At 46.2% G+C, this 71677-nt stretch overlaps 1 protein-coding gene across 1 annotated transcript; it reads left to right on the top strand.

Moving 5' to 3' along the window:
• Positions 1-24144: 24144 nt before the first annotated feature.
• ZSWIM4 (zinc finger SWIM-type containing 4) lies at positions 24145-63614 on the top strand. Its single transcript, XM_085600488.1, has 14 exons — positions 24145-24746; positions 27599-27800; positions 48067-48423; positions 49479-49627; positions 50100-50250; positions 52797-52976; positions 53399-53713; positions 54085-54222; positions 54796-55056; positions 55578-55713; positions 55859-56016; positions 56105-56268; positions 57089-57170; positions 58975-63614. The coding sequence occupies exons 1-14, from the start codon at positions 24621-24623 to the stop codon at positions 59835-59837; spliced, it is 3282 nt and encodes a 1093-aa protein (XP_085456614.1). The 5' UTR covers positions 24145-24620; the 3' UTR covers positions 59838-63614.
• Positions 63615-71677: the final 8063 nt, after the last annotated feature.

Genomic DNA, 71677 nt, shown 5'->3' with positions numbered 1-71677 from the left:
TACACATTCAGAGTCTTGTATTCCTTCCTAGTCTTTACGCTCACAATGAACGCTAATCCAATATATATAGGGAATGGAAAACTCCCATGTGAGTTCAGATCAAAATATAGCAAATGATATAGGCAAAAGGGGGGTTGTATCCAAAGGAAAATAATACACCAAGAGATGTGCTAAAAAATAATTGCCTCCAATCCAGGAATTAGTTATGAATTCCACTTGAGCCTAGAGTGGATAAATGTTGCCCTCCTCACTCCTTGTGAGCACTGCAGTGATTGGAAAAGAAGAGGTGCCTGCTTTATTATTTAATTCAAGAACCACTTCAGTTTCTGAGGCACCGCAGAGGAAACAAAGCTGTAGATTTAATTTCTTAGACACAGCGAACAGCCCTCCAAGGCTGTCTTGTACTTATCAAAAAAACCCTCACCTGGGCTATTCAGAATCCAGAGAAAGGAAACCATGAATGGTTTCAAAGAGCGGACCGCTCCGATTCTGCAGCTGTCCTTCCTTACCTCAGGAAGGAAAACAATACACTAAGGTGACGAGGAACGTTTACTCCACGAGACCGGCTCCGTGTCCAGGAGCCCTCTGTTCCTCCACGACCGGTAATCACCCACCGTCTTTGACAAAATCAATTACGCACGGAAAATCCTTGTGCGTCCTCAGTATATATCCCATGAGCCTCCAGCAGATGTCTCCATGGGATATGTAGTCTTCCTTACTTCACTCTGGGAAGGTGCCGAGGTCCGTGATTCCTGACACTTTTTCAGTAGTGATACCTTCATGTGGTGCATCTTGTGTGATGTTCTGTATTTTCTCCTGTATCTTTTACAATGGATCAGATCCTATACTCTGGTAATGTCTTTTGTCTCCCAGCTGTCTATAGATCTTCATGTCATAGTTAATAAAGGGAATAATACTTATCTGACTGGCTAGTTCCCAAAGACTTGGAGATATGGTTTTTAGGTCTCGCCTGAGCCAGCGCATGATCTGCTCTGGCGAGATTTTTAGTATGTGGGCTTCAGAAAATGCTACCACAAGCTGGCCTCAAGCTTGCGGTTACGCACGCGGGCGCGCGCTTACGAGCAGAGGCGCCATCTGGCTTTCCTCGTCATGCTCATTAAGCGCATCGCTCGCAGCGCGCGATCACTTTCGCGGCCGCGTCACTTTCACGGCCGCGCGGCCAATGCTTGTTGGCTTTAGAATTCTGGTCACCCTACTTAGTGCATGAACAATGACGGTCACGTATCCAAACTATCTTCTCTAACAGTGGCACTATACCAGACCCCCCTCATCCCCTACAAAAAACGGAGACATTTCAGTGCGTGCCAGATACCTTTGTGTCCAGACCTGTAATAAACCGGCGTCCTGCAGCGCCTACAATAACTGCTAGATCCATAAACTGCGCAAAGGCTGCGCACACACAGCGTCAGGTACCACGTCAACGTGTCCCACTAACGACCGACAAAGGCCATTTGTTGAGCTATCTACTCATGTAAATGGCCACGTCCACCTTTTGTGGGTATTCTAGACACGCCCACAGCCAGAGAGATCTTATCAACAAGTGAATCCCCTTTCCCCAAGGATGCAGGTCTATCCATATAGATACTTACCTACCCTCCCAAAAAGCTCTCAGCCATGCAGTCCCATCCCCCCACATGCTACGAGTACGTACAGAGCGTTCCAAACAGACGAAACATCGCAGTGACGGAGAACGCACCGGACACGCAATCAGTGCGCAGCCGGGGCACCGAGCAAAACAAGTGACATGCTGACGCCTGCACCCGCCACTCTGATGCTTAGTGCTGCTCACCCAGGGGCACCGCGCACAGGCACTGGCTTCTTGTGGCGATCATAGGACTATGTGTGCAGGGGTATCCTTCTCCAGAAACCACGCCACAGTGTCTTAACAGACCGTGGCACCCTTCACTCAGTGGTTTGGGCCAATAAAACCGATCACAGGGTTTTAGCGCACAATGAGAGGGTTTGGGCATATTCCTGGTTTAAAATGGGATAAACAAGACTATAAGGCGCACAAGTACCTTGATGTTACGTGATGGTCAGTCTGTATATCAGATGTTAGCGCTGGGAAACCCTAGGGTAGCCATATAAATGTACATAGAATAGAATAGACAAGTCTTGGTGCAAAGAAAACATGTGGCTTGGGTGGGCTACTCAATTCTGCCCTGCTGGTAAATGAGTAGCTAGCTTGGCTACTAGCAAATTTCAGAGTCCTGCTATTTCTAAGGAATCAAAAGTCAATTCAGTTTGTAGTGGTGCTCTACATAAATACCACACACTAGTTGTTTGTGATTGGCACAATCTATTCAAACAATGAATAACCTTTGTGAGTGCAGGACTGCAAATATACTCAGAAATGTGAGGCCCGAGGCAACTCATTGTTCCATCCTTAGGTCCTAATGAAGGCTCTGTCAGGTAGGGTAAACGACCGAGCACCGCGGAATGGTTCAATGGAGCTGTCTTACTGGGATGTCCATTCATAGGAACCCCAGTAGCATGCCAAACATCCACCGTGGGAGCCCGGAAATCATTAAAGAAATGAAGGCATCACACTGTTATTGCCTTTATTACTGTGCGTATGGTATAAAGGAGTACAGGCCAATGACCAAAGCAACAAACATGCCCCCCTGCCTCCTTTTAAGAGCTGCAAAGCAACAGGATGCTGGAAAGAATGCGAGTGCTTGAAGGAATGCCTGGCAGTTTGGGTTCGATTGCACCTATTGGAGCAGGGTCAAGACTACTTTGCACATGGCTGGGTCCACACTGAGGTGGCATGGTGAGCAAAGGAACAGTGGGTTAGAATGCCATCCCGAGTGATTGCCAGTGGGTAGACTTATTACACGCGTTCGTCCCATCACCTTTTATCTGTTTAATGTATCATCCTACCTGGCAAGGGTCCCAGAGGTGGGTCACATGCTCATTATGCCACTGGAACCAAACTGCACCTACTGATGAGAACCAATCAGCGCAAGATCAAGACTCATTTACATATGGCTGGGTCAAAACTAAGGTGGCATGGTGGGCAAAAGAAAATGGATTGAAAGGCTACCCCACAGGATTGCCAGTGGTTCGACTTATTGCATGCATTCGCCCATCACCTCGTGTGATACACAGAGGACAATATAACTCTTTTTCTAGTAAGTAAGCTGGGGGGTTAATGGGGTATATGCTCATACAAAGATCTTCTGAGTAACTGGTTTGATGGCTGGGCGGGTCACTGCCTTTCATCTTTCTAAGGTTGGTAAAAGGCGTTCCATGATGCACCATCAATTATGCCAATGCTTCGTTGCTTGGGGTTTACGCTGGGTGATATTTACATACGCATCACCTGGCAGTGTAACATAGGCTCTATGCAGCCCCTGTGGTGCAAGGGTGGAGGTGACAACTCTTCTGGCTGGGGAAATTCGGCCGAATGTGCATAACTACACACCTTTTTAGAAGCAGCTACGACAGGAGAGCACAAATACATAAAATGATTAAAGAACTAGCTAGTGGAGGAGGTTCATTGAAGTAAAAGCAGTGAGAAGTGTTCTGCTGGGGCAAGTGCGCCCCTTCATAGATGCACAGCTGAGATCTACGGTCATCCTTTAGCGCTGCACCCCCGGGCCCTATCACCTACCGGTCCTTACTAAAGGTCAGGGGTGAGAGCCTATAACACAATGGGGTACGGTTAGATTGGGGGTTGGGGAGTTCTTGATTGTTGTTTTATTTAAAAATGTTGAATGTTAGGCAAGTTCCTTGAAATCATTATTACAAGAGGATGGGAGATATGGGACCCTGGGCTGCAGGTCACACTGCATTTCTGCATGGCCTTCCTCCGCACATCACAGGTCACAAACCCCTGCCCCGAACTACCAGGCCACCCAGTCGCTTGCCTCAGTGGCCCTCGCAGGGCTGCTGCATGGACGGGCCCTCCTGCTCCGGGCTACGCACTGCTCCTCCAGACCCCCAGTATCTGCGGTGCCACTCCGAGGCTGTGCTGGTCCATCAGTGCCCGGTTTCTGTCCGGGTCTCCCTCTGCCTCCGCCTCTGCCTTTTTCAGCACACCGAGAGCATACTGATCGCGACTCGCAGGCCTATGTCGTGACAAGCGGCTGGGTGTTCTCCCTAGCACCCGGATCCTCATGATGCCGCTCTGTGAAGGCAGTGCGCCGTGCGCCCCCAGTCCGAGCGGGCAGAACCACTGCGGCACAGAGCGGGTGGGAGGCTGCTTCCGGCCGTACCATAAGCAGAGTCAGGCCGTCGGTTACCAGGTTACGCTTCCCCTTACTGAACAGAGCCCTGACATCAAGGCGTGGACGGCGAAGGAGCTGGAGCCCCTTCCTCTGCTTTTGCTTGTTTGCCAGGCAACCCGTACCTGGCAGCCGCCATGCATTCCTCCATTGCCACTCGAAGTAGACGCCCCCTGGAGCAAGCATCGGTAACCGGTTATGGAGATTCACCAGGGCCCATAGATATGGTACCAGTGTTGTCGCCTTGTCCCAGTTAACATCCCAGCACGAGCAGGCCATTCCGTATTTCAGTCACTTGACATGTTGAAATGCCCATGGCGTGTGTTTTCTTCAAGCATAACGTGTATAAACACATACCAAACTAATCTTTCTCGTACAACCTACTATTGTAGACAAGGAACATACTCTGTCCCACTGAAGTGTGGGGGACCCCTAAATTCTTACACCCAAACAAGCATTGGCATAGCCAATAGGTCTCGCCTTTGAGACCTTATAAGTATTAAGCCATGCAACACTTGATGTTGTTGCACCAAGGATATTGTGCTGGATAACTAAACACTTATAATGTCCCAAAAGCGAGACCTATTGGCTATGCCAATGCTTGTTTCATATGCATTTGCCTGTGATAATGTGATAAAAGAAACACAGTAAGGTATTAGTAGGTTTCTGAAGTCAAGGAACTCCTACATCCCTTTAGTCCTGCACCTTTTTGTGCCTTCCACTGAATACCTTATTTATTTTGCTAGTTCATTTCCTTTCTTTGATTATAGGGCTTTTTCCTGATGCATCATATCAAACAACAGAGGTTAGTGCTTGTTACTCTTTCCTATTATATGTCAGTGCACTTTGCTACTTCATGTCACCTGATTGCTTTTTTTTTATTGCTTAGGTAATTCTTGGATCTACATCCTTCCCCATTTTCATATATAGTTGAAGAGGGGAAAGTTATAGGTAGTTTTATTTGCATACATAGAATTATCTCAAGTGCGTTAACCCTGTGGTAAACTGGCTCCTTTACTAAACTGATACACATATCGATTCGATAAGTCTTTATTTCGATTTAACAAAAATCATAAAAGACATTTACATGTAAAATATTAAAACATTCCATTTCGACAAGTGATATAAAACTGACACAATAGGAAAATACATCAACTAGTAACTCCATCCAAAAATACAAACTATACTCAGTAAAAACACCATGCCTATTTACAATAGGTGCCACATGTATATGAGTGACTATATAAGAAGACCATGTATCTACTTTAAAAAGCAAGTTAGTGCAATCTCATCTTGTTGGCACGAATGGCCCACATCTAGTTTAAAAATGTGGCAACCGCAATTACTATAGGTTCTGTTGTATTTGTTTTTAGAATCCTAAATGCTTCGCTGCCTGTATTAATACCCTTTAACAAACAGATTGGTTTAATCCATTTGTGCCTCGGTTTTTTATAGGCTGGGCAAATAAATAAGATATGCACTATAGATTCGGTCTGGGTTGGACAGAATGAACCTTTGGTGCAGATCGTAGGACACCTCTTACCAACAAATGAATTAACTGGGAGTGTGCCCACCCGAAATTGGTGGTAACGTTTCCTGTCAATAGAAACCGTAATAAAATCCCAGTATCCTTCATATTCGGTAACATGTTTAATCTCCAAAAACTCCCTCATTAGCGACGGCCTGGATAGAGACGAAAAGCGCTTCATGGTAACCATACTCCAGTAGGTCTCCTTAAGATCCTTTCTAGGACATTATCTACTGAATTTTCCCACAATCGACTCAACCCCATCGACTGAAAATAACCTTTGCCTGCCTCAGCCAGGGAATTTTACACGCACTGTCAGCATCCCTTACTTCGAGGAGAGTCTGTGCATACTGGGAAAGCTCGGGGGTAACCCAGAGCCTTCTCCAGTAAGCCACTGGTCTATAACGTGCCACATCCTCGAAAAGATGACAACCCAAATCTAAGTAAAGGGACAAAAGTGGTGAAGATTGTGGAAGTCCAGTTAAACCCCTCAAAAAATTATTTTGGGAAATTGTCAGTGGTGCTACGTTGCTGAAACCCCATAATTCGGCTCCATACAGAACAGAAGCACTAATTTTTTTATTGTACATTTTTAACGCTGGGGCGAGAAGATTAGTGTGTGAGAGACGCTGTTCCTTTAGTAATGCACCAGACAATTGTGCATGTTTAAGGACCAACTGGTCTATATGTGGTTTCCAATTAAGTTTACTACCTAAAGTTATACCCAGGTATGTGAAAACCTGAGTCTGCTCTAAAGTGGCTTCATTCATGGCTACTCTCCCTTTTACGATCTTATGTTTATGTAGCACCATGAACTTGGTCTTATCCACATTAACTATAAGGCCATAATCCCGACAGAACTCCTCAAATCTATCGATCACCGTCTGCAAGCCTTTCTGGGTTTTGGAAATTAACAAATTATCATCTGCAAACATAAGCAGGGGGATCTTCATGCCAGCAAGAATGGGGGTGTCGGTTGGATGATTCATAAAATACAGAATCACTTATATACAAAGAAAAAAGAGTTGGATCCAAAACGCACCCCTGACGAACCCCTCTGGCAATCGGAAACCTATCTGTCACCCTCCCATGCTGACCCCAACGAAACTGTGCAAAATTAGAATTGTGAAGTTTGATTAAAAAGGCCAGGAGATCCAAAGGCATGCCCTGTTCCGCAAATACTCTCCACATCTTTGCACGTGGAACTAGGTCAAAAGCCTCCTTTAGATCTACAAAAGCAGCATATAGTGTACCGCCTCTTAAGATCACCACGCGCCAGTAAATTAAAACAAACCTAAAAACCTGGTCGATAGTGCTCGTGTGTGAGCGGAACCCAGCCTGCAGTGGAGAGAGGATATCATAATCATCTATCCAGACCTGGATTCGACTCAACACGAGCCTGACAGTCACTTTCTGTAAGCAGTCAATTAGGCTTATAGGCCTATAATTTCCAGGATTTGAACGATCCCCCTTTTTAGGTCTCGCCTGACCCAGCGCATGCGCTGGTCTGGCGAGACTTATTGAGAGGGTTCCAAAAAGTGCTACCAGGCCAGCCTAGAGCTACAGTGCATGTGCGCGAGCCTGCGTGCCGCGCTTGACCGCGATTACTTTCACTTTCGCGGCCGCACGTCCGCTTTGATGTTTGATCGCGATCACTTTCGCGGCCGCACGGCCGCTTGGCATAGTCAATAGGTCTCGCTTTTGGGACCTTATAAGTATTTAGTTATGCAACTGTTGCATGGCTAAACACTTATAAGGTCCCAAAGGCGAGACCTATTGGCTATGCCAATGCTAGTTATATATTGGAAGAATCTCGGCTCCCTGCCATGAATCTGGTATTGGGGAGCCACTGGCAATAGCATTCGCTAGGGACTGAATATAAATTGCCCATATAGCCTTGTTTTGCAAGAACAGATCATCAAGTACACAGTCCAGCCCAGGCGCTCTACCTCTCTGAACTAATTTTAGTGCTTGATCTACCTCCCACCTAGTAAAGTGCAAGGGGGGAACACCTGCAGGAGTCAAGAATGGTTCATGGTCAAGATCTAGATCATGATCTGCAATAGCAAACTGGGTCTTGATATGGGATACCCACAGTTCGGGTGCTACATAATTACTGGGAATTTGACTTGGTTTCCCCTTACCCCACTTCATCAAATGCCAGTATGTAGTCATATTTCTATCTTTACTGGCTTTGAATAACTCGTCCCAATACTGCTCGTCCCAGTCCCTTTTCGCTTTATATTGTACAAGCTTGTACTCCACCCTCGCACTTTTGATGCTGTCCCTATTCTTAGATCTCATGGCCCTGGCTAATGCTTTGTAAGCTTCCCTACATGATTTCCCATACCATGTATCCACCATTGGGCCATGTTTCTTCTTAGATTTTTTTTACGTTAGTTATAAAAAAGCCTGTAAGCTTATTAAAAAGTTCATTATGGATGGGAATAACCTTGGTGACAATTTCCTCCTGTGTAACATATCTTTGGAGATCTACTGTTGCATTATCAACCAACTGCCTCATAAGCTCCAATTGTTCCTCATTTTTAATACAATTTGACCATTTAACTCTTCTGGTATCGTTACTAAGCTGCACTTCAATATGGGTGCATTCTATTGCCTGTTCTTCAGTGACAAGGCGTCCTTCCAGCTGCAAAGACAGTACTAGAGGGTTATGGTCACTTTCCACCCGTTCCGTGACAACCATATCCATAAGGGAGGGCCAGAGTTCCTTGTTGAGAAAAATGTAGTCTATACGACTACTTCTCAACCCGTTACTAAACATTGGGGAACCCTGCCTATCCGAATCCGCCCTCCTGTTTGCAGCCCTAATCCCTCGTTCCAGACATAAAACTTTAAGCTGAAGTGCAGCTTCCGTCCATTTTTTAATAGGGGTTAGTGTCAGTTGTGGAATATTCCATTGAGAATCCTCCTCTAAACTGAGATCTACATCATTGATGTCCAGTGGTTCAAAAGAACAGTTAAAATCACCTGCTACTATTAGGTTACCCGTACCTTTGTACTGGTCAAGATAAGAGTCCAGGAGGGCAACGATATCAGAGGCTTTACCACCAGTTTCTAGAACTGGGGCTGGCAGTCTCGGAACATTTGCCAAAACAATAGTATAAGGTGTGGCCTCAGGTGGAAGGTGGAGGAAAACATCAGTAGGTATATCCCCACCCGAACTTTGCGTTCTAGCCTGAGGACCCTTGGGTCCTTCCTTCTGTAGCAATGAACCACTTTGTGAGGATAATAGTGATGTAATAGGTTTTGGGGGAATTACTATAGAGGGGGAGGACAAGCCACAAGGAGTGGGAGTGGATCTGGTACTATTCTCTTCTCCTGACTCACATCATAGGGCTCAAGCTGTCTAATCCCAGAGTAAACTTGGGGAACTTTAAAAATATGCTGTTCAATTTTTCCTAATCTCTGATCTATTGCATCCAATTTTGACAATAGGGGGTCAATCAGCGCAAGAAGCATGTCTTCAACCCGCTTAAAAAAAAATCTTGAGCCTGCAGGGAATAGGGTTGTTGGTTCTCTATGGAGTTTCCATTTATGACTGCAGCACCCACAGTTGTATTTAGAAGCATTGAAGATGGAACAGGGCCTCCCCCCCTCCCTGTTACCGCAGGCTTGTGTTTCGTCTGTTTTGAGACCTGTTGGCTAGTTTTAGGAGCATTACGTGCTTTCCTCTTTTTTAATTGGGGATCACCACCTAGGGCCTGGGATGTCTTTTGCCGCCTAGTGATCACATTAGCAGGAGTAACGGGCGGAGTGGATAATAAACTATCCACGCTACATACAGTAGAAAGCCCTAGCTGTGGGTTTTCTAAGGACACTGAGGGCGGTTGGGAACACAAATTAGAAATAACATTAGACTCTAGTGCTGTTGTTAAGCCTGTGGGGGGGCAAAGTGGGTCTAGGGAGAGTCGGCGTTCGGTCAGCTGAATCTCTTGTATCAATACGGATTCTGCCCTAGAAAGAAAAGCATCAAGAGTACCCACCACTCCCGTCCCCCCTTTTCGTGTAATCTTGCTCATAACCCTAACTTAAGGGGATGACTCTAAAACCAACTGACAGTAAGATTAAAACCAATAAAAGTAAAGAAAACCAGTAAACAAGAACTGTATCTCCCTACTAACTAACCCAGTACAATGAGCTAGAATGAGACTATCAATAACAGGGATGTGGCCCAGCCCAGCCTCTTCCAGCCCCTGATGGGCACAGACGGGCCCGCCCTTGGTCCGGGCTTCGTCCGGGCTACGTCCTGCGCGCATCCGGCGCCGCGGGGGGAGAGGCGGCGCTTTCAGCGCGATGATCCACGCCTCCCCCTCACTCGTGGCAGCTGAATGCAGTCAGGTGTACCCTGGGGACTGGAGTCCTCGTCCTGGGTGATGCGCTGAGCTGTGCAGGGAAAGGCAGCAAGGTGTCCCACAGAGCGTCCTGCTCCCAAAACGGCAAGTAAAGTCTCCCGCGCCGCGGGGGGAGAGGCAGCTCTATTAAGCATGATGGACCACGCCTCCCCCCTCACTCGTGGCAGCTGAATGCAGTCTGGTGCACCCTGGGGACTGGAGTCCTCGTCAATGATGATGCGCTGAGCTGTGCAGAGAAAGGCAGCAAGGTGTTCGACAGAGCGTCCTACTCCCAAAACGGCAAGTAAAGTATACACATATCTCTTTCTCTTGTTATAGACACACAATAGGAAGTCTCCGAAGTTTACCTCACCTCCTGACACTCACCTTGGACAGGACATTCTCTTCTTTGACTTCCCCCTCTTCCCCCATTACACTTTTCTTGCTTTGACGTTGTTGGGCATAAAAGTGGATGAGGGAAGTTGGGACCTAGCATCAGGACTTGCATCTTGCTCCTGCGAAACATACCAGGTGAGATTGACACTGAGGCTCTCTTGAAGTGCTCTATGTATTCCTAAATATGTGCACTGTTAAACTTCATATTTTGGGGAATTACTATAGAGGGGGGAGGACAAGCCACAAGGAGTGGGAGTGGATCTGGTACTATTCTCTTCTCCTGACTCACATCATAGGGCTCAAGCTGTCTAATCCCAGAGTAAACTTGGGGAACTATAAAAATATGCTGTTCAATTTTTCCTAATCTCTGATCTATTGCATCAAATTTTGACAATAGGGGGTCAATCAGCGCTAGAAGCTTGTCTTCAACCCGCTTAAAAAAAAATCTTGAGCCTGCAGGGAATAGGGTTGTTGGTTCTCTATGGAGTTTCCATCTATGACTGCAGCACCCACAGTTGTATTTAGAAGCATTGAAGATGGAACAGGGCCTCCCCCCTCCCTGTTACCGCAGGCTTGTGTTTCGCCTGTTTTGAGACCTGTTGGCTAGTTTTAGGAGCATTACGTGCTTTCCTCATTTTTAATTGGGGATCACCACCTAGGGCCTGGGATGTCTTTTGCCGCCTAGTGATCACATTAGCAGGAGTAACGGGCGGAGTGGATAATAAACTATCCACGCTACATACAGTAGAAAGCCCTAGCTGTGGGTTTTCTAAGGACACTGAGGGCGGTTGGGAACACAAATTAGAAATAACATTAGACTCTAGTGCTGTTGTTAAGCCTGTGGGGGGGCAAAGTGGGTCTAGGGAGAGTCGGCGTTCGGTCAGCTGAATCTCTTGTATCAATACGGATTCTGCCCTAGAAAGAAAAGCATCAAGAGTACCCACCACTCCCGTCCCCCCTTTTCGTGTAATCTTGCTCATAACCCTAACTTAAGGGGATGACTCTAAAACCAACTGACAGTAAGATTAAAACCAATAAAAGTAAAGAAAACCAGTAAACAAGAACTGTATCTCCCTACTAACTAACCCAGTACAATGAGCTAGAATGAGACTATCAATAACAGGGATGTGGCCCAACCCAGCCTCTTCCGGCCCCTGATGGGCACAGACGGGCCCGCCCTTGGTCCGGGCTTCGTCCGGGCTACGTCCTGCGCGCGTCCCGCGCCGCGGGGGGAGAGGTGGCACTTTCAGCGCGATGATCCACGCCTCCCCCTCACTCGTGGCAGCTGAATGCAGTCAGGTGCACCCTGGGGACTGGAGTCCTCGTCCTGGGTGATGCGCTGAGCTGTGCAGGGAAAGGCAGCAAGGTGTCCCACAGAGCGTCCTGCTCCCAAAACGGCAAGTAAAGTCTCCCGCGCCGCGGGGGGAGAGGCAGCTCTATTAAGCATGATGGACAACGCCTCCCCCCTCACTCGTGGCAGCTGAATGCAGTCTGGTGCACCCTGGGGACTGGAGTCCTCGTCAATGATGATGCGCTGAGCTGTGCAGAGAAAGGCAGCAAGGTGTTCGACAGAGCGTCCTGCTCCCAAAACGGCAAGTAAAGTATACACATATCTCTTTCTCTTGTTATAGACACACAATAGGAAGTCTCCGAAGTTTACCTCACCTCCTGACACTCACCTTGGACAGGACATTCTCTTCTTTGTCTTCCCCCTCTTCCCCCATTACACTTTTCGTGCTTTGACGTTGTTGGGCATAAAAGTGGATGAGGGAAGTTGGGACCTAGCATCAGGACTTGCATCTTGCTCCTGCGAAACATACCAGGTGAGATTGACACTGAGGCTCTCTTGAAGTGCTCTATGTATTCCTAAATATGTGCACTGTTAAACTTCATATGCTTGGAGGTGCGTTCCTTGCAGTGCCTAATTTTTAAAGAAGTGAAGTGGCACACATTATTTCTATGGAGCTACAACCAACACTGATGAATGCTGAGGTTGTTGAATGTCATGACACCTATTCCTGAGTCCACCTCATGCCTCTTTCTTGCACCCGCTACACCTCATGTCTCTTCATCTCACTCTTGCAGGTGTTGTTTTGCCCCACTTTTCCCCTTTGGCACTGTTTTCCTATCTTTCTATACTTCCCCTCTTCTGCCTTTCTCTCTTTTCCTCTGGCTCAAAGTCTGAGGATGAATAAGTCCCATTCCCCAAAAACGAGCGCTGTTTCCTATGACCTGCAAACACAGGCACAGGTCTTCGTATGCTGTGGAGAACAGTGTGGCTGTTAATTCCACACCCACAGAGTTAACAACACAGAAAGTCCAACTGACTCTGTGGGTGAGGAACTAATGTGGATTCCTTCAGGAGGTGATTGTTTAATATCTCAACACTTAGCATTCTATGAAGATCTTACTTTCTTGTGAAGCTAGCTGCTGCTGCTATCCATAGGGCTTTGTTTTGTAGTTTTTAAAGAGAATTTTCTTATTGTTCCTGGCAGCCATTCCAATTCTAGAGAGGTATATCACAGCATAAGTTGGATAATCACTATGATTACATTGACTTTGTCTTTAATAGTGATATAGTGTTGCCACTCCTGTAGATGCCTTCTGATGTGTTTTCTCAATGTAGTTTTTCCAGCCTGGTGCAGAGTGTAGTGTCATCTGTATGTAGGAGCAACTGTGCTCCCACTTTACTACCTATATTACCTTGAGGCATGTCTGTGAATGTTATTCAATTTGTTTTTGTGTACATAGCTGTAGTCGTTCCTGTGTTGAGAGCTATCTCTCAACAGGAGTAATTCCACATGCATGTTTTTTTTAGTCAACCCAGAAGTGTGTATCAGGATCCACAGATGCATGTCTGTCCTTGCCTATGACCAAGACCACTGGAATTATGTGAATCTGCTGCGATGTTCACATAATTATGGATTTGCCGCATTTGCACATTAACCTATCTGTTGTATTCAACATTATGTATGGGAATCTTTTGTCACCATAGGTTCCATGTTCTAGTTCTGGAAGTGAGTCATGCAAGTATGTAATACTCAAGTCAGTTGCAGTGACTCTTAAGAAGATAACTATGTTTTTGTTGCTGTGCTTAACTTACTCAATAAATTATATTTTCATAATATAAAAAGCGTACTTTTCATAAGTGGCGACGAAGGGAGGAACACGATCTCGACATTACCGAAGCACAGAAGATTCGTGTTCAAGAACCACGGATTTGCTATCTCGGATTTAAAAAAAAAAAAAAAGAGGAAGAAGAAGTCTCCGAATGAGAAAGAGAGAATACAATCTCAACACAGTAACCGTGAGTGACAAATGACTGGATGAAAAGGATTTGGTACGGAACGAAGGAAAAATGTTTTATTATTTTTTTTTTAAATAAGCACGCTTGGCCGAGCGCTGTTTGGGAGAGCATTTGTGTCGCTGGATAAGCGTGGATCGGCGAAGCATTGCGTATTTTGAAGTGACTAATATAAAAAGGAATTGCATGGAAGCAGCGTGAATGAGGAGATAACGTTAAACTTTTGGCAGAAGTAGAACTTCAAAAGTAAACAACTTGTGCATGCGCGGATTGGCAAGATTGGCAACGTACTTGTAATTCTGGAACGCGTGCACCGAATCTCCATCGCCTTGCTCAGATTTCACTTGGAACGGCAACATACATAACCACGCAGAGCAAGGCATTCTGGGATACGTGAAGCGTACTGCGTTACGGAGCGGCCATTGTGTGTTACCATGGTTACGAAAACAACAAGTTGTACGCGGAGAGTATAATTACAGCTCCGATCTTCGTGGGAATTCGTTTTTTGGATGAAGAGAGGCTGGAAAATAAATTAAAAAAAGGGGGAAAAGGAACAGTAAGTTCTCAGAAGCATCTCAATTCTTGTTTTTTTTAAATTTAGCTTTATATGTAAGCTTTTGATAGATGCCAAAACCTAGGTGACTACACTATTTTCAGTGTATAAAATACATATATATATAAAAAAAATGCAATTTGATGCTCCGGCGAAATTCTTACAATCTAAAGGGGATCCTCCACTACCTTGGTCAAGATGGAAGGAAGAATTTATTAATTATATGAAGGCTATTGATGGCGACAGAATGGGTTCAGAAAGCAAGAAAAGTATTCTTCTGCATTGTTTAGGCTCGGAGGGGCAGATGATATTCAGAGCCTTACCTGAAATTGTTATTTGTAAAAATCGAGAGGCAAGTAATGTGTACAATGAAGCTTTATTGAGAATGGAAAAGAAATTCAAACCTACTAGCAATATAGCGTTGAATAGATTCAAATTTTACACAAGGAAACAAGAGGAAAATGAGTCTTTTGATGATTTCCTCACTTCTTTAAGAATATTGAGTGTACATTGCAATTTTGGAAATATGTCTGACGAGATGATAAGAGACTAAATTATCGTTCATGTGAAATGTAAAAAGACACAAGAACAACTGTGGGTCATGGGGGATCCAAAACTATCAGAAGCCATTTCAACTGCTAAAGCCTTTGAACAAACAGAAAAATGGATGAATACTGTAAGAAATGAAAATAAAAAGTCAGATAGTGTTGAAGAAGTAGCTACACTCAAACGTCAATCGGAAATAAAAAATGATGTTAACAATTTTAACTCCGCACAAAATTCAAGATATGAAAATTTTAGAAGATTTGATAGATATGAAAAGAATTCGATGTGTTACAGGTGTGGAAACAAAAATCATATGGCTTCGTTTGGTGGATGTCCTGCTATTAAAAGAGAGTGCAAAAATTGTGGCTGGATTGGACATTTTGCAAATATGTGTAGGGACCAGAGGACGTTCACACCCCAAAATCGAACAAGGATTTCATGCACTTTAGAAGGGGCAACAGGAGGTCAGGATGACAAAAGAGAAGACATTACGCTCCAAAGCACAGGGTTTGTGGTATCTTTGCGTGATAACATTGCCAATGTTAATGATTCAGAGAACATGTTGAATCTAAATTCTCCTATGTGTAATGTTAACATTTCAGGTGTGAACTTGAATTTGATGGCTGATTCTGGTTCTCCGTGGACCATTGTATCTAAACAATATTTCGAAGAAAAACTTGCTGGTGTTTTTGACATACACAATATTTTACCATCAGATATCAATCCTGTGAGCTATGATGGTTCTCGCATTGATATGGTTGGTTTTTTCCACACAGAGTTATTTTTTAAGAACAGGAGTGCGTATATACAATTGTATGTCTCAGTCAAGGGCATAAATGCACTGGGTTGGAAGGACCAATATAAACTTGGTATTATGTTAAATCCAAGACTGAAAGAGCCTGTTATATTGGATGAGTCTGTAACCATGGACCATATTTCAGTCACATCTGGTGAAGACATGGGGAGATTCTTGAAGGACACCTATAAGGAGGTATTTACAGATTCTTTGGGAAAGTTAAAGGATTTCTCTCATCAGATCAAACTCAAGGCAAATGTAACTCCAGTCAGGCAGAGGATCAGACCCGTGCCTATCAATGTTAGAGAAGAGTTAAAAGGCATGTTAAATGAACTAGTGTCATAAGGGATTATCGAACCAATTAACTCTTCTGAATGGGTTTCACCCATTGTCTTAGTTCGCAAACCCGATGAAAAATTGAGATTATGTGTTGACTTGAGAGCCTTGAATTCAGCCATCATTGTAGACTGTCACCCATTACCGAATATTAATGAACTGGTGTCTTTGTTGGAAGGTGCAAAATGTTTTTCAACATTAGATTTAAGATCTGCCTACCACCAAGTTCCCCTTACTCAAGAATCTAAATCGTTAACAGCTTTCATCACTCCGCAAGGTTTATTTCAATATACAAGAATGCCGTTTGGATTGGCTTCGGCGGCATCTGTATTCCAAAGGGTCATGTTCAATATATTCAAAGATATAGATGATTATGTAAAATGTTTCCAAGATGACATTTTAATATTTTCTGCTAATGAGGAACAACATCTTAAACATCTATCAGAGGTTTGTTCAAGGCTAAAACATAGTGGTCTGACTTTAAAGGCACACAAATGTAATCTGTTTAAAAAAGAAGTAGAGTACTTCGGACACACTCTTACTGGAGATGGTGTTGTACCAAAAACATCGAATGTCGATAGTATTTTATATGCACCTGCTCCATGTAACAAAGAACAATTATTGTCCTTCGCGGGCATGTGTGAATATTACAGTAAGTTTGTGTCAAATTTTGCATCTAAAATGGAGCCGCTGAGGAAACTTTTGAGACAAAAGTCTACTTTTGAGTGGGGTAAAGATCAACAGGATGCTTTTACTGTGGTTAAGCCAGACATTATAAATGCACCCACTTTAAAACCTTTCTGTTTAAAAAAAAAATGTATCATCACGGTTGATGCTAGTCTATATGGCATTGGAGGGGTTTTGTCTCAAAAGTCTGGAAATGAAGAGTGGAATGTCTGTTTTGCCTCTAGAACCTTAAATGAGACAGAAAGGCGGTATGCCGTCATTGAAAAGGAATTACTAGCGTGTGTATGGGCTGTTGAACATTTTAGAAACTACATATGGGGAAGTAGGTTTACTTTAAAGACAGATCATAAATCGTTAGTTAATATTCTTTCACCAGGTGGAGGTTGGAATTCCACTGCAAGAATTGCTAGATTAACGTCAAGGTTACAGGAATATTCTTTCGAAATTGTGTTTGTGCCAGGTAAGAAAAACGTCACAGCAGATTTCTTATCACGACATCCTTGTCAAGTTGAGGAAAAAGGTAAAGATGATGATGAAGAAGATGTTGTCACTTCTATTCAAGATTTGGTGGTTGGTGCTTTTGCAGGCATTTCAGAGGAGAAATGGAGGTCAAGTGAACAAGAAGATGCTTTATGGAAAACTGTTAAGAAGTATATTCTAGAAGGTTGGCCAACAAAAAATATATTAGTGAGGAACTCATGCCTATGTTTCAAGGTGCAGAGAGTTTGGAATTGGAAGGAGATCTGGTTTACAAAAATGGAAAGTGTGTGCCACCTTTTGGTGTCCGTGAAACGATTCTTAAGTTGGCACACAATTCCCACCCTGGTATGTCGGCTATGAAGCGTTTGATCAGATCCTATTTTTGGTGGCCAGGGATGGATCGCATGACAGATCGTACAGTAAGGGAGTGTGATATTTGTATTTCTAGCGAAAAAATGCTTAAACTTAATATTCCTCCTCTTAAGAGTACGGAATGGCCTGATGAACCATGGAAGAAAATAGCATTTGATATATCTGGCCCATTTATGTGTCTTCCATCAGATTCAAGATATGCGTTAGTTTTAGTTGACTACCATTCCAAGTGGCCAGAAGTAAAATTTGTTCCTATTTCTACTACTAATGCAGTGTTGGAGTTTTTCAAAGAGATTTTTGCTAGGGAAGGTTGTCCCTCAACCATTGTTACGGATAATGGGGTTCAATTAATTTCCAAAGAGATGGAAGAATATCTCCAATGTCACAACATAAAACATATCACCACGTCATTGTATGCACCCCATGAAAATGGTCAAGTGGAGCGTTTTAATCGGGTTCTTAAGTCCTATATTTCAGATGTGGGTAAACAGAGTGAGAATTGGAGAGAGGGAAAGGTTATGGATATACAGGATTATTCCTCCTTCAGTAACTGAAATAAGTCCATTTCGACTGCTAAGGGGAAGAGATCCAGCTTCTAAAATTTGCCCTTGGTGGTTGAAACAAAAATGTAAAAAGAGTTTGAATGCTGATGTTGATCTGGTTGATACTGCTCATAAGATTAAAGAGAAACAAAATAAGCGTAAAATTTGGTTTGACAAAAAGTGGAATACCAAGCAACATAATTTCATGGTGGGTGATCTAGTCAGAATTAAGAAACCGGGATTTGTGAGTAAATGTATGGGTAGGTTTTCAAAACCCATTAAAGTCACTAAAGTTTTTAGGAATAGTCTCATTACTCAAGATGGGAAGTTGTGGAATATTAGACGTGTATCTTTGTGTCCCGCAAATTGTAATTTCAAGAATGGGCCAAGGATAAAGGACAATTCTGCTTCATATCCTTTTCAGAGTAAGTTCTCTGACAACATGATTCACCCTAATGATTCTGTTGCTGGTAGGGTTAAAGACTCTACACGCACTAGAGTTTTACCTGCTAAGTTACTTGATTTTGTTAAATAGAGTTGTATAGGTCTGGTTACATTTTCTGTTGTTCATTTATAAAAAAGGAAGATATGTTGTATTCAACATTATGTATAGGAATCTTTTGTCACCATAGGTTCCATGTTCTAGTTCTGGAAGTGAGTCATGCAAGTATGTAATACTCGAGTCAGTTGCAGTGACTCTTAAGAAGATAACTACGTTTTTGTTGCTGTGCTTAACTTACTCAATAAATTATATTTTTCATAATATAAAAAGCGTACTTTTTATACTATCATCTACTGATTTTAACAAAAAAAATAGTTTTGAGCTTTAGTGCATCAAAAGTTACAAAAAATATGGGGACTTGGGTTCCAGCGCACCAGAAGGCTTTTTGCAAAGGTTGTCTAGTCACATTTCAGTTGCTTATTGCTGTATTTTGGTGTTAAATTGGTACTAATAAAGATGAACTCTTTTCTCAGACACTGTTACCAGGTCTAAAAATGATAAAATAATGAAGTAAAATGATCAAAAACAGTGCCGCATTATGCTACATAATTTGCCATTTCTTGCCGCATAATTTAGCCAACCCTGCTGCTTATGTGGGTTCTCCTCTGCCACATAATTCTAGTGGCCCTGCCTATGAATTGGTGCAAGCCTTCTTACAGAAACTGCATTTCACTTAGCCTCTGCTGCCAGATTAAAAAGTGAAATAAATGGCATCATTGAAACCATACAGGGACTCATTTAGACGATGGCAGGTGCCCCCGCCCATATATCAAGGTGGCAAAGAAAACTCAGCCACCCTGACCAGACTACCAACCCCCTTTCATATTTAGAGATCTCTGCTGACCCTGTATAGACCTTTGTGCCTTCTGAGAAGCTGTTGCCATGGCTTCTCCTCTAAAGGCATTAAAGCTTTGTTAAGTGGCCACCATGTTTCAGGTGGCCATGCAGGAAACTTTTTTGTTTTTCAAAAGCAAAATCTAAAAGCCCCAGCTGTAAGAATGTTGATGCAGGGTTTCGCTGGCAAAGCAAATGGGGGCTTCAGTGTCAGAAACATCAATGGTGGTCGTTCTTGACATATTTGCATGTCAACAGTGCAGTGGTCTTAACCCTTGGCCTAAAGGCAGTCCTAGTAATATAGTGGTAATTCTTGGCATAGTGTAGGCATTTATGGGGCACCAGTGCCCAACTGTGGTATACTATGCGTCCTGGCAAAATGGCGGCAAATTTTGGAATAATCTGGGCATCCAGAGCACAGTAACGGTTCTGGCAGTATTGCGGTAATTCCTGCCATACTGGGGACATCAATTGCACAATGGTAATATTTTATTTTACATTTTGTGGGTATTCATGGCACTTATGCCTATGCCGGCCCATATGTTACCCTGGTAATTTATGACACATTCTGGCCATGCATGGCATGATAGTCCTCTGTTGTAATCTATTTGCTAGGATGATGCATTCTCTACATTGTTGTTCTCTGCCTTGCTGCTTAGCCAGTGATGAGGTCATTAGAATGCTGGAGGGTTTGTGCTTGAAGTAGGTGAGTCAGTTGGAGTGTATGGGCTGACCAGCAAGGAGGCTGCTCCTGGTGGGTATTACATGGAGCTTACCACCTTCCTGAAAATGAAGCAGTAACTTGATAAATAAATCTATACCCTATTTCTACATGACCTGTCTTCATGGCATACTTCGTTTTAACAATGGCAACGAGCGGAGAAGACCCAAGCGTGACAGGAAGTCTAATGCAGGACCAGAAAAGATTTGAAATATCACAGAAAGAAACAAAGAAGATTACAGAGAAAAGGATGTTGAAGCCTGTGAAGAGGATTGGCACCTGGTAGCCCCACCATTGTCTATTTCAGTAGACAGCCTACAGTTCAGGACATCTTCACAGGTTGAAACAGAAGTAGAAAACTGTCTATTTATGTATATGAGTAACTTTTGTGCAAACTGGAAAACTGCCTCAATGGATGTTCTAAGATCTCCTTGTGGATTGTGAAGTGTACAGAGGACTGCGCTTAGCCCTAGTAGTGGTTCAATTTTGGTGTGCTGGGTCATGGAGCATTATTAAAGGTGACAGCAAGCTAACGGTTTAAGCAAGTTGACAACACAGCGAGTCCGTGGAACTTACATAAGGATATTTTGCAGGTATTCATGGACTGGCCAAAGGCCACAAGTTTGATAAGTGGGTGTTTACCCCTAAATGTATGCTGTTTTTGGCCCTAGTGCTTAATGCGACATTTTTTAAAAAAAGTCAAGAAAAAGGGGGCCACGTGAGAGCGCTTCTACTCATGTGCCTGGTACTGCTGCGTCTGTTATCAGAGACGCTGCGTGGCAGAACTGGTGTGTTCTCGAGGTGGTGTAGTTAGCACTTGAAGATGCCTCGTTCGTTCTCCCGGTTGCTTATGAATCGCAAGCGGGACGGCAAGATGGCGATGCCATGAGTGAGGGAACGGCAAGCGGCAGGAGTTATTTGGCGTTCTTTGTGCTTGTGCGGGAGCATGTGCAATGGATTATGACGACATGAGCATGTTATGGTGAAATGAAGTAGAAGGGGGAAAAAAAACTAGAACGTACACGGCACATCGGGTACTGGCTCTTCTCTGTACGTGGATTCATGGCAAGCAGCTGTTTTATGTAATTGTTTGCAGGCTGGAATGCGCAATGTAAGGCTAACGGACATTCCTGCCTGAGGGTGCAACGTTTATCGATATCAGAGTATATGTGGGGAGGAAAAGAAAAGAACAAGCACGGCAGTCACTTGTACTGTCATCGGCAAGTGTGATTAACAGCAAATCGATGTGCATGTTAGTGCATGAACTGGTGCGTGGAGTGATGATGATGTTAGGTAGCAGGTCGCTCATCGGAGGGAAGATCATTATGTTTTTTTAATTATAATCTTATGCTATTTAATGTACTTTATAGCATATATCCCTGGTATAGTAGGGGGGAGTAAAATATCTCAAGGGTTTGAAATCTACGGTGAGGGTTTGTGATCTCTAGTCATGTTCAAGGGGTGAGTTATACCGTGTGTGTGTGTGTTGCGTTGATGTGAGGCAAAGTGGGTTATGTTGACAATACCACTGTTCAAGGGTTGAAAGTCCCGATGTAGGGCCAGGTGGCGTTTTACCCACAGTTTGAGGGGTAAGAGTTACCCTGTGTGTAGTGCACTGTTAAGGGGTTGGAATATACCACCCTGGGAGTTGTGCCTTGTGTGTGAGATCAGGAAGGGGTTATTCCCCACAGTTTAGGGGTTGTGGAGATGCCCTGTGTGTAGTTGTGCCTTGCGTTTGTGGTGAGGTGGGGTGAGTACCCACTGTTTAAGGGTGAGTGGTACCCTGTAGTTGCTTTGGGTGTGTGGTGAGGTGGGGAGGTTAACCACTGTTTGAGGGGTGATAGATGTCGTGAGGCAATACTCTGAGACAGGAGTATTTTAGGTTCACCTTATTGAAGACTTGAACCCAGAAACAGCGTCGAGGAGACACGTACAGACACTTCCTCACAGCCTGGTGCTCTCTCCTCTGGTGACCTCATAGCATTCCATAGCCTGAGGAAGACCCGAGCCCTGGAACCCCATGAGCTCACCAGCAGGCTTGAGCTCACAAACACAACAATAGATATCCTGTGTGTGTTGTTGTGCCTTTAGTGTGAGGTGAGGTGGGGTATTACCCACTATTTATTGTGAAGATGCCATGTGTGTTGTTGTGCCTTGAGTGTGTGGTGAGGTGGTGTGATATACCCACTTTTTGAGGGGTGGGAGATGCCCTGTGTGTAGTTGTGCTTTGAGTGTGAGGTGTAAGAAACAACAACAACTCTCAACTGGTATCATTCGACCAAGACAAATAATTTGCTTAACTGATGGCTTTATGGTTCCTCAAATTAATGCATAAATAATTCTGTAATGTCGAAAATTGAATTCAGAACCTTGTAATTATCATTCCATTATTCACTTTCACTTCACGTTGCGCCGTCCCTTGCTGATCTCACCTTGTCACTTGCGTCGCCGTCTTCGTGTCACATACACTTTAAGCACCAAGTACAAGTCCGGGTTGTCTTTATGATATATTAACTGTATGTACAGTGCTGCTATTACTGCTTCATTTTTTGAACTATTCGAATTTATACATGTTTTTATGTAAGTAAATTTTTTCCTAACTTAATACAGTATGTTTTCTCTTAAATCATTCTCTTCTTGAGTCTTCCTTATCTCCTTTGTAATGTTTTTTACATGCAAATTATTTGTCTTGGTCGAATGATACCAGTTGAGAGTTGTTGTTGTTTCTTACATTATTACCCTATCTCAACGAGGTTTACGGGTTACGCTCCTGTTGTTTTTTCTTTGAGTGTGAGGTGAGCACCCACTGTTTTAAGGGTTGGAACTTTTATTTTGTGTTCTTCCTAGATTGGAAGGGCATGTAGTTCTGATTAATTATATTGGACGTATTGTTTGTGCATTTTATCATCTGGCATTCACATGATTTCCTATCATCTTTATAAGGGGAGATGTGTTGTCATCTACTTGCTAGGATAATGCATTCTCCCTATTGCTGTTCTCTGCCTTGCTGCTCAGCCAGTGGTGAGGTCATTAGAATGCTGGAGTGTTTGTGCTTGAAGTAGGTGAGTCAGTTGGAGTGTATGGGCTGAGCAGCAAGGGGCTGCTCCTGGTGGGGCATTACATGGAACTTACCATCTTCCTGTAACCTGAAACTGTTACAAACTTCTTTTTAACACGCTCAAGCTATCTTAATGCTGGCCATGCCTTAACAATGGTAAATATTGTGCAAAAGCATAGTATCATGGTGCTAGAGCACAAATGTAAATAATTTCGAATAACCCATAGTTCAAGCAGGCTCAGAGAAGAAAATTAGGTCAAGTGAACATGTTAAAGTATATTCTAAGGGTATACGCTGTCCCCAAACCTAGGATTTATAGATCTTTGCCTATGCCTAAACTTGTGTTTTGGGGAGCGGTTTGGCCAAGGTGAAACTTACTGCATTCCTTAATGTTTGTTTATATTGTCTGAATGAGAACTCGGTAAACACAGCTTTATAGTGCATCGGTAAGGCCTCATATCAGGAGTTACCAAACAGATGCAGTATCTATCTTTAGTGCAGCTGGCACCTCTACTCTGTTTCGCAGCTGGTGTGCGAGTCTGCCCTGCTAACCAATACACATGGCCACTTGCTCAAGTCGGAGAGCTTTGGCCCAGTCGACTGCTAATTCGTTCTCAATTGCCTTTGAACCATGAATGGAGCAACGGCCCCGCCCTTTTCTTCCATACATGGGTTGTCGCTGCTGGTTTGGAATGTAAACCCTGGTTGTGACTGGCAGCTCGAGACTGATTGGCAGTAGTGCTGCTTCGTTCTAGTCTGTGTGGGGCGGGGATTACGATGAGTGGCAGATGTGATGACTAGTGGATACTCTGGGCGGTGCTTCCTGCTCCCAGAGGGCGGAAGTCCGTGGGTCCGCGAGGTTGCTGGATAAAGATTCCGAGCTCATTGTGTGCGACTTAAAGGGACCGCGGCCGTCGGAACTGAGGCTGGAGATCCGAAAGAGCACTGGGCCTCACCCGGGGAGGAAGTGAAGGAAACAAGCGGGGGAGCTCCGGGATCTGCTGGGAGATTGATTCGCACGCGTAGGAAGGAACGGGAAACACCCGGAGGGGAACCACGGGAGTCCGGGAAGAAGACGGAGGAGAGCTTCAGGGAACACCAGGCCGCTCCCGGGGAGAGGAGCAGGAAGTATCCGGGGGACGTACAGCTCGGGAGAGCCAGGGTGTCACAACCCCCGGAACTTGGCAAGACTAGGCCGCAGCGGAGAGGGGGGTAAGCAGAGGAGGGGGGAGCGGGCCTGAATTCTACAAGAACCCGGGGATCCGCGGGACAGTAGGCCGCGCCCCGGGGAAAGAGTGAAGCCGGAGGAAGAGCGGCCAGAACTGTGCCGGGCCCACGGGAGACGAGAAGCCGGACCGCCATGGAGCCCCCGCCCTGTAAACGGCGCTGCCATGGGGGCTCCTCGGAGTTGCGGGGCCGGGGGAGGCTGGAGAGTCTCCTGGACCTGAGTGCACAGAGCGTCGCTGAGAGCTGGGCCTACGAGCAGGTGAGACCCGGGGTGCAGAAGCTTGATTACAAGCAGGTGGGGCCCTGTAGATACAGAGTGAAGGGGGCAAAGGATCTGTGCTACGAATTGTTGAGACCCGGGCAGGGAAGACATATTTGGTTCATGGCCCGTGCTATAATCAGGCGAGTAGTGTGTCACGGTTCGGACTGCAACCTTGTGTGTTCTTAGAGATCCGACGGGGATAGGGTAAAATCGCTCTGTTTTAACCTGGTGAGGCCTGGGGATACAGGGCATTTGCCACGAGCAGGTGAGACCGGGTGGTGAAGGGGTACAGGCTGCGTACCCTTACTGCGGGAGAACACCCAGTGTCTACCAGGAGATGACACCCCAAGCCAGAACGCGAGAAGGGCACCGGGCAGACCGGAGGGGTTACAGGAAGTTACATTTATCAGTTTACTCTGACGACTAAAGCCCAAACATCACTGTTTGCTTCATAATACACGACGATCCCAAATGCTAATGATCAAGGGGATTCCCGAAGGGAGTCACGAGCCAGGAATTTGCCACTACTCTTAGGCAGACGTGAATCCTGTGGGAAATAAGCACGAGGAGAGGTCGGCAATCCTCTGAATACACAAAAATACCGACCCTATCAGCAGATGGGTCCCTTTATGCTAGAGTGCAGACGATCCCCAATAGCATGTTGTATGCAGTGATGCTTTCTGCCTAAAGGACTTTTAAACGAACAACGTATACTTAAATAAAACTGAAAGGTTCGGATAGTCTGTTCATGAGGTCTGAGCACAAGTGGAGAGAATGTGAGCACATATATTGGCTTTTCTGTAAAAAGTATACAATTATAAGCAAATCATTAGCAAACAAGTAGTGCCTCGTTGGGCACTAGAGCGCTCCGCCTGGGAACGGGAGCGCTCTGTCTAGGTTGGAAGATCTATATTATTATTTCAGAATTTATTTTGCGCATGTCAACCCCAGCAACGGGGCGTCCCACCACAGCCAAGTACTGATAACTAGATGCGGTATTAAAGGAGAACATTATGCCGGGAAAAGCCAGGTCTTAATGGCTTTACGAAACATTCGATGATTCTGAATTCCTCTGATGGAAACTGGGACCGAATTCAATAGTCTAGCTGCCAAGACTTTAAACGAGCGCCCACCCGCTCTAGATGTTACAAAGCGGGGGCACAGATAAGCTTCTGACGTATTGTCAATCTGTGGACAGAGATTGGGGTTCACCCATAATTGAAATGATTCCCATGGCATCAAAACGGAGTAGTGCGTGGCATTATTTGAAGGGGTGTTTTTTTATGAATCTCCCTCACTGACCAAACTGAACAGAAATGTGTGTAGTTTACAGCATGCTAACATCACAGGCTATTTGTATGTTTTGTGTGTGTGTGTATATATATATATATATATATCCTACGTCCTTACCAGGTACCATGCTGGCTGATGTTAACTGGAATTGTATGTCCAGTATTCCACACTGGCTACAGTTATGGACACTTTGTGGTTTGTGTGTGTGTGTTTTTTTTTTTTTTTTTTTTTTAATTTTCTTTTTATCGTGGCTGTTGGCATAGGTGACATGTAACACCCTACAATGCAATGAACGGGTGCAAGTTTTTCTATAAAAGTTGCTGAAGATCAGTTAGAATCTTTCTTGAGCACTTATTAAATGCTGTTACATCAAGCGCTGTAATTCATTATGCCACAGGACTATTCAGCCAAAACACAAGAAATCACCTTTAACCAAATACACCTCTTAACACCAGTCCATATTACTAACTGTGCTTGTGTAGTGAAACACTCTTGTCGTTTGCATTAAACGGAAGGATCTTCCAACCCTCCGTACTTTTGGGAGTGCTCAGGTTTTCAGTGGTGGACGCTGCTGTTTCCGTTTAAAGTATATTTCTTGTGATTCGTTGTTATGCACGGCTCAGCGGTTTGCTGCTGGAGGAGCTCTCCCACTTAGGTTGGTGGGAACGTGGGTGGTTGGCTGCAAACAGCAAGAGAGATTTACAGTGAGTGGTTTGTTTGGTACGTGAAAAGCTCCGAGCTGCTAAAGCTTTAACCATTCAGCATGAGGGATACTGGCGCTCATTGTCTGGAAGTTGGAAACTCCGCTTAGAAATGGTTTAGCTTTGTGTTAACTGGTTTCATTCAACCTCTGAATTTCAGCTCTTCCTTGAGTGCTGTTAGCCTTACTCATAGGATGCTTGGTACCTGATGTCACCCATGGTGCAGTGATGTCATCTGCTGTTGCTGAGCCTGTGTTATTGGGTAAAGGACGCTACACCATAAGATAGACTCAGTGAACCTCAGTTGCTGCATCTAAGTGCTTGTCCAGATGTCAAGTTTTGTTTGTAGACCTCTGTTCCTGAATTTTGAGTGTAGTGCCGAACTTAATTCATTTATTGCTTATTCATACACATTCTACAACCAGAAAATGGTTGTATTGCTTTTGCCTGTAATGTCAAATAATTAGGATGTTGAGATTAAATTTATTTTTTTCTTTTACCACAGAAAAGGTTCTCCCTATAACAACATATTTTTCCAGGTAAACTTCGAGAATTATCTGCCCACACCAAAATCCAGGCAAAGGTCTGTTCTTTCCTCCAGCCGTGGGCAACCTTACCCAGAGCTATTCTTTTGGGTGATCATGGATGCCATTGTCCTAAGTAAAATGCAAGTTACATTTGCTTTGTCCACCAGCAGTCTTTGTGGTTACCTGTCCCAAAAGTAGTTGTTCTGGTCACCTGGTGGGTAACCATTCTTGAGTATATTCGTTGGGGCTCTGTTGACTCTCTTAGCATGTTGTTGGAGTACTTTGATTGTTTCTCACCTACATGTTGCATCTCTTTCTTCCCTTGCAGGTAGAGGAGCGGTTCTCCCGTGTCCCAGAGCCGGTGCAGAAGCGCATTGTGTTCTGGTCCTTTCCACGTAGCGAACGGGAGATATGCATGTACTCGTCTCTGGGCTACCATCCACCTGAAGGTGAGAGGGATGCCCGCATACCCTTCAACCGTGGCCTGCAGCTGCTGCAGTCAGGTGCCGTTGGCCGCGTCCTGCAAGTGGGTAAGTCTCAGCTTGAGGTTTTTTTAAGCAGTTTCAAGTGATCGTGCTCCACACTTTAGGTGGGCTAGGTCGCTAGATAGTATACCAAGATATGATTCTGCTCTCTGGATTTCTTATGTTCCATTAAGTATTTCTCTCCCCTGTAGGTTTGTGTGGTCATTTTGTGGATAGCTCCGCCAATGTTTCCAGAGAAAATGTGTCTGATTATTCCCATGTTTTTGTATTGCACCAGCATGTCCTCTTTTTATTACTTGGGTGTATCAGATCTGGTATTACATATAGGCATTGATAAAGACCAGATTTGGGTTGCTATGTCCTTTAGGTGGAAGTTTGTATCGTCCAGGATGAAGGAGTTTTGAGGAATGGGCTATAAAGTGGGTTAGGGCATTTTGAAAGTTAAATACTTTTATAAAATATTGGTATTTAAGTGCTGGATGAGATGTTAGTTAAAAATTCACCTCAAACTTCACAGGGTCAGCTCTGAACCGAAGGTTGATGGTTGTGAAAATAGTATTGGATGACCTGCTTAACCATGTAAGAAGTTTTTTTGGTTCGTTGGTGCCTAGAAACCTTGCCCATATAGTGTTTTTAAAAACATTTTTTTAATCTAGTTCAGACACTTGCATACGTTTAAAATTCCAAGTGGTTTTATCTAGTCAAAACTTGAGATTTGCGTGCAAATGGGGAATATTAGTGGTGCACACGATAATACCTGTGACCCCCTCTCAGTGGTCCGTGATAACTTCTACCGGACGAGTCTGTGGATCATTTTCGGATTCGCCTAGCCATACAGAAACAAATGGATCCTATCCAAGTGTGTGAATCCACTTTATTTTTAAGAGTTTTTGGTACGATGTTGTTGACCCCAAGCTGCCGTTTGATGCTACTTTGTCCCCTTGATTATGAGCTCCAAAGGGTCTAAACCATGGCAAATAGTTATGTCCATTTGTGTGTTATCGCCTGATGTTGATCCAATGTCTGTGATTCAGTATTTCAGGGTCAACCGTTTGTTCCTTCGTAGTATGGCCATCACTTGCCTCAGTCGTAGGGGATTAAGTGATTTGCCCAGAATCACAGGATGTTCAGCGTCCTTACCGAGACTCGAACCCAGTTCCCCAGGTCCGAGGTCGAGCGCCCTAGCCATTAGGCCAACTCCTCTCCCCATTTTGAAGTGTGTGGTCTCGATTGTGTGAGCAACTTCATTGACAGCGGAGTGGTGTAGAAAAACCCAATTAGTATAGATGAGGCTTTCATCTTTTAAGCCCACTCCAGAACTTCTGTTTGCACCGTTTTGAAGGTCGAGAGGTTTGCAGATATGGAGTGTTGAGGTTTTTGGGGAGGAGACAGATTCGGGCATTTTTCTTTATTTTTTTGTCTTGCCAATGTTGCTTGCTTAATTCACCTTTTTGCCACCTAGGCTTCTCAGTGAGACTCTTTCCTCAAGGTCTTCTGTCGCACCTTCTTTTAATCGCCGTGGGACATTGACCTAGTCATTCAAGTTTTCCTGCCTTCTTTTTGGCACGATCATTAAGCCACTTGTTTGAGACTGCGCGTCCTTATGTTTTTGCTTTTATTAGGAGCAATTCCTATTATTATTTGATATCTTATGTGAGCAGGGAGCGTGTGCTGTCAATTTTGTTGAGTCACCTGCATCTTATGTTGCAGTTTGTAGCTTGAGCAGAGGGTATTCCTGTTTGTTGCATAGGAGACGATTAGGAGAAGAAATTGCCATATTTTTAGATATTACGGTATTAGTCATGAAGATCTGACCTATAACCATGGTTAGAGTTATTTCCAAGCCATGTCTCCTTAAAGGCTTTGGATTGGATTTAGTTTGTACTGAATAGAACGCGTCTGTCTAGACTTTACTGAGTGGGCGTTGATTAGGCCGTTTCTGGTATTGGAGTTTGTTTTGGGCATGTGGAGCTGAGCAGTGTGTTACTGTTTCTGATTCAACCAGCCAAATTGAACTAGATATTACTAGACAGGGTCATCTATGGGCTTCTGAGGAGTTTTTAAGCAGACGATGGAGCAGTTGCATTGAAAACCCTATGCCGTGATTTGCTGTTAGGCACGGAGGGGTGTGAACAGTTAATTTTTGCTTAAATGCATGTTGCAAGCCCATGTGGTGAAGCTACTGCTGCAGATACACATTTGTACCCCTAGGAAAGAAGACCTCATCTTCCCATCTCTAAAAATTCCACAATTGCGGTTTCCTCTAGAACTTACCTGGTGGCTCAGGCATGCTTTGTTCCACCTTATCATGGCACTGGGAATGCTAGCCCTGAAGCTTGCCACCTCCTAAACTCGCTGCTCCTCGATACTAAAGCGCTTGCTTTGCAGTTCTGTAGGAGCTGGATCCCAGTGTCTTACATTTTTATTTGCACCTAAATCTGTTCTTGAAAGATTTCTTCATAACTAAAGTATAAATTATATCCGTCTACCTTTAAAGGAATTTCTTTGACTTGGCTACTTGAGCGTTTCCTTGATGCCAGCTAGTTGATATAATTTGTGAGTTGCATGTGTGCACCCTGTGACCCATGGCTTGCATTGTCCTGATGCCTCCTTTAAATTAAAATCCCAAGTTGCTAGGTGGCCAAAAGCTGACCTTCCCTTTCAGAAAGGGACACAGACTACTGTTGACTACCTGGCTTTCCAATTGCTGCTTGAGAGTTTGGTGAGCCGGAGGCACGTTGGCGTGAAAGGTTCTTCTCCCGTTTGAGCTCCTGCCCACAGGCCTGGTGAGTTTCCTGCTGTTGGGTTGTCCTGCTAAAGGTGAGTGATATGATCTACCTTCCTACCTTGGGTAGATCTGCTATAGTTGGTTAGCATCAACAAGCCCATTCTGTCGCTGTCTGAAAGCTTGGTCCCAAAATTTGAGTATGGTCTTGCTCTGCTCCAATGTATTGAGATCCCGGCGTAAATTAACCCTAATAACTAGCTGTGAAGAAACTTGGAAACTGTGGTGGTGTGTAGTGGAGTCTTTTTCTCATGTACTTTACCAATAGTATTGGTAGTTGATCTGCTTAAAGTCTTGCAAGGGCAGTTGTTTTTGTAGTGCTAATTCGCCTTGAGATTAATTGTGTCTGCTTCTGGGTTACAGGTGTGATTGGGTGGTGTGAAATTACGCGGTCCATGTGTTGCCACAAACCAATGTAATCCTCATTGGCTATTGCCCGATGTGCGGCTTCATGATTCTGGAGCAAGCATTTGTGGTGGGAAGAGCTCTTGCATCTCTTTTTTTTTTTTTTTTTTTTTTTTTTTTACAAACTATTCTGACGGCACAGCTAGTACACTTTTGGTTGTACAGGCTTTTGAAACCTTAGTTGAAGCACAGGCTGTATTGCTAAAGCTTAGGATTTCTCATGGTTGAGGTGCAGGCCCTGTGTTGGCCACGATTTGGTATAGCACAGTGGTGGTGCAGGCATGGACAGGGCTAGGTGGTGGTGGAGGCCTATAGAACCTGGCTGGGTGCAGGTCTGTGGGCAGAGCTCTGGGTTCTCTTGGTGAGGTGCAGGCCTGTGGGCAGAGCTCTGGGTTCTCTTGGTTGGGGTGCAGGCCTCCATAACCTCCTGGCTGGGATGTAGATCTGTGGGCAGAGCTCTGGGTTCTCTTGGTTGAGGTGCAGGCCCTTTGTTGTCAGAGCATGGACTCGTCTCGGTGGGGTTGCAGGTGTCTATAACCTCCTGACTGGGGTGCAGGTCTGTGGAGAGAGCTCTTGGTTGATGCAGGCCTCTATATTATCCTGGCTGGGGTGCAGGTCTGTGGGCAGAGCTCTGGGTTGTCTTGGTTGAAGTGCAGGCCCTGTGTTGTCAGAGCATAGAGTCGTCTCGGTGGGGCTGCAGGCGTCCATGACCTCCTTCCTGGCTGTGGGCAGATCTCGGGGTTCTTTTGGTTGAGGTGCAGGTCTGTGGGCAGAGCTCTGGGTTCTCTTGGTTGATGTGCAGGCCTCTATAACCTCCTGGCTGGGGTGCAGGTCTGTGGACAGAGAGCTCTGGGTTCTCTAGGTTGAGGTGCAGGCCTCTATAACTTCCTGGCTGCGGTGCAGGTCTGTGGACAGAGCTCTGGGTTCTCTTGGTTGATGTGCAGGCCTCTATAACTTCCTGGCTGCGGTGCAGGCCTGTGGGCAAAGCTCTGGGTTCTCTTGGTTGATGCACAGGCCTCTATAACCTCCTGGCTGGGGTGCAGGCCTGTGGGCAAAGCTCTGGGTTCTCTTGGTTGATGTGCAGGCCTCTATAACCTCCTGGCTGGGGTGCAGGTCTGTGGACAGAGAGCTCTGGGTTCTCTAGGTTGATGTGCAGGCCTCTATAACCTCCTGGCTGGGGTGCAGGTCTGTGGACAGAGAGCTCTGGGTTCTCTAGGTTGAGGTGCAGGCCTCTATAACTTCCTGGCTGCGGTGCAGGCCTGTGGGCAAAGCTCTGGGTTCTCTTGGTTGATGCACAGGCCTCTATAACCTCCTGGCTGGGGTGCAGGCCTGTGGGCAAAGCTCTGGGTTCTCTTGGTTGATGTACAGGCCTCTATAACCTCCTGGCTGGGGTGCAGGTCTGTGGGCAAAGCTCTGGGTTCTCTTGGTTGATGTGCAGGCCTCTATAACCTCCTGGCTGGGGTGCAGGCCTGTGGGCAAAGCTCTGGGTTCTCTTGGTTGATGTACAGGCCTCTATAACCTCCTGGCTGGGGTGCAGGTCTGTGGGCAGAGCTCTGGGTTCTCTTGGTTGATGTGCAGGCCTCTATAACCTCCTGGCTGGGGTGCAGGTCTGTGGACAGAGAGCTCTGGGTTCTCTAGGTTGAGGTGCAGGCCTCTATAACTTCCTGGCTGCGGTGCAGGTCTGTGGACAGAGCTCTGGGTTCTCTTGGTTGATGTGCAGGCCTCTATAACCTCCTGGCTGCGGTGCAGGCCTGTGGGCAAAGCTCTGGGTTCTCTTGGTTGATGTACAGGCCTCTATAACCTCCTGGCTGGGGTGCAGGTCTGTGGGCAGAGCTCTGGGTTCTCTTGGTTGATGTGCAGGCCTCTATAACCTCCTGGCTGGGGTGCAGGTCTGTGGACAGAGAGCTCTGGGTTCTCTAGGTTGAGGTGCAGGCCTCTATAACTTCCTGGCTGCGGTGCAGGTCTGTGGACAGAGCTCTGGGTTCTCTTGGTTGATGTGCAGGCCTCTATAACTTCCTGGCTGCGGTGCAGGCCTGTGGGCAAAGCTCTGGGTTCTCTTGGTTGATGCACAGGCCTCTATAACCTCCTGGCTGGGGTGCAGGCCTGTGGGCAAAGCTCTGGGTTCTCTTGGTTGATGTACAGGCCTCTATAACCTCCTGGCTGGGGTGCAGGTCTGTGGGCAGAGCTCTGGGTTCTCTTGGTTGATGTGCAGGCCTCTATAACCTCCTGGCTGGGGTGCAGGTCTGTGGACAGAGAGCTCTGGGTTCTCTAGGTTGAGGTGCAGGCCTCTATAACTTCCTGGCTGCGGTGCAGGCCTGTGGGCAAAGCTCTGGGTTCTCTTGGTTGATGTGCAGGCCTCTATAACCTCCTGGCTGGGGTGCAGGCCTGTGGGCAAAGCTCTGGGTTCTCTTGGTTGATGTACAGGCCTCTATAACCTCCTGGCTGGGGTGCAGGTCTGTGGGCAGAGCTCTGGGTTCTCTTGGTTGATGTGCAGGCCTCTATAACCTCCTGGCTGGGGTGCAGGTCTGTGGACAGAGAGCTCTGGGTTCTCTAGGTTGAGGTGCAGGCCTCTATAACTTCCTGGCTGCGGTGCAGGTCTGTGGACAGAGCTCTGGGTTCTCTTGGTTGATGTGCAGGCCTCTATAACTTCCTGGCTGCGGTGCAGGCCTGTGGGCAAAGCTCTGGGTTCTCTTGGTTGATGTACAGGCCTCTATAACCTCCTGGCTGGGGTGCAGGTCTGTGGGCAGAGCCCTGGGTTCGCTTGGTTGATGTGCAGGCCCTGTGTTGGTAACGCTTGGTAATCACTTGCTTGGTTTGCACGCTCTATGTGGAACGCCTTATACAGCTCGCGGGGGAGCTGCAAGGCCTTGTGTTGGCACGCCTCGGTTATCTCTGCGTTGAGGAGAGGCCCCTCGTTGCGGGCAGAATTCGGGCGCCTCTCACTTTGAGGTCCTCAAAGACCTCTTGACGTCTGGCGATTTCGAGTCTTTTGTCGCTGGCAGACTCGGGGCTCGTATTACCCTTCGGGTGGGTCGTATTTGCTGGGGGGGTTGGATTCTTTGTGTGTTCTGATCTGGACACGCTTCAGCTTGTGTTTGAGAGGTTCAATGGGCATTGCATGGTCCCCGGTCGCTCTCCTCCCCCCCAGCGCACATGCACCTCCTTCCTCGCCCTCTGCCCACTCCCTCCTCACCAGTGCACAATACAAACAGCCCTTCCCCTGGGGTGCCCATTGTTCAGAATCCATCCATCACAGAGGCCTCTGTCTGCATTATTTAGGAAACAAGCCCCTTTCTGTTGTTCCTCCCCCACCCCGGAGCGAAAACCAATATACCGTCTTTTGCCGCAAGCAAGATATTTCTTTTAAGAATGAGTCCCTGGCATCTACGCGTAGGTACGCGTACTTGAGGGCGGTCTGTCTGTCTCGCTCCAGAATAATAGCACGGGCCAAGGAACCCCAACCAGAAAGGCAATGTGAACATTTTTTTACACAACAGAGATATATATATATATATATACCCCTTTTAGCACAAGCCGCCTCCAGACTGGTTAAATTTCACCGCAAAGCTAAGCCAATTGCAGTATATTCTGGGATCCTGGTCCGAGGAAAGGCCTTGTTAAGCGACTCGTGACCCCCAACATAAAAAGATGCATCTACTGTTTAGTAAAAGGTCCACAAAAGCCACTCCAACAACGCATGCAGATGCTGCCTGCTGGTACATATTGATAAACGTTCCCTGAATGTAAGGCTCGCGACGCTACAGAAAGGTCTGGCATTGTAAAGACAAAATACCCCAGGAGACTAGTGATGGCCCAAAGCATATGCAAGAAGTGAAACTCGCTAAAGTATGACCAGTAATGGCTGGCTGCCGTGAGCAAAGCGCGGCTCTGGAAGCAACAAGAGGAAACGTGCATTCAAAATAGTTACGTGTATTTGTAGAGCTGGTTCCCACCATTGGATGTCGTGTGCCCTACTGGAGTCGGCGATGTGCTGATATTGTGTGTCGCTGTACTTCCTGTATGTGAATGTATAGAAGCGGTGTAGCGTACACCGAAGCGTTGGCAGCGTTTAATCATGCCAACGACCATTATTGAGGGTTCTGTCTCTGCCGTGTGTGCTAAGGACTCGTTCTGAGACCAAGATGGCCGCCCGAGCTTCTCACCTGTCGGGCCTAGCTTGGACAAGCAGTCGAGGCCACCCCCGTGGGCGAGGTTCGACTCGATGCAGAGTTTACAGTTATTACAATGGCTCTAAACTGGACTGTCCACTTCTGTGCATTCCTGCTGCCAGCGCCCTATTTGTGTTGTGCAGATGCCAGTCGTGCACCTGAGGGAAGCCTTCCCTGCTCTGCGTCGCCTGTTGTGTGGTTCATGCGGGAAGTCCCCGCTAGTCATAAACCCGATCCCGTGTTTATATTTTTGTGTCTACTTGTACTGGTGCCCTTGACGTACCGGTACCTATGTATTCCTGTGGAAAGTCGTGCTGTGTGTGCCCGGGCTGTAGCGCTTTGTGTGAAGGAAAACGTGCACCACTACTGCCTATGCTTCGTGCATTCTGAAGAAACCCGCCCTGCTAATGCCACCGTTTTCCGTGTATTACTGACGCTTGAGAAACCCAAAACCTTTTTATTCTATAAAACCCCGAAGCATTGTCTGCTCGGTTGCATTGTGCCTTTCCTTTCTTCTCTTGTATTGGGAATGGTTGTGGTGGGTGGGGGCTGCGGGTAGTTCTGTGTAAGCACCTTTTGTCATGGCCTCCATGTTTAATGATGCTATCTCGGGGTGTGAAAGGGCGCCAAGCCCCTCTCGGCGTTGAGGTGTGGTCTGACAATACTGGCAGCGGGTGGTGCCCGGTTCTGCACACGGAGGGGCTGGGGCTCAGGCCTTGGATTTGAGCCCCCTCCCCTGCAGTCACTGCACACCCTATTGATGTGATGGCTGTTCTGGGTTTACCCCCACTCCTTGTGGGATGTCTGGGAGGTTTCAAGATTGTGTTAAATTCCGCCTGCTGTGTATAACGTTTGTCCCCAGAGAGGTGTCGCAGGGACTCCTCCCTCCCCACCCGTAATGATGCCCTTCGTCTTGAGGGGAAGGTGGAAACTCAGCCTTGCCTGTTGTGCCCAAATCGGGATTTAATATCGCACGTTCTTGTGATGGGGGTTGCCCACTGCTGATGGCTGAGAGGATTAGGTTGCTCCGAATTTCATCTCTTTAGTTAAATACGCTGTTTTGTGTGGTACGGACATGCTTCTTGTGCGTCGGTGCGCTGTACAGTAGTTTGGGGATTACATGTTTCTAAAGTTGAAAGGAATCCAAAGCTTAGCACTTTTAGGGTGTAAAAAGGAACCGGGCATATAGCATTTCTCGCCAGAGGGTGATTTTTATAAACGGCCTAAGAATCGTGCAGTTAAAATGGGTACGTTCCTGGTATTCTGTACATGGGTACGGTGGAGTGCGGAGTTTATGCCTCGCCAGGAGAGCGGGCACTGGGTGTGTTCGTAGGTGGTTTTGGGACCTGCTTAGCATAACGATCTGACTCGGCACGGGTCATGAGGATCAGTGTGGGACTCCTAGACCCACCAATCGGTGTCCGTGTCATTGAAAGGGGGCGTGGACCTCCGCACTGTCTCGCATCCCTCCTGTGCCTGGCAAGGACTTTGCCCTTTTTGCTCTGGTGTGCCCCTGAACCCATCTTGCAGAGAGGCAGGACACTATAGATCCGACAGTAATGGCGCATGGTGACCACGCCTGGCTGGGGGATATTATTTATGGGCGAGGTTATATATTGGGGAATATTGAGTATAAGACCCCAAGAAGGGTGGGCATCCCTCGCTGGCGGGCGCCGAACAGTTATGCATTTGTTAGTTTCGAAGCATGCCTGGGAGTGGGGGACGTCTGCGCTCGTTTTCTGGCAGGCACTTTGCAGGCAAGCCCTAGTCTGTTCTCGTACCTCAGGGAGGCCCGTCCGTCATTTTTGCACAGTTCTCCTACTGGGGCAGGAAGGCTTCGCGCTGGTTTCTTAACACAGCATACCGGAAGGACTCTAGGCCAGCTTGCACATGTCTGTCTGCTCATACCTTGCTAAGCGGGCAGTCCGCACTGGTGTTTCTCGTTATGCTTTACTTGAAGGGGTACAGCCAGGGCCGGGGGGCACACCACTCGGGGGGCCTCAGACCCCCAGGGAAGCTATTCAGGGCAAGGTGAATAAATATCTGAGAGGTATGGGAACTCTGAGCCCCTTCCTTACGTTCTGCAGCGAGGCCCCATGATTTTGAGTTCAGCCATCGGGGACGGCGGTCCTGTCCATTCTTCACTGGCGCGGCTCCTCGTACCTTACTTGAAGGGGCGGCGACGCTGACTAGCCCGCACCCTCTCACCCTTTTCCAGCCAGGGCCTGTCCATGCGGCTGCAGACAGGTTGCTGACTCCGCTCCTCGGTGCTGCCGTGAGGTATCCGGCAGGCGTGTCCGCCAGTGAAAGTGGGTGCCGTGTGTCGCACGCCGGGACCTGTCTTGCCCAGAGGTGGCACGTGGCGCAGGAATGCTCCCCTGATGACAGGCTCCTGCCACTGGGCCTGTCCGGACCCATGTTTTGCTGGTCGATGTAAACGGCAGCTCTCGGTATCGGCCCGGCCCTCCACGGCGTGTCTGAGTCTGCCTGGTCCGGTATGTGGCGGAGCGGGATAGAGGGAATCGTACCACGACTTGCATCTCTGAGCTGTGCGTTTACTTGTGTTTCTCTAGCTCGGATGTCGAATGTATTGACGCGGTACAGATGAGCATTCCTAGCCCTGGCTGCCAGTCCTTCCCTCGCTGCCCTCGTCTTCCGCTGGCACGCACGCATGGCCCCTCCTGGCCCGCTGCCTCCAACTCTCCCAGGGAAGCCCTTCCTATGTGTGATTGGGTGTCCTGGTCTGTATCGGTGTAGCCCTCTCTCCACTGTGCCGAATACTTTAAGAGCGGGGGTGCTGCCACTAATATGACCTCACTTAAGTCACAGAGATTGTGAAAAATCCAAGCATCCTACCAAAAACAAGTCTAGCAAATGTACAGCGCCGATTCAGTAGGAGAGCATTAAAGGTGTTATGTAGCTGTTGGATTTTGGAACACTACATTTTCCATTGGAATGGGCATCACATCTCCACAGACATGCGATTTTACTAGTAAACTACATAGGACAGAAATGTGCATCACCAAGTAAACTCTCTTGTTTTTTTTTTTGACCTATTAAAATATTTGTTTTATCACACTTTAGAATTGCAAAACTGTGTGCTTCGTTTGCTCTGTCCTAATTGCTGAGCTATTTACATTGTTTAAACGTTGTTGTGTGTATGAAGGGAAAGGCTGAAGGAATTTTTTTTTTTTTTTTTTTTTTTTTTTTTTTTTTTAAGTTCTTGTACCCTAGCAAGGTTGTCACCTAAGTCAATTTTTTCTAAGTAAATACCAGTTTCCGAATAAGCAGCAGTTTGTCAGAAGGCGTAGCATGACATTTGATCCTTGTCTTTAAACGCACAGCAAATGTGACTAGATAAACTGAAATTTCGTTCATTTACCTTCAGAACGCCAACATGATTGTTTTTGGGCATCTTCAGCACCCATACTTCCTGTGCCTATGCTGTGCAGTGGTCCTGCCGAAGGTTGGTGGTCCTCACCTGGTCTAATGCCTGTCCCTACGCCTCTCACTGGCTTATGGCATGCCAGCTGTGGAAGAATGCCAACCCCTGATTCAGTATACCCACATAGAATAGGGGTGTGCAGTGCTCGTTCCACCCCCCCACAATGGTTTCACCTGGCCTAGTGTCTATCCCAGTTTATGTTCGCCCCTCTACTGCAGTACAGGCACGCGCAGCTCGCCCAAGAGCTCCTAGACAGACCGCAGATTGCTTTCGCTGCCCGGTGTACTGTGGTTTTGCTCGCTGTATTGCCCTGCATCCATTAGCTGTCGTCTCAACTATCAAAAGCGTTCCTTATCGCTGGTGCATGCATGCAGAGGTCTGGTTGTGCTCCGACTTCAGGGTGAGGGGCCCTCGGCCCGTTAAGAGGCCGCTTGCACACCACCCATAAATTAGCACGGTTTTGTCGTCCACCCACCCATCCACCTGGCTCTCCTTTCTGATTTGTGCGTCGGTTCTGGTGAACGCAGTTTGGACTCCCCTCTGGCTCTGCGGTCACACTGCCTCTTGTCATGTTGCGGCTTTATTCCGATAGCCACCACCCCTGTTTCAGGTGCCGAGGGCATGGGTCTTATCAGCAATCCTTTTTTTCTGTTGGCAAATCACTGGCGATGCCGTAGAACTGGTCAGGTTGCTTTGTTGGCTTTCCTCGGTCTGTGGCTGGCTCTGCTGCCTGTATCTAGGTAGAGGTCTGTACCCCATACATGACCTTGTCTGTGGCTGTTTTGCTGTGGCCAGCCGCGATCATCTCTTTGTCTGCACTCTGGCTAGCAGTGGCCTCTATCGGTTTCTGGTTGTCTGCGATGTGGGCACCGGGGGTCCGTGCCTGCTCCTGGCCGCCCACACTAGTATGTGCTGTGCTCTCTATCCACTGGCTAGTGTCTGCCTCAGCCTCGACTGTACTGTCGGGATTGGCTGTCTTCCACACTGGACTCTGCATGGTAAGGGTAGCAAGACTCCCTCAGTGTTGATTCAGGTGGTTGCTGTGGTCGAGCAGTTGAGACTTGTTTAGAGAAGGTGTGGTTTTCCCAGACGCAGAATAACCCTTAAGATGCTCGTATTCTGTGTATCTTGCTGCTGTCTGTTTTGGTAGGTTCTTAGCTGTATGCATTGAGATCTGTGGAAACACTAACCTCTTGGCCTGCCACATGGAAGCCGTGGTCTCGGCCTCCGACATGGCACTGACGCAGTGTTCTGGTCCTGTTTGTGATGTGTGCTGGTCTTGGCCAGCGGTTGCCTGCTCTGATTGAAGGTAGCCCTTGCTTGTAAGTGGCGATGTGAGCCTCACGACTGGGAGGGAACGGGGGAGGGCGGCGGCTCAGTACTGGGGGAAAGCAACTGGAGCTTGAGGACCGGCAGACGGCGCTGGGACACCGGGGTTTGCGAGCTGCCATTTAACATGGGAAAGGGACGCCAGGTACTGGAAAGACAGTGGTAGCTGTCAGTGGTGACAGTGTCTGTACTTGTAGGGGCACCGATGGGAAGCCAGTGAAATTCTCCTTGGTGTGGAAACGACTTTAGGGGCCTTGATATTGGGGGGGCGTGTGTGGCTGCGCCCCAGCCAGTCCCCTTTGGGAACCTGGGAAGAAGGGAGACACTGGAAGTCTGGAGAGAGGAGTTGGCCTAAAGGCTAGGGCGGTCGACTTCGAGTCTCGGCAATGACGCTTAACATCCTGTCATTCTGGGCAAATCACTTCATCTCCCCGTGCCTAACCAAAATGAATGTGTGTCCTCATGTAACCTAACTGGTGCTATGTAAAGCGCCCTGATACCCGATTCGGGTCAATTTCGCGCTATATGAAACACGGCAAAAAAAAAAAGAAGTCTGTTTTGTGAAGCGGTTATGGGGGCTTCTGCACTAAGATGGCCGCTGGTGGTGAGAGGAGGTGGTAAAAGCCTCTGTATTGGTAGAGGGCAGGAGGGGGGGTCACCTGGGTACTGAAATGAACATTAAGGATTTCCCTAGTTGTGACGGGGCAGTCGAGGCCCCCTTTGTATTAGGTGGCAGCGGGGGGGATACTTTGAGAACTGTGGAAACCTGAGGACCCTTGGTACTGGGAGGACACTAGACGTTTGGATAGAGGACTGGCGGGGCGGGCAGTAGCAGCCCGCAGAGGGGACAGTGAGGCGCTTTGTGCCGATGGAGGCTTGAGGTAAGCTTGATACATTGATGTTCTCGGGAGCCTCGACACTGCCACGGCATTGGGCGCCTCGATACTGTAGGGAGCATAGAGCGTCTGACTCGGGAGGTCCTTATGACGCTTTGCATAAGACTCCCCTAGGAGAGTGAGGCTGTGAGAGGCCAGTGAAACCCTTTGTCTTGGATACGTGGGGACACCTCGTTAAAGTGGCCATCTAGGGAGCTTCGATAGTGCCAGTGGGCACTGGGAGAAATCGTTAGGATTCTCTGTATTGGGAGAGTGGGCAGTCGGCATCTTTGGGAGGGGGGGGCAATGCTGGCAGCTGCTGGGAATCCTCAGTAACAGGATCAGTGTGGGAGCCTCTGGGGGTTGGCAGCAGGCGCCTCTGCACCGGCAGGGGGCGCTGGGGGCTTCGATGCTCGACTCGAGGGGCGCAGGCACTGAATGCATGCGTATGCCTCTAGCAGGGAAGGAGTTAATGAGACCCTCGGGGAGGGGGGACGCGGAGAAGAGGAGGTGTATTGTGCAGGAAACAGAAGTCTTAATTAACCACAATCCTGTCCTGGGGCTGGAGATTGATTTCTTCATTAGGATTCATTAGAAGGGGCGGGGGAAGACGGCCTCGAGGGGGAAGGGGGAGGGAGGGGGGATTCCCTCGAGGGGGCGTGGATGATTGAGCAGGTAAAGCCCTCCCCAGGAGCAGCCGGTCTGTAGTGAACAGATGGGGTGCCCGGGCAGCCTCTGCCCTGGGGTGTATAGGGTGTCTTCGCCCCCTCCCTTATCGGCTCTCACCCCTCCCATTGTTCATCCCCCGATCTCTCGCCTCGCTGTCTGTCACTTGTTTCTATGTCCTTCGCTGTTTAGTTTGCGCTAGAATTTCCTTCTTTGTCGCTACTTTTATCTTCTACCTTAGCTTTGCTAATTTAAAAGAAGGTGTGTGTCGTTTTTCGAAAATTAATATAGATCATTAGCTGTCGAATGCAACAGGGAGCCTTAATAAGTTTGCGCATTTTTGATTCTTTATTTATTGTGAAATTGTGCCCGGTGTCGCTTTTCTTACGGTTCTGAACCCCTGGGTAAAATTCGACCACACGTCGAACTCTGCAGCGCCCCCTTAGCTCACCGAGCCAATGGCGCTATTTTCCTTCTAGTGTGTGTGTGTGTGAGGGGGCGCTTGAGGGCTCGGCAGTGTCTCGGAGGTATTCAGCCTTGCCGAGAGGCGCCTTTCTGAGTTTTGGATAAGTGAGAACTACACCCCTGTTCTGTAACTTGCTTCTTACTTGTCAAACAAGAGTTGTCTTACCCCTGGTGTTAGTGGTTCCCGTCAAAGCTTTTGATGGTTATCGGGGAGTGGGTGTAGTCATATAAACACTGTTGTTGTGCCCCCCCCTATATTCCTTTTTACGTCTGGTGCTAGCTAGGTAGGACTTTTTTGATTTCCTATAATTATGTATGCCTGTAAAGGCTTTCAGTCGGCCCTTTCCATCCATTGATCTGTTGTCATTCAAGTTTTTTTTCTGCCCACTACAGCATACAACATACAACATGGAGCAGTGGGTCGGCTCTTTTGCAAGGAACAAATCGACCCACCCAGCTATCCTTCAGCGCCATGGAATACCTTTAGTGTGCTTTTTGAGACCACAAAAAAAAAAATTGTAACCAGTTTTTTATTTTTTACTGATGAGGACTGCTCCCCCAATAATAAATTTTTATAAACAAGTTCAAAACGAGCACTAACAAAACCACAAGGATGGCAGGCTAGCTCCCTAACTATTGACTTTGCCAGTGTTCGTTGGGTATTGGTATGGAGCTTGCTTTTAGTAGATGTATCTGTGATTAAGTGATGTTCACTCTGGGGGTCAGGGCGCAAGTCACAAGGTCTTTGGTTAACTTATGAGTCAGATCTTGAGGATACTGTTTAATTTACTGGTTCTTGGTAATGTTGAGGTGGATGCCTCATGAGCCAGGGATGGTCTTTGGTAATGTTTATGTATGTGTGTTGCTGTTGAGTTGGAGACCATACATGACAGTTAAGGCATTTAGTGAACACTCCACGAGGGTGAGTGTAGTCCCAGGCTGTACTTGCCTTCGTAGAGCAAACACAAGGAGATGATGGATGGAGTGCTGAAACTTCTCAGACTCTGGCCCCCAGTCACAGATCTGGGTTGAATACATCATCATTCTTTAGCTCACTTCGCCACCCAGGTCAGACCCAGCCATATGCAAATCAGTCTTGACCCTGTGCCTCATGGGAACAGTCCAGCCCGAACTTCCAAGCCAGGTCTTCATAGAGGCTTGTGCTGCCTGCCCTCCAAAATGCGTGCATGCTGGCCACAGAAAGATATGTGCCATATACGCAAAAAGGCCGTAGGTTTTTCTAGCAGTCCACTTGGCGAAGGTTGACTATTTAGGCAAAGGCTGCTTTGCTGCTGTGATTAGAGCGAAGCAAGGTTTTGGTGAATTTGGAGTAGAGATTGGTGCCGTAAATGAATCGGAGAAGTTAGTCAGTGATGTTATTTGCCATCTGTTGATCAATCCTTTTTAGGTTGTCGGGTTTTCAAAGGGACTTGTTTGCTACTTCATTTGTGATTACAAAGTGCCTTGTGTGCTTCTGTAGATCAGAGTTAAAGAAGGCTGTGTCTGGAATGGAGAAGGACTGCGTTGGCCTTTGACGCCCAGATGGCCAGCATCTTTTTTTGTTTGCTAGTGAAGTTGAGTGGTTGCTTTGTGAATAATTGTGCAAGACTGAGCTGGCGTTTCTTTGTGTAGCATAGTTTGTCTAGAGGCCTTTTTGTTCAGTTGTGCAAGGATTGAAGCCTATTCATACAACAAAGTATAGTGCAGACTTGGTTTAAAGGGCTTCATGTGATCGTCCAGTAATAAGTACCTTTCATACATATCCTGAGTCGGCAGTGAGCCAGCAGGTAAACTGATTGTTTCAGCAGGTGTTTTTGGACATGCTGTGACCAGTGGTTCCTTCTACAGACACTCCCTTCCTTGGGCTTTATTTTAAGGACACGTCCCAGCAGGTGTTTCCTAAATAAAGATATCGTTATTGACAGCTATGGTTCCTAAATACCTCCGGGTGTCTCAGTATCCGAGTGACTCAGAGTATCACTGTGTAATGCTGTCCTGTCGCCTGTGCGACGTCATCAAATGCTTGGCGTGTTGGCTCTTGCATATAGGGGTTTTATTGGACCATGCCATGTGAAGGAATCTGGCTGTTGCAGATTAATGGCAAATAATGTGCATTGTGTACAGTAAATGTCGTGGCTGGCAGAAGTAGCCAGTCCTGTTCGGCAGCATGGGCTTTTCTTGAGTTTCACCTCTTTGAACCATAGACTGCTTCCTCGTAGGTGCCTCACAGTAAACTCTAGCTGCTTTTGTCCCTCTGCCTCACTGGCTAACAATAAATTGGAAGACGTTTTCAAACCTACCTGTGCTTCTTCTGCGACTGCCTCCGGATCTTTGGTTTGCAGCGTGTGCCCTGCAAATGTATTTATATTTTGATTTATATATGTATAATATCTCCTACTGGTGGTTGTCCGTATGTAGTTCTAGTTAGGACCTAGTTTCCATAGGAAAAACGGTTTTGCATTTGGAAAGTTTCGGGGTGATCCGTTAAGGGGGGGGGGGGATGAGAAAGGGGGGGGAGGTCAGAAAGTGAATTCCCGTTGATTCCGAATGAAATTTTAGGCATGACTACAGCCCATACCGTAGAACGGAATTACACAAAATTTAAGAAAGCTAGATATTGGTCCGGGAAGAGATTTTTGTGATTTGGTGAAAACAAATTTGTATATCTAGTTGCGCAAACCTTCACAAATCCAACAGATGTCGTGCTGAGATCTGATTGGCTGCCAACACTTCAACCAGGATGTGTTGGCGGCCATTTTGAGACTCCGACTCAACTGAGTCCCCCCGCCAATCCCCCGCCACCCCCAAAAAAAGTTACAAATAAAGAGTGGGGGGCCCGGTAGAAATACCCTGACCCCCTTGGCCCGGTGCTGGGGTCCCCAAGGACACCCACGTGGGCCAAAACGTAATTAAAAAAAATATATATCTTTCTTCGTGGCGCATTTTGTGACGAGTTCGCACACAAAAATGCATGTCTGTTTTTTCAGCCCCCCACATATGCCAGGGGCATATGTAAATCTATGTGATGGGGAGGAGGCTTATGTGGCCCCCTCACCATGGCCGATCTTAGTCCCGGGGACTGCCACCTTCATGGGGCCAGTCCAATATGCAAATTTAAGAGGGGGGCTGTGTGGCCCCCCTCTGTAGACCTTTTACCACCCTGGGGATCACCATCTCCCCGGGGACAGGCCAAATAGAGAGAGAGGTTGGGGTGCGTGATACTCTTCCCCCCCCCCACCCAGGCATTTTCGGCCCAGGGACCACCACCTCCTTGGGCGGGCCCGAAAATAACAAAGGATTGGGGCGGCACTGCCCTCCTGGAGCCATTAATGACACTGGGGACCCCTTTAGGGCCAGCTCCCCGTGTCTTTTGTCACTGACTTTTTTTTTTTCTTAGCCGATTCCACTCCCATGAATCAGTAGTGAAAAAGTAGATCCTACAGAAATTTTAAGGCACCAGCAATAGAAATTGTGCCAGGGTATGTTTTTGTAAGTAGAGTCTGCCCTCCAAAGGGATCCCTGTTGGTTTATCTGTGTGCCACCGTAGAAAGTCAATGTTTCAATTTGCTGTTTCTAGAGTTAATGTCCTAGGAATTCTCTTTTTGAACATTGAGCTCCCACTACAATTTTATTTTTAGGTCTCGCCTGACCCAGCGCATGCGCTGGTCTGGCGAGACTTATTGAGAGGGCTCCAAAAAGTGCTACCAGGCCAGCCTAGAGCTACAGTGCGCGGGCGCGCGCCCCACTTTTACCGAGATTACTTTCACTTTAGCGGCCGCAAGGCCGCTTTGATGTGTGATCGCGATCACTTTTGCGGCCGCACAGCTGCTTTGCATTGCCAATAGGTCTCGCTTTTGGGACCTTATAAGTATTTAGTTATGCAACTGATGCATAGCTAAACACTTATAAGGTCCTAAAGGCGAGACCTATTGGCTATGCCAATGCTTGTTTTATGTGCCTTTGGGGGGGGACTAGTCGACGTTCTATCTCCAATGTCTCTCAATTTGAGTCTTAAGAGCCCGTGACATTCCTACACCCATTTCTCTGGGAGTCTCTCTTTTTCGTTGCTGTAAAGTGGCTCTAAGAACCTATGCTGGTTTCTTTCCAAATGTTGTATCTCTTCTTGTTAATTAGCCCTTTAGGCTTTTCATTTTGTTCTCTAAAAACACTGTTCAGAAGGTTCGCAATGAACTGCTGTGTGTTTACGGACACTACCGAGCCGGCATATCAGTTGGACCAGTACCACCACGGAGCCCCCATATCAGTTGGACCAGTACGCCATGGGAGCGACAGGCTATCCAGCAGCGCTCTATCGGAAGAGCAGTGAGAAACTGCTCCCAACGAATTAACAGGCCGTTGTGTGAGCCTGTTGAGAGGCGACAATTGTTGGAATGGGATTAAAAAATAAACTGACTCCTCAGACCCTTCTATCGGCCTGTTATGGGTTACAAGAGGTGGGATACCTACAGGGCTTCTACCGCTGGAGCCTAACAGGTATTGATCACCTGGGGGACGTCCGGTGAGATGGGGCAGTGATCTAAAGACGGAATACAGGTGGCAGACACCGAGCGCTTCCGGTACTTATAGCTGTGACATTTCCTACGCTGCCACTTGCCAGAAGGGGGAACAGATACCAGAGTACTCTCCTCTTCAAGACTGACTTCTTCTGGCCCGATGTTGGAAAAAGCCATCTCCTATACCTACCGGAAACTCATTAACAATCTGCTGGGCCCCCTGAGAAAAGCGTGGGAAACAGACATGGGGCTCCTGGAGGAGGATGATTGGGTGGATGCACTGCAATGCCCTAGAGAGAGTGCCATTTGTGCGCACTTTCATTTGGTTCAGATCCGTATCCTGCCCAGGTCATACGCCTCTATAACATTCCAGTATAGGTGGGGTGTCGGTGACTCTGATCGATGCACCCTAGGTTGCGGGGAGGTGGGATCCTTCTTTCATATCATATGGGCCTGCCCCAACATGAACTGTTATTGGGAGGGGGGTGATCAGGATTATGGGCGCAGCCACAGGTCACCAGGTCCCACTAGAAGCAAGATGGCACATTCTGGGGATTATGGGGGGAGGAGAGTTGGCCCAAATACCTTGGGATCTGGCTTATGCCGGCCTCGGGGATTGCGAAGAGAAACCTTGCTCAAGCGTGGGGAGCAGCGGGCCCCACCGAGGGTAAGGGACGAAGAACGCGACAGGGACTGGTGTCAGCAGGCGAAAAGGGTTATTTATCAAAAAATGGGAAGAGACCTTGCCCCATTGGGACGAGTATAGGCATAGTTGGATAACATCCAGATATAAGCGCTATGAAGGAAATAAGCCTCCGGTGTGGGCGGGGGCAACAGGGGACGGAATGTTCCAAACGTAGAAACCTCTCACTATGTTATCATCCTCGCAATTCACCGACTGTTTTACACCTCTGTATTTGTAACCGATTGTAATGGTGTGCAGAGCGACTGTTTAATTAAGAGTTAAAAAAAGGTAGGGTAACTAAGAGAAGAGATTAGGTCCAGCGGCTAATTTGCTAACTTTGTATTTTTGAGGCTTGGATCGGTTTTAGTACTAGAAACCATTTAGGGTTGTGTGTGTTTTTAAAAAAAGATAAACGAACTGCAGTTAGGAAAGGCGTGTTTGACTACTATCCCATTTACACAGACCCACCCAATCCTCTTTGCATCCTGTTTCTGTAATCTGTTTCAGCCTCACCCTACGCATCGCACTGTTCGGTGTTCAGCACCTAGTTTGTGGGATGCTCTTGCTGCTGTACAATGAGACCTGCTCTGTAAAGCTTTTGGCTGCTGCATCTTGGAATTAGATGTGCTTGACCCCGCATACTAAAACTCGCGGTAACTGGTGTCTTCTCTGGTAGTTGATAATAGAGGTGGGACCAATTTATTCAAGTAGTAGTTTCCTGGCTCTCCAAACTCAAAGTGCTCCTTTTTTTAAACAAAAAAACTCAAAACTAGTTTTTGAGTAATGCTTTTACTTCTGATTGGCAAGTAAACTAGCCTGTGGTCTCCGATGTAGGTGATACAAAGTTTCTGTAATAGACATGTTTATAAGTAATCTGTATGTATGTATGTTGGTCTGCCTGCCAGATTGTGAATGTGTGTGTTCACTTTATGTGGCACTCATTGGTCTTTCCTTTTTGTCCTTGGTGTTTCAGGATTCCATTTGAGTGGTAGTGTCACTGAACCTCCAAGCCAGAATGATCCAGAGAAGGTCTATCATGTATCCATCAGCTTTGACCGCTGCAAGATCACATCAGTGAGCTGTGGCTGTGACAACCGTGACATCTTCTACTGTGCCCATGTCGTTGCACTCTCACTCTACCGCATTCGCAATGCTCGGCAGGTGGAACTGCGCCTACCTATCTCTGAAACTTTGTCCCAGATGAACCGTGACCAGCTACAGAAGTTTGTACAGTACCTGATTAGTGCACATCATACTGAGGTCTTGCCCACTGCCCAGAGGTTGGCCGACGAGATCCTTCTGTTGGGCTCCGAGATCAACCGGGTACACGGTAAGGAAGACTTAAAATGGGGAGGTAGACTTAAATTTGGCTATGGGAATTATTTCCGGTGTGATGCCTGTCAAACAGCTTCAGGTTAGCCCACATCTGAGAAGAGCAGCTCACTACCGTTTTTGTCACTCCGCTTGGTAACCACGTTATCTCAGCAGAAAGGGTGAAAACTATGTTGGGGTTGGTGAATTTTATCTTTCCCAGAGTGCCCGCAAACAGTCAGGGTTGTTGTCCAGCTGGCCCTGGATTTTGTGTACCTCTCCAGTTGGACAACATGAGCCACCCAGTCAGGAACCAGTAGTCACAGATTGAGGTCCACAGTTCCATTTGGAGGAATTAGTATCTAAACTGATCTGGTAATGTTGTCCTCTCCATCAAATTAATTTCTAGTGCCATTGGAATTGTGTGGTCAGTACTGATCTTTGAGGAACGCACAACCCACCAGTCCACCCTTCACAACATGTCTCCCAGAGCTTGTGCCTTAAGCACCATAACTCCGTCTTTATTTTTTGATTAAGACAATTTTTTTATTTTCGATGCAGTCTGTGTACTGCTCATCTTAATACACGGGAGGGGCTATGGCAGCCAGAAGAAAAGTGATGTTCTTTTTGTCATCTCATTCGAACCGACCCAAGCCATTTCACTGGCAACAGAGGTTTCGTTTACACAGCCATGCTGGCTATGCCAGGGGTGGAATTAAAAACTCCTGTCAGCCCTTGTAGTTTTCATGGCCTGTCGTAGGGGCCTTCTACCTTGACATGATCTGCTATAACTTAACTCTCTTAACATGGCGTGGTGCAGGGCGCAACAGCACTTTTGCTAATCCTTCGCCCTCCTCCAACGTAAAGCCTCCCCTGGGTGTAAAGGGTGGTTGTCTTGAGTTGCCTGTGTATTGCCATCTCTAACCCTGGTGTTCAATTAGGTTTATACATTTTTTTTCCATAGACCCGTCTCAAGCACTCACTCCTGATGTGGATAGCCTCTGTTTTCTTGTTTCTGGCTCTTTCGCTAGCATACCTCCCTTTGAGCAGTCTTTTTGTTTGCTTTTCTTCCAGGAGCGCCAGATCCCACGGCTGGAGCGGGCATCCAGGATGATAACTGCTGGCACCTGGACGAAGAGCAAATCCAGGAACAAGTCAAGCAACTTCTGTCCAACGGGGGCTACTACGGGGCTAGCAAACAGCTGCAGTCCATGTTCAACAAGGTACGGTTGCCTGTGCAGCTGCCGCTCTAGCTGCACTAACCCACGCCACCAAGGCAGCACCACATTCTGCAGCCCTTAAGTGCTCTGCCTTCTCTGTACATGTCTCATATTGGGAGGCAGGCAGGCAGGATCCTGCCCTTACAGGAACTGATGCTCGGGTTCTTGGTCTGCTGATTAGCCTTCCAACTAAGGGCAACATTCTGCTGAAGCAGGTCAAGAGAACAACTTGCCTGAGACTAAATATGAGCAGACTGCATGTGCTGGTGTCTGTTGCAAATGGCGGCTCGTTTGCTTTGGTGTTCCGCTCGCATTCCCTACCACATTGGCTGGCAGTCTGTTTCTCCCTGGAGTCTCTTTGCTCATTCCCTTCCTTACCCCTCCCACTGAAGACCCATTAGAGCCCACCTACTTACCTTCTTTGCTTATGGTGGCTACATGTACATGTCTTAACAACGTCTCCCTTCTGCAACAGGTCCGTGAGATGTTGCGTATGAGGGACTCGAATGGCGCCCGCATGCTCATCCTGATGACCGAGCAGTTCCTGGAGGACCCCCGCCTGACCCTCTGGAGGCAGCAAGGAGCTGGCATGACAGACAAGTGCCGGCAGCTCTGGGATGAGCTTGGTAAGTGTGCAGTTCTTGCTGCCTGAATGAGGAGATTGCCTTCTATGATGCTCTGTTGAAGAGGGGGGTAGGACAGACCTTCATAAAAAGATTACGACGCAAGGTGAGGAGGTCAGCTTAAAGTATGGGCGTCTGATGTAGGATCATCTACTGGAGCGCAACATCCTGTACGGTCTCTGATAGGTTTGTCAGGAAAGAGGAAGAAATCCTATATACTGTCCTTTACTAAAGCTGCCATCTGTAGGGCGAGTTGCCAAAAATCCTTGTCCTACTCTCTTTGTTTGTGTGTGGTATTGGAGTAAGTAACCAGTGGATAGACTAGTGGATAGACCTGATAATCTCTACGTCATTTTCTTTTATAAGATAGTGGTATATTTTTAACGCTATTGGTGCCTGTGTGCTGCTTTGGCAGCCATTTTTGATTAGTGTTCTATTATGTTATTGAATGATCCATCCATTCATGCCCCTTCACATGTTCAGCAGTTCGTTTGTATTTAACACACTTTTGTATCCCTATACAACAGGTTCCATAAATTAGGCAGTTTTTAGTCTTTGATACATCTTGACCCAGATTAATCGTTACATCAATTTCTTTGCTTTCAGAAGTGTGGAATCCCCATGTTGTCCGACCATTAAACAATTGTAATTGTATTTATAGCACTTACTATCTCTGACGAGGCATTTAAGCGCTTTTCGGCGAGTAGCATGCTACTCTGCATCCCAAAATGGATTTGTATAGGGAAATACAAGTTGTTAATTTGATCGGTGAGCAGGCAAGACTGTTAGTTGGATTTATTAGAATAAAGGAGGGAAGAGTCAAGGGTTAATGGGGAGATAATAGTAGTAAAATGAGGTTTGGGGTTAGAGTGGCGGTAGAGGATATATCAAGAGATATGTAGGATGAGATATAGAGTAGTGCATTGGAGAGGGTAAATCTAGTTTACAAAGATGTTTACACATCACATATCATTACGACGCGGTCCTTATAACGACTGCGTTATTACATCGCATGCCTTTACAAAGCAAGCTGTTACAGCGACTTGCTGTAGGGGGCTGGATTTTAAATCCAACACCTTTCCCACTGTTGCACAGACTGGAGTTGGAATAGTAAATTATACTATTCCAACATCCAGCGCCCCACCTACAGCAAATCGTTGTAATGACTTGCGTTGTAACGACGCGTTGTAGTGGTATGCGTTCCAAATGCATGCGTTGCAAGGTGGCATATGCATTGGAGAGATTTGAAGGCCTTTTTTCTGTCTGCAGTAGGAGTAAGGTAATCAATATATACATACATAACTACATAGAAAGGGTTGCATGTGTATGGAGAAGAATGAAAATATATAAAGTTGGATTGTATTGTCCCATCTGTGCATGTATGGATAAATAGTTAGAAACTCAGGCTGTCAACTGTTGCTGTACATAAAATGATTTTGTATTTTTATATATATATATATATATATATATATTTAGGGTGGTGGGGTGTGATGCTAGATTTACAAAGTAGCTCCCAGGATCTGTATCGTTAACTGCAAAAAGTTAAACAATGGCATTGGGGAAAGGAAAGCAGACCAGATAGCAAAAAAAATAGAGGCTAACCATGGCTGCTACTTTGATCTCCAATCAAGCACTCTGCTAAAGTGCATTCTGCCACTGGCAGTTTTTGGGGAGGATCCTTAGAAAGATCGGTTATTAATTTCCACCTACAGGTGAAACAAGTATGCATTAATCCGTGAGCCCCAACATTTCATTTCTTTTTCTGTAATACCCCATGTTATCACCATGGTTACTAGATGGATGGGCGACCACATTCAATGAATAATTTACCTAGATAATCTCTCTAAGCAAAATTATTTTGTGTACCTGAAGTGGCAGGTTCAATGTGCATACATCTGGTGTAATTGCTGTAGGTACATTTTTGTAAGCACTGCCGTGTTGGCTGGCTTCTGGTTTTGGTCTACCTGATGCGCCCACTAACTCAGCCTGTTTTAGGCATTATATATTGGTGAGATTTTGTAGGGAGAGATGGGTTTGTATTCGGTCACTATGGCAGATCCTAGTAAGAAGTTGAAAAGGTGGCTATAGTTCTGTGGCTAGGTTTGTTGGGTGCCAGTCATGACTGAGTGTGAGAACTGATTCAGTGGTGCCTTGACATCCGCAGCATTGTTTGGACAGGGCTCAGTTGTTTCTTACGTCGGTTGGTTGGTGGGAGACTGTACCAGTCATCAGTTTAGAACTGATAGACTGTACCCAGAATAGGTTGGGTGCTCCTACCCATTGATTGGATTGTGACTAGCTTTGGGTCGGTGGTTGGCAAGTGTCTGCTTTCGGCTGGGTGATGGCAGACTGTAGGTTGCATTGGTTGGGGGTGGCTTTGGTTGCATAGAGTATACTTCCCTTTCAACCTCCACCCTGTCTTCTTGGTATCCCTAGGTATCTTCCGTGTGTGTGTGTGTGTGTGTGTGTGTGTGTGTGTGTGTGTGTTTTTTTTTTTTTTTTTTTTTTTTTTTTGTCAAGGTTTCAAACTCTTTTATCTCTTACTACAGGTGCTCTGTGGGTGTGTGTTCTCCTAAACCCTCACTGTAAAGCCGAAGAGAGAGCAGTGTGGCTCGAGCTTCTCAAGAAATGGAATAACATGGATGTTTGCCCGCTAGAAGAAGGAAACTACTCTTTTGACGCCCCCGGAGCTAGCTCAGGCTTTCAGTTCCCCTCGAGCCAGCATCAAGGTACAGTTAGAGTTGACCGATGGAAATAAAAAAACGTAACCTTGTCATTTGCCCAGAGAGAGAGGTTTTCTCTTGCCTCCTTTGTGTGAACCATCACACAGCTGAAAGCCAAGTGCTTTCCATATTTTCAAAGCTATGCCTAGTGTAGTAGTCAGTTCCTTGTTCATGTTGTTTGATTTATGATGTATCCACTCCTTTAAATTTAGGACATGAGCGTCCATGCTGCACACTCCCTTGAGTACGCAACTCAGTAATTTAAACCAGACCCTGTTAGATAAGGGAACTAAAGAATGGAACGCACATATTGACATCTAGCATCTATGTTGGCACCTTGGTAAAGTAGCCTTTAGGATGCAAAAGCTTGCCTGACCCATTGTCCAATATCTCACTGAGGTCTGGTTTTTCGTACTCTTTTGCTGCAGGTGGTACCCGTCAGACAGTGTTTGGACGTGCCATTAAGGCGGGTGAACTACGCTGGGGTGATGCCCACCTACAGAAGATTCTGGGCAGCGAATATTACAGCCTGGGTATGAAGAGTTGTGGTGACAAGCTGTCCTTCGACCCACAAGGTCGCCCGCTCTGGTTAGGGGACCACTTCCCTATGGCTTGTGCCCGTGTGGATGCCCTGCGCTCTCATGGATACCCCAAGGAATCCCTGCGGCTGGCTGTGGCAGTGGTGAACACCATGCGGCTCCAGCAGCGCCACCAACTGGAAGCATCCAAGCAACAGAAGAAAGGTGAGTGAATAAGAACTGGCGTATAGATGGGCTATTGTTACTTGCATGGTATGGAGAAGGGGTTTGGCGGTGACTAGTATGGTCAGTAGGATTAAAAATAAATTGTGCAGTGAGTCAAAGTTGGTGGTGTTAATGGATGTTGTTGGAAGTAATGCACTGTTGTAGGAAAGAGGGACATTTAAGATTTACTTAGCTTATAGAGGATGATTGTTGTGTACCAGAAATTGGCACAGAAAGGGACCCTAAATCTTGTGGCCATGAATGCAGTGCAGTATCCCTTGCATGGCTACTCTTGTAGCTTAAGGAAAGAAGGCGTTTCTCCTGTGGAGTGATGAACCAAATTAAGGCTGACTTCTCTTGTTTCTTTGTAGAGCTTCTGCAAAAAGGCACAACAACCATCACCAACCTGGAAGGTTGGGTTGGGCACCCTCTAGATCCCATTGGGTGCCTGTGCAGAACTTTCCTTGAGGCATCTCGGGCAGATGAGGAGGGTCTTGCACTGTATGCTGGTAAGTAGTTCTGGTCATGGGAGGTAAAAAGCAGCCAACTTAAATTGTGCATGCGGGCATTAGGAAGTCTTGACTCTGTAGAACAGGCCTGTGCAAGGGGGAGATGTTGCATGCCAAAGAATAATTGTTGTCAGAAGTGTAATGTCTAGGTACGGGGATGTATTTTCTGAATCTTTGCCTGGTTGGACTTTGACTGTTTGCCTGGTTGAGGAATGCTGTCCCTTTTATGTAAATCTTTTTAGCAGCACATGCATTAAGTCTTCGCTGTGTACTAGATCTAGGGTGTCCAAGGCCGTCCACCAGAGCTAGATACATGTAAGATAAATATAGATTCAATTAATCCAATTGGAACCCATTTATGTAACTATGGCTATCCTGAAAGTCTGTAATGTATCCAGTCCTTCTGGCCCTTCAGGATCATGCCTGTAAAAAAGATTTCCTTATTTATGGGCATTTGGAGAACCCATGTGCCCTCGTTCCTGAGCATTGTCTTTGTGCTCCTTCTGTTTGCTCCATTCGCATTTGAGAGAAAACGTTTGGTGTTTGTGACATGTGAACTGTCTCTTGCCTCAGATTCCACAGTAGAAATGAAGAAGGTGGTGTACCAACATGTGCCAGTCCCTTCCAATCCCAGCTCTGGTGAATCCTACTTTAGCCTGGCTTTGGAGGTCGCCCTCATGGGCTTGGGGCAGCAGCGGGCTATGCCGGAGGGACTGTACGCTCAGGACAAGGTGGTGCGCAGCGAGGAACAACTTCTTGCACTCCTGGCTGAGATGGAGCTGGATGAGAAACTGGTCCAGGTGCTGAGGAAGCAAGCTCTCCTGCTGCTGGAAGGTAAGTGTGGTGTGGTAGAACTTGAGGTAGATCTACATTAAGGGGGCTGAAAAGATAAATGACAGAAGTAGAAAATGGTGGAGTTCCGGGAAAGTGCTTGTAAGGGAGTGGATCTGGCATATCCGGGCAAGTGAAAGGTGTGCCTCTGCTAGTAACAAAGTATCCAAGGGGACACATTCTATAATGCATTGAATCATCCAATTGTCTGTTTACTACCCAAGAAAACCCCTCTGGCTGAGTAAACACACGTTCCACAAACTCATTCAGTAATTGCTACTTCTCATGTGGATCTTCCGGACACACAGAGATATTCCATCAAGTAAACTGTTTACTTTGAGGATGATATTGAAGATAGAAGAAAGGACCCATTTGTAAAGGTTCAGTGTAATGTGTGATAGCCCCAAGTGGCTGTGCAGTTCTGTGTACATGAGAGATTTCACTCTTTGGATGTATATAGTAGCTTTGTTTTAATGCGGGACACTGCATGGGCAATGATTTTCTGACTTTATTTTGTTTTGAAGGTGGTCCTTTCAGTGGATTTGGTGAAGTGGTCTTCCGGGAGAGTGTACCCATGCACACCTTTGCCCGATACCTCTTCACTGCTCTCCTGCCTCATGATGCTGATTTGGCCTACAGGGTTGCTCTTCGAGCCATGAGGTAAGTCACCTGCTGCCTTCTTCTCTGATTGTCCAGTTTACCTCTGATGCCATCTCCCAACTCCTCTGCTGTATGTTCTGTGCTCTGTCTTTCAGTGCTTTGAAATCCTGTTTATCATGGCCTTTGATTCTTCTTTGCCTTTCAGACTTCCTGTGCTAGAAACAGCCATGAGGCCTCCAGATCTGCTGCACCACAACCCCCTAGACTCTATGATGGCGAACCGATTCCCTCGATGGTTCATCCTTGGCCACTTAGAAACACGTCAGTGCGAGCTGGCATCTGCCATGCTCACCACTGCCAAGGGTAAGGTTGGGTCTGTCTGTCTGTTTGTTTCTGTCTGGAAAACCTTTGGTTGTTCACCAGCTTACATATTTCATCTTCCTTCCCCCAGGGGACCCAAAGTGGCTGCACACAGTGCTGGGATCCATCCAACAGAACATCCACTCCCCTGCGCTACTCTTCAAGCTAGCACAGGATGCTTGCAAGACCGCCACGCCTGCTAATGCCACTCCGGACAGCAGCCTCCTAGGCATCTCCCTAGAGCTTGGCCTTCAGGTAGGAGTCTGTTGTGTGGTGTCTTCTGCAGCAGGAGTTTCTGCTGGGCGACTGGTATTCGAAAGCTTACTTACTATGTTTAGTAAGAATCTAAGCCTCTGTCTGGACATTTTCTACCTGTATGGTATGAACCTAGATGAAGAGCGAGGAAGTCTCAACAGTGGACATGAGATGTGATTAAGACTGTTTATTATGAGGCAGGTGATGGCACGTTCTTATGTAGGTTGGTGTACTCTTTGAAGAGAAGTCTCCATTTTCTTTCTAAATTGCTGGATGATAAGAGCTGTTCTAATGAGTGTGCTCACCCCTTAATCAATAAAAATGGAACCTGTGGTTGAGACAGCAAAAGGCACAGGAACGCAGGCGCTGAGCTTCCAGAAGTGGAATGTAGAAGCATCAATGATGTGTAGAGCACTGCAACCTCAGTCAGAGTTATTGGTGAGGGGGCTAGTAAGGGGGCTAGTAAGGAGTCTCATTAGACCATGCCACAATTTCAAACTTTTGAAAGAAGGAACTTTCTTACCCACAACTAGCTGGCAGGATAATGGGCTACTGTGGATCATGCTGAGGAGAGCAGTGGTAGTGCTGCCTCTGAGATTATATAGTGCAGTGTTAACTGAGGTTGCCTAATTCAGTTGTCCCAGCAATAAAATGGGGGGGAGAGTGTTGGGTGTGTTTAGTCTCTGCATTGATGACGGAGCTTCCACCCTCTGTGACAAATGGCAAAGAAGGCTGGCAGTGATGCCTCCTAAAAAATGTTTTGTCTGGTAATCAAGGAACAACATGGTTCTCTTTGTAATGTGCGTTGCTTCTCTTACAGGTGATGAGGATGACTCTGAACACTATGACATGGCGGCGGAGGGAAATGGTGCGCTGGCTCGTCAGCTGTGCTACTGAAATCGGTAAGAAAGGGAATATGCCTCACAGCCCAACATCAGTCGGCACCCACTGACAGGGAGAGGAATGTGGGCGGGGTTCAGGGTTTGAAATTGAGGGAGGGGCGGTTTACTTTTTTTTTTTTTTTTTTTTTTTTTTTTTTAATAGTGAGCTAAAGCTAATGATACAATATGCATATTGTATTAGGAAGCAAATGTGCATCTGTTTCCGGTGGGGATAGTTGTCTAATTAATACTAGTAGACACTTTGTCTCTGTTGGTTAGTCTCAGTATTTATTTGCGATTTGTTTAAATGATTTTATCTGTTTGCATAGTTATATTTATGAAAGTTTTTTTTCCCGTTGTGTGCTTCTTTGTCACTGAAGCGTTTGTCTTCCACTTTGTGTCTTGTCTGCTTCAATCCCTCCTTCAGGCAGTTTTTTTCTTCACTTTGTGTTTGTAATTGGGCCACCTTTCACTCTCGACTGCCACTGTTCATTCAATCTTTTCCTCTGTTGATTTGGGCCTCTGCTGTTTAGCTCGAGCCTGGGCATCGCATGCACTACTCTGCGAGGCATGCTGTATTGAAGTATGGACTTGAAGCTCTGCCCACTCTCTGCCCATATTTGTCATTGTCCTTTGTAAATGCTGGCTTCTGATTCGTTAATAGGCTTGTTAGTCCCTCCTTTGTACTGCCTTGACTTCATTTGTAACCTCCCAGTAGGACTGACCCTTTACTTCGGTTGTTACATGGTATGTCTTATTTAGCCTGTAAGCACTACTTTCTTTAATGCGTTTCTCCTACTGCATGCACAACATGCTTTCCCGCAGCATTCAGCGTGCCATGCGCATTTTTACTTTCCAAGGGGCCCGGGTCAATGGGGGGGGGCCTCTTCTTTGAAATGAAATAGGTCTCGCATTTACAAGAGTTTGAGCTATTGACATTGTAAATGACCATGCCTTTTATTTGTGTTAATTATCAAAATCGATAAAAAGCATTGTCAATAATGCCAATAGCTTAAACTCTTGAAAATGCAAGAGCGCTTGTTTTTATAGGTGGCTAGTTTGTGGTAGTACTCATATCGGTCATATTCAATATTTGTTTTTGTCTATGCTTCCCTATCTGTGTGTGCTGACTCTCCTATGTCCATGTGTCTTCAATATGAGTGTCCTAGTTTCAAATGTGTTTCAGTGTTTCCTTACAAGTTTCCAGTGCACTACATTAAATGTGAATTGAGTGGGCTGGGCTGGCTCGTAGCGGTCATTTGCATTTGCTTCAGTTGTCTCGTGCCTGTCTGCATATACTGCTGTGGGTCCAATAATGCGTTGCTTGAGCACACCTTGCTCTGCACAGGAGTTGACGTAGCCCTTATAAGCAGTTTGGCTGAGGCTTTCTGGTGCATTTTCTCAATGTATGTTTTCCAACGGAGTATGGAGTAGAGTGTCACCCCCTGGGTAGAAAGGTAGTTGGAAACTTCACAAAAGAATATATGTTGCATAATACTGACTGAATCAACGTGAGCAATAGCACAGTGGGCATTTTTGAGCCAAAGCATAAGGGGTTATGTAGGGCCTTCTCCAGGGTTCTGTGTTCTTTCATGAGTGTAGGGAGCAGCGAAGCAGGCTTGATCTGAATAAGTTTGGTGGGTCCATGTGCAATTCGGGGCTGTGAAGTGGGTGGTGGTGTGTAGCTTCTTCCAGACCCTATGGGGAATGGTTGGTCTGCTGTGGGGCCTTGAGGACGTTTCCTCCAGCACAGTAGGCTGGTTAGACTGTAGAAATGTAAGACCCATGGCCATTCGCTTACTTAACATTGTGTTTTCTCCTCTAGGTGTGCAGGCCCTGATGAACATCATGCAAAACTGGTACTCCCTGTTCACGGCCATCGAGGCCACGACCATCGTGGCTGTTACGAGCACCACGCACTCCACGCTGCTGCGGCTGAGCTTGGACTACAGCCAGCGAGAGGAGCTGTGCAGCTGTGCCCGCACCGTGGCCCTGCAGTGCGCCATGAAGGACCCCCAGAACTGCTCGCTGCCCGCGCTCACACTGTGCGAGAAGAACCACGCCGCCTTCGAGGCGGCTTACCAGATCGTCCTGGACTCGTCGAGCACCAGCATGGGCCACTCCCACCTCTTCACCGTCGCCCGCTACATGGAGCACCGAGGCCTGCTGCTCCGGGCCTACAAGCTGGCCATGCTGGCGCTCTCGCACCTCAACATCGCCTTCAACCAGGACACGCACCCGGCCGTGAATGACGTGCTCTGGGCCTGCTCGCTGAGCCACTCGCTGGGAAAGAACGAGCTGGCCGCCGTGGTGCCGCTGGTGATCAAAAGTGTGCAGTGCGCCCCGGTCCTCTCGGACATCCTGCGGCGCTGGAGTATCCCCACGCCCGGCCTGGCGGGGCTCCCCGGACGCAGGACTAACGGCAAGCTGCTGGGGACGGAGAAGGCCCCTCTGTGCCAGCTGCTAGACGCCGCCATGACTGCCTATATCAGCACCACCCACTCGCGGCTCACGCACATCAGCCCGCGGCATTATGGGGAATTTATAGAGTTTCTGTGCAAAGCCCGGGAAACCTTCCTGCTGGCCCCCGACGGACACCTGCAGTTCGGGCAGTTCCTGGACAACCTCAAACAGACCTACAAGGGCAAAAAGAAGCTGATGCTGTTGGTGCGGGAGCGCTTCGGCTGACGCCAGGCGCTTGTGTGGGACCCCTGCCTCACACGGGCTCTCTTGTAAGACGATGGGACTCTTGTGCAAATTGGTGCCCGGCTCACACAAAGCCACTCTTTCCTCCGTTTTTATTTTTATTCTTTATAAAATGGTTGATATTTAATTTTATATTTATTTATTTAACGAAGAGGAGGGGAGTGCTAGAAGGACTTGGTTTATGCTGTGGTCAGTATTACTCTGCAACGCAACTCCAGCAAACTGAAGGATAACCAAGAAACCGTCACACTCGGTGTTGTGGCCTCCATGTAATCCATACCCACCATTGCGGCATACCTGACCCAAGCATTGCCGTGCGTGTAGACTTTATTCCTGCACAAATGGAGCCTGCTGGCAACTTTGAGGCACCCGTGGACTCCCTTGCGAGCATGTCTGCGCATCTGGGCTCCACACTGAACATTTCTGCGCACGCAGGCTCTGCGGCCAGTGTCTGTGGATCAGCCCCCGTGCCCCCTCACCTGTGGACCCCGCGTGCAGCACTGCAGATTGGGGCCTGCACTCCCAGAATTCCTAGTAGTGTGTGTTCTGCTCCAGGGCATTCTGCACGGATGGAGTCTGCGCCTCACCTTCTGGCCCAGGCAGACTCGCTCCCGCGTCCTGCACCTTTCCGCTCCAAACATTCCTGCATGTGCTCAATCATTTCTTGCCGTTACTCGGAGTGCTCTCCCATTTTTCGATGCGTTGTGGCAGACCGCAGTGGAGTCCATTATTTTTTTAATTAAATTCAATGGAATTGTTTATGGTTTGCTTACGAGTTGAACAGTGGTCCCACTTCGACGGCTGCTCCTGGTGGAAGCTTCGGGCAGCCCGTGTCTGTTCGAAGTGAGACTCCTAGAGGCGTAGACTGTTGAAATGGACAGCTTCCAGTTGCTGTCTTATTGCACCCTCTGCCACGCAGTAGCTGCCTGACCGTGGGCGCTAACGGACAATGAAGCAGAAAGCCCTGGACCCTTCTCTTCCTACTGTGTACCTTAAGTAGCCGAGTGTCAAATGGTAGGTACTGCAGGCCATTCAAGGGAAAAAGGTGGAGCGATAGTACATTGGTGTCATACCTGCTTGGCTGTCGGAGCGGAGGGTCATACCAGATCTCTTGTCATTTTTGTGTTTTTAAGATTTGAGCATAGCACATCTTTTCGCTGATGCAAACGGACCACTTGTGTCTTCTCACTATGGTATCATTTACTTAAAGAAAGTTATTCTCTCCTATTCTGTTTGTGAATGATCCCGACTCGACCCAGTACCTCAAGAGAAGCTGCACTGACCACTGCCGCCACCTCCAGAAGTTGGGTTCTCCCTTAGTGACTCAGTATTGCTCAAGAAAAGGGACCGTGAATTAATCCTTGATGCAGTGGCCACTTCGGCGCCCTTGCCCCTTTTGAATTTGAATACTCCGGTTTAAGACATGAAGCTGTGCCTGATGCACACGTGTTAACACTCCTTTGCCTCATCACAATACGGTGCTTAGATTTCACAGAACCCTCGCTTAATGTTGTCCCGTTAAAAGAAATCTCTAAGCCCCCCTGTTGCACAAATAGCCTCCTAGCTTTCTGCCAGTATATCTGCCCCCTCACCCTCATGCCTCTGGATTCGTACAGTCTGCCATTCCCCTGAGGCGCTATGCCCTTTAGTCTACATTGTTTAGCTTATCGCTCTACAGGATAGAGCTTTATAATATAATACACTTAGTGCGTATATGCCATTGCTCTGATGTGGAAGGCACAACCTACTGTCCCACCTGACTGTCTGCTTTCCATGTTCTGACTTGGTTGTCTCATTGAAACTGTCACCATTTTGATCTCCCACTGGATTGACTGGATCCCCCTTTATCTCCACTCATTGGCCGGTTTTCCCAGGCTTTGTTTTGCAGTGGCCCACAGTGTGCCCCTGGGCACCAGGACTTTGCAAGTGTTCTGTTTATAGAAGCACTTTAGAGACACCTTCCAAATAAAGCAATAATGTTGCCACCCCACTCAGATATTTCGTGACCTGCTTACTCTTAACTTAATCTTGGAGTTAGAGTAGTGCCAAGAAGGACTGCGCTTTTATGGAATGCACTGGGATTCGATCTATGGACTCCAAACCTCACTAAGGCGAGCCCTGCAAGGCTGATGTTTACACTTGCCCAGTCCCAATTGTAACATAGTTGGGCCCTTGGTTTTTCCACTTGCTAATGTCCTTTCTATTTCATGCGATTGTTCTTGAATTGAGTCGCACAACTGTGCTGCTAGTTGAATCCCTCCTTGGTCTTTTGTTCCAAGCCTTTCAACTTTATCATATAATTAAGCTTTTGGGAAAGTAAACTAGAGTACTTGGGTCCTTCATATATTCCTCTTGATTACGGTGCACGGGCCCTGTAAATTTTAATCTTCTGTTTTTCACAGCACTGGTCCTGCTGATTTTAATTACGTATGTCAAAATTCACTAGCTTCATAAAGTTCTCCTGTCAAAAATACCAATCACCGGACCTTACAGATTTCTCTATTTAAGTTATGATACATGAGCCTTAAAGATTTTGGCCTTCATTTTAGATTAAAGGACCATGGCAACTTTACCCTTTTAAGTTACGATTCATGGGCCACTGCAGGTTTCACCTATCGATTTGTCATTATGCACCTTTCACTCTTCTGTATTTTGATACAGGGGTCTTGTAAAATTAAAATTTTTCACTCTTGGGAATACAATCCAAGGCACTGCAGATTTCACTTTTAGATTTGGATGCAAAGCTTGTAGATTTTCTAACTAGGTTTCCACAGAAGGGCCCTTTATTTTTTACTTTTCTGGTAAGGTAATGGCCCCTGCACATGTCACCTTGTTAGATTTGGAATCGCAACCTGTAAACTTTACTTTTCTAAATCGGGATAAATTAACCCTGCAGATTTTTTCCTTTGAATTATGAGTCACTGGCTTGATAGAATTAACTCTTTTAAATTGCGAATCATTAGCCTTGCAGGTTTCACCTTTCTAGCTTTCGTTACACGGGCCTTTCTGTTTTCCAGAAGGGGTCTTAGTTTGCTATATCATTTATGTCTGGGGCTTACCTCCTATCTATTCCACCCCTTCCTTCTAATATTTAAAGAGCGCAAAGCATTGACCGCCTCTAACCATGGAATAGTGTTGGGGATGGTGGGCGTTGCCAGGACATGCTTGCTTTGAATACATCAAAATGTGTTGTTTACCTCACAGGCATCTGCAGCACAGAGGGGACAAGCCCTTACTCACAGGGGCATACCTCATGCCTCACCTGCCCCTTGCCACCTGAAAAAGTTGAGGGGTTTACCTCATGTTGGCCACACCTCTGGATATGGTAGGGGCCGCCCCCAACCCTGTGAAAATTTCTTGCTGTTGCCTCTTTCTCCTGCTCCTCAGCATGTGGTTTTCTAAGTGCGGCATAGCTGGCTGGGGTCCCAGTTCCTTGGCCGCTCATGCCCCCAATTTCCCTACACTGTATAAATTCTCAGGAACAAATTTGGAGCGCTCAGCTCCTCTGGGTCCAGAAGCTTGCTATGAAGACTGATCTAATGATTGATTGACCTATTAAATATATGGACTGGGAAAGATTAACCTTTTACTTTGCAATATGATGTTCAGAAAGAGGGGGGGGGGCTGCTTGCTCACACTAACCTGGGTGGCACCCCCCACACTCCTTACTTTACTATAAAGTTTGTTAATTTTTGTAATTTTGTTTTCTATTTATTGAATTGTTCTTGTGTTTTTGTAAAATATAACTTGGGAGAAAAATCAGTGGTCCATTTATTTTGTGTGTGTGACTATGCTTTACATTTTTGTCTCGCTTTTGCTGTCTTTATTCTCAATCCCCTTATTGTTCTTTTAATCTTTTGGTTCAATATTTATTGCTTTTTTAAATAATTTCTTCTTTGCTTCTGTCGCTCTTTCGTCCGTCGTCCTCGATCATCAGAAAAGGCATTAACAGCAAGAAAAATAAGGATATTAAAGCTATCCAAGGAATGACCAGACGAGTAACTGAACTGTTTAAAAGTGATTTTGTAGAAGAGGGAAATCACGTTAAAATACAGAGAGGGTTAAGCTTTTAAAGTCTGAGTCATGCAAGACAATTCATGAACCCATCGAACATGGGGCTCACTTACGTGTCCTTTATTTGCGCTTCCTTGGTCTTTTGGTATGCCCATGCTTACCAGTCGTTCCTTGGTGTCTGTCCATTTGTTTCTCTCCTTTTCCTCTTCATCGCTAACCTTTGTATTTGTGCCATTCCTCTAACTTTGGTTCCCTTTCTCTTCTTCCATGCCTTCTCTTCCCCTGCCCTCAACTGTCTTTTTCCTTCATTTTTCCTTAACTGAATGTCACTTTGCTATTCTTCCCTATTGGTCTGCCCCTTGGCCTCTTTGTGGTATTCTACTTACGCCACTCTTCTTCCTTGCCTCTGGACTTCCTTGCTTTCCTCTTGGTCTTAAACTTTTCTAGTATTGTCTTTCAGTCATTCCTTTGGTTTTCTTTTCTATTCCATCCATCTCACCACAACACTTCTTTGATTCTTATGCTGACCTTTCCTCTGCTCTGCTTTCAACTCCCTGTATCCCCAATTCAAAGGCAACTAACCCAGTTGTGCTATGTGTCCTGTTTTTACCCTAGTAGTAAAACGTAGGTGTTTATGACGTTTTTGTGATAGATGTGTATTCGCAATCATGCAGCACAGACAATGTACATCTTTTACGAGGCTCGAAGGAGACTGGTATCGATTGATTGATATTAGTGCGTTTCAACTTTTTAATTCAAAGAAAATTGGCTAGAAACCTGAATGATCAGCCAGAGAAGTTTTTGACTGAATGGTTTGATTCACATGTTCCAAGATGCCTTTTGGTGGTGTTGGGAAATTACATATGAGAACTCTACTCAACATGCTGATCATTATTCCAGCATGTAGTGGATGGACCTGGAACGGTTTATTTACAATGCTGCTTCCTGGGTGCCAACCTAGGATTCAGTATGACTCACTATGATGATGACTGTAAGCCCACAATTCCCTAAAACGGGACTTTCGTTTTTTTTTGTGTTTTTGTTTTGTATTTCAATGCCCGTAGGTTTTAGGTGCATCAAGAAAGGTCAAGACTTAGTCAAGAAACCACCTAAGAAAGGATGAGTAAGATTTTGAGCTACAGAACGTTGAAGGTCGACCCTGGATTGAGGCTTCCTGTGTTTCCTAAATAGTCTTTGATGTAGTCAGGAAATGATTAATAGTAAGGTGGTGTCCCATAGACTGCTTGACCTCATTTGTAGCACAAACTTACTTTTCAAGTTGTCCCTGAACTGGAACTGAAAGTTTTGCTATCCAATATACACGCTTGGTATGCTTGTTCACTTTTCAAACCAAAAACCTTAATTCATTGAGCTAAAATCCTGTTGGTACATTGGGTCACAGTGGATATGTTAAGGCAAACAGCACTCTAAAGACGGAAGAAAATGTCTCATTTATTGAGGAAATGGGATTTTCAAAACCTAGCGGCATCTGATGAGGCTGAGGGGGAAAATCATTCCGATTTTAACCTTGAAGATGTTTCTTCTTACAGTGATGAGGCACACTGATGTATCTCGCAAAAATAGGTCTGACCCGAAGTTTGTCCCGCAGCAAAAGACTTGCAGAACAATCCAAAGAGAAAACATTCAAGTCTGTATTAGAACAGCAGAAGTTGAGCTCTTTGAGTGAACACAAATATTTCGTACAAGAACAAATATTTGATGCTGTAGTGTCTGAAGGCATCAGTTCAGCTTCGGAGGATGATCAAGCTTGAAGGGATGAGGCAGGGTTGGAGACCATGATTAGAACTGGAAAGAAAAGCAGCAGGAGGAAAACAATTTTCCAACATTGCTGACCCTAAAAAGGGAGAAGGCATTCTTTCAGAGATCGTTAACTTTATTAAAAAAAAACAAAAACAAAAAAAAAACTTTGAAGAGGCTATCGCTGCACATAAAATTTCAAAGCCATGCTGGCAAACCTCTTCAACCATGGGACAAATGGCACAATTCTGTTGAACTTTCTCGTTGCAATTGATGCTGAGAATTTCAATGCAAAAAGAAAGGCCCTTCTATATAGCAATTTGGGTATTAAGGGACAAAGTATTTGACAAACTACCTCTGATAATGTCATCAGGACAAGGTGAGAGCTGGAATGAATACTTAGAAGCCATAACCAGACTGAAGAACAAATTCACAGCACAGCCAAGTGTGTTATTGGAAAGATTTAATGTCAACAAGAGAAAACAATCGGCAGATGAGTCCGTTGAAGAATCGATCTCAGTGCTCAGGATTTTGGCCGCAAAATGCAATTTTGGTTTATCTGTTGAAGTTTCCACTTGAGATCAGTTTGTATTTGACTGCAATTCGAAAAAAGTTCAAGAACGCCTTCTTTCTTACAGGGATCTAACACTGATGGAAGTAATCGACATGGCAAAAGCAATTGCACAGTCCATATTCTCCAGTAGATGTATTTCTTTAGACTTAATGTCTCAATCGGTTAGCAATGTTTAGATTCCTGAATACATTAACATTTAATCTTTCAGGTCTAAGAATAACACATTTCATGGTAAAAAGAGTACTTTTGTGCTACAGGTGTAGAGCTAAGACACACCTTAGCAATAAATGTTTGCCCTGCTGTTGGTAAGAGATGCACCAAATGTCATAAGATGGGTAATTTTTCAGAGGTATGCAGGAGTGGTGGGGATATCATTCGGGTGGGGTCTGTTGACATTGCCTTCATCACAGAGGATTGTTCACAGGACCTATCCAGACTGGTACTCGCCTTTGAAGTTGACACAATTGATTCTATTAATTAAGGGGCCCATCTGTGATGTCTATATTCGTGACACTAAACTTGATATGATGGCAGATTCAGGCACACCCATCACAATAATTTCGGATACCCTTTATAATCAACTTTGGTGAGCAACCAAACCTTTAGAAAGACCAGATGTATTTCCAAAAGCTTACAGTGATAAAGACATTGATGTGCTTGGCTTCTTTATGGAAAATGTAAAGTGTTTGGGTAGAGACGCATACACTAAAATCTGTGTTGCTAAGAAAGTCAAATTAATTTTAGGGTGGTGTGATTTAACAATCTTGGGTTTGATGTTGGTCCCTGGATCACCCAATCCGGTCGGGTAACTTAGCTTCTACATGAGATTCTGAAGATGATCTGCTTACAGAAATGTTGAAAGTTTTTCTTGAAGTATTTTCCAATAGAATTGGCGTGATTGATAAATTTGAGCACACAATCGAATTGCTGTTCCTGTCCCTCACAAACTCAGGTCTGTTCCCTTATCAGTTAGACATGAGCTTCAAATGTTACACTATACCCTGGAGAAAGATAAGGTAATCACCCAGACTGACTCTTCTAAATGGGTCGGTCCCATTGTAATAGTTTGTAAAAAGGATGGTAATATTAGGCTATGTGTAGACTTGTGCTTTTTAAACAAAAACATTGTCATTGGTTGTCATCCATTGCTTAAAACCAGTGATTTGCTATAAAACATCAGTGGAGCCAAGTGTTTCCCGCGTTTGGACCTTTGCTCTGCCTATCACCAGATTCCACTCATTGCAAAATCCCAGGACCTTACGACTTTTTTGCAGCGTGAATCTTCTCTGGATTCAAATGCTGTGCATTATTCCGCCATCTAGTGGTTGGATACGGAATTGTAGTATTCTTTCCCCTTTTTAGGTTTCGCTGAGTCAGCGTATGTGCTGCTCTGCGAGAAATTTAGTGTGTGGGTTTTCAAAGGCTTGCCACAGGCTTTTGGTGGCCTAGTGCTTGCGTTCACCCGAGCATGCACGCGCGCAGCCGCCATCTGTATTTGATCGCGATCGCTTTCCCCTTTTTTTTTTTTCTTTTCGCGTGCATGTTTAAAGTTGCTGAGAGTTCAGAAGCCATTAAAATGTGTTTTTCTGTGGAAAATTCCACATTGAGCCATAGGAGGGCAGCAGATAATCAAACATTTCTATTGAGGAAAACTTCAGACAACACTAAATACACATGTTAAAAAAACAGTGCCAAGCCCCTTTTACCGTAATACAGGAAGAGTTGCGAACTTACGCTGAAGCAACGTTATTTACTTTAGTTAACATACACTCCTTTCTTCCATTCCACAATGGGGCATATTGAGCGGGCAACTGTTCATACTTTATAAAAGAACTACGCAGACTATAAAAACTGCCAGCCAAGGGAGCACGCAGAAGCCCAAACTTTAAGTCAATAACAACATTTGTTTACACATCGCTTTAACCCATATTAGCAGTTAGAACACGGTCTGGGTCGCTGACTAAGCACAGCAGCATAGTTCGTATTCTAGGGTGAAATCTACTACTTTACAGCACTTTTGGCTTACCCGAAATGAAGTAAATTAGGAAAGTGGGCATGTTCATCTACATGCATTAAGGAGACTCAACTAAGGCTGCTCAACTGAAAACAAGCGTTGGCATAGCCAATAGGTCTCGCCTATTGGATGCTAATGCAGACCTACTAGATTTGCCATTGTTTTTTGACGATATTCATCATGAGCAGACAAAAGTAAAGGTGCGATAAGTGCATGCCTGTGCATGTAATTATAAGCTGGGGAGGTGGAAGAAAAGGTAACCTAGAATGAGCAAATGCATTACTAACTTATTATTTAACCCTATACTGCATCTTTGAAATTCCATGCAAGAAGGGTTGTCTTTAATCCAGAATGTAAGTGGAAAGCAATATGCTATGAATGGTGTTCTTATATTTTGGCGGAGAGTTGGGTGAAGGACTTTATCACCACAATAGGATTGTTGGAAACCCACAGATGTATTAAACAAGCAGTTGCATAGCCAATAGGTCTCGCTTTTGGGACCTTATAAGTATTTAGTTATGCAGCACAATATCCTTGGTACATCAACTGTTGCATGGCTAAACGCTTATAAGGTCCCAAAGGCGAGACCTATTGGCTATGCTAATGCTTGTTTTTTGTTGGTGGGTGTCAACATACCACCATTTGGTGTCCTCCTGTGACGTCACTGGTCTTCCTCCGGAAACTCTCACCTTTGGTCGCCATCTTCAGATTCTTTTTTTCTGCCATTGGGTTTGAATCGAGACGGAAAGGAGCTCTAGAAGATTAGGGAGAAGAATCAATGAAAAATTAACTAAAATTATCCTAAGAACAGGAGAAAAGGTTCTTCGACGTTACGGACTTTGATCCTACGAGCCGAAGCACGACGAAGAGGGAGAAACAAAACTTCGATGATGCACGAAGAATGCGCATGCAGTGGGCTCCTTGTGCGTGGTATTGGACAAAACACCATTCAAATTCTGTGACAATTTTCACCACGAATACGCACAAAAAGATCAGCATCCAGGCTGCAGCCTTTGCCTGCCACTGGATTACCGAAGCAACAACTGCAACGTGTACTCCACTTTTACCCCAAAGGTGCTGAGGGAGGCAGAGAAGAGCCAACTATAACATGCAGTGTCAAGACCCACCTCCCTCGCTTCGAGACCTGGGCCTCTCCAGCAAAGACGAGGACAACGTCGCCGAAGGTCCAGAAGTCTAAGGGAACACAGACGTCAGTCGTTGAGGTCGAGAAAAAGACTCCAAAGGAGGTAAGAGAACTGTCGACATCGAAAAAGATAAGCAAGCCCAGAAAACCTGACTGAGCCCTCAAAAGGAGTATCGGCGTCAACACACTTGATGACCGCAAGCGCGTCCAAGGGCAAAAATCTGTTGGTTCCTTAGACAAGGGCTCCGAGATGGCAAAAAAGACCTTCGAAAGAAAGACGTTGAAAGACCGTCACAAAAAGGACGCTCCAATGTCCAAAAAAGAGAGGTCGAAACAGGCTTTGACAGCTGCATCGGCGCCGTCAAGCTCAAAAAGAAAGGCGGAAAGTCTCGGCGCCGAAACTTGCGTGTCGAAGATGGAGGAAAAGAGGCTCAAAGCAGAAATGGCAAGTATCTTGTACCGCAAGAAAGATTTCGACGAAAAGATGAAACTATTCAAAATTCTGCTGAAAATTTTGGTTGGCGTCAAACTATGTAGCCGAATTACAGCCGCCAACAACTCCCATAACCCAAGACGAAGAAGAGGAATTCTTTGAGGAAGAGGAGCAAACCTACGTGGATTCGGCGACCTCATGCTCAAGACCTGCAATGGCAAGATCTCAACGCCGAATCGCCAGAAGAAGCAGTGGAGACATGTCCATTGAGGCCTTCACCACCAGATGACATTGGAATGTACAACCAAGGAAAGCAGCAGACACTTATGGAGTGCAATAGGAAGAAGAAAAATCATGTTTTATGTTGGAAACCTTACTGCCTACCCAAACAAGGAGTCCATTCCTTCCCATGTTGCTGTGTGTTTTGGATCAAGGGAAGGAAGCTTTTAAAGAACCAGCCACATGCAAGGCAGTCACACCAAGAGGAGAGAAAAAAATACAAGCATTCCTCTAAGGATCGATGGTTCAGTGCCAGCAGACTCAATTATAGCTTCTACGGCTCGAAAGAGACTAATGTGGACCCTCCACCTGACCAAGCAAGCAAAAGGATGGATCTCATGGGACGAAAGAATGAGAAAATGTGGCAATTCAATGGCACATAGCTAATTTTGATGCATTGATCAATAGACATGCATATCAACATTGGGAGGAAGTTGGAGGGCTGTTAAAACACCTGCCAGAGCAATTCCAAAGGAGGGCAAACCACTGAGTGGAAGAGGGGGAAAAACATGGCAAACACATGTCTAAAATCAGCCCTAGAAGCTGCTGAAACAGTCAGCAGACAAATAACAATCGGAATCGCCGAAAGGAGGCATGCATGGCTGTGAATCTCTAGTTTCAAGCCGAAGGTACAAAACTTCATTCTAAATTCACCTTTCAGTGGAGAACAGCTGTTGGGAAGTGTGGTGGATGAAAAACAAAACCAATTAAAGAATCCATGAAACAGCAAGGTCTATGGGTGCACTGCAGTTCAGAGGCATGCATAGAGGCACACCCTTGAGGAGACCAATGGGCAGAGGTAACCTACTACCTCACACAACTCCTTTCTACAGATTTACCAAGGAGTAAGCCCAGGACAACAACAGGGACAGCAGCAAAATTTGCAATACCAACAGGGTAGGCAGTTTTTTCGAGGGCACCCTCAGGGAAGAGGCCAGCCACAACGACGGGGAGTACACACAACCACCAAGTGACTGCACTCAAAAGCTTGTGCACACTCCAAAGACATCACAGAGTGCACTACACAAAAAAATACAAGGCAAAACAGAAAAGCAAACCGATCCTGCAGTATATTAAACTAGTAGGAAGCAGGTTAAAATGCTTTCTCAAGGAATGGGAAAAGATAACTTCAGACAAATGGATACTAAACATAATACAGTACGGTTACTGCATAGAGCTGGCAAAGAAACCTCCCAACAAAAGACCAATTAAAAAGATACATTCCAAAAAGGAATTATCTCAATTACTACAAGAAGTACAAGAACTTCAGAACAAGCATGCAATAGAGCAGGTACCACGCAAGGAAAGGAACAAGGGCATTTACTTCACGTACTTCCTTATCCCAAAGATGGATGGAACTTTACGACCAATACTAGACCTAAGGTTCCTCAACAAATTCATAAAGACTCAAAAGATTCAAAATGACAACACTGTAAGGTAATACCTGAGCTGCAAACAGGAGACTACATGGCAACCGTAGACTTAAAGGATGCGTACTTGCACATTCCCATGAACAAAAGACACGAGTCTGTTAAGATTTGTGTCCAACAAGACCCACTACCAGTTCAAGGTGCTAGCTTTCGGACTAAAATCTGCACCGAGAGTT

This window comes from Triturus cristatus, chromosome 4_2, assembly GCF_964204655.1.
Source record: "Triturus cristatus chromosome 4_2, aTriCri1.1, whole genome shotgun sequence".
In the NCBI taxonomy this organism is placed as follows: domain Eukaryota; kingdom Metazoa; phylum Chordata; class Amphibia; order Caudata; family Salamandridae; genus Triturus; species Triturus cristatus.
This window is presented reverse-complemented; position numbering and strand designations above follow the sequence as displayed.

Bases quoted from the DNA above. Each gene is read 5' to 3' on its own strand.
- ZSWIM4 (XM_085600488.1), top strand. From the start codon at position 24,621: ATGGAGCCCCCGCCCTGTAAACGGCGCTGCCATGGGGGCTCCTCGGAG. The intron at 50,251-52,796 runs GTAAGTGTGCAG...CTCTTACTACAG, and splicing joins GCAGCTCTGGGATGAGCTTG to GTGCTCTGTGGGTGTGTGTT. The intron at 57,171-58,974 runs GTAAGAAAGGGA...TTTCTCCTCTAG, and splicing joins CAGCTGTGCTACTGAAATCG to GTGTGCAGGCCCTGATGAAC.